The sequence below is a fragment of the Carex rostrata genome, chromosome 5 (assembly GCF_964058835.1).
Source record: "Carex rostrata chromosome 5, lpCarRost1.2, whole genome shotgun sequence".
In the NCBI taxonomy this organism is placed as follows: Eukaryota; Viridiplantae; Streptophyta; class Magnoliopsida; order Poales; family Cyperaceae; genus Carex; species Carex rostrata.
This window is the reverse complement of record NC_135922.1, coordinates 6,628,576-6,699,844: the sequence shown is the minus strand read 5'-3', so window position 1 is coordinate 6,699,844 and position 71,269 is coordinate 6,628,576. Positions and strand designations below refer to the sequence as shown.

Sequence of the window (71,269 nt, the reverse complement as noted above, 5' to 3'; positions counted from 1 at the left end):
ATGTTAAGCTTTTGTTATCACCGAACTGTATTCGGTTTATCTGTCACTCCAATTTTAATGATTGGATGAAGTTATGCATTCCATATGGTAGGTTGATAGTGTCCCGACTGTCGCTAGCTCGAACCTGCAGATTGTAAATTTGCGCTAATACAAAACCTACATGAAATCACTCTTAGTTGTTTCTGGCGAACCGGGATGAAAGATGTAAGTGCAAAGCATAGAGCCATTAATGCAAGGAGCTGTAATTAAATTATAGGAGATACTTGTGGCTGTGTATATATAAATTTCAGATTGCTATAGACTACTCTTCCATTTATAGATATATAGTCTTAGTCTATACTGATTAACCAACAACTCTCCGACACATGGTCCACGTGGTAAATCATTGAAAATAGTAGGAGTGTCAATGATACTATTTTAACTGTTTATCCTACCCGTATTGTATTTCATAAGACGAATATGGATAAGTTTTTTTCGTTAGCTTATTGGGTATAAGGTTCGGTATGGGTAAGGATTTTTTCGTTAGCTAATGGGTAAGAGTAAGAGTACGGGTAAAGGCTATTTCGTACCCGTTATCCTATAGGGTAATTATATAAAATAAAATTATATGATATTGTTTGAGCAATAATTAGTGATGATAAAATTTATTTGCATGATACTTCGTAACATAATGTTTGAGCAATAATTAGTGATGTTCTTTTGTTATTAAGTGAATATTTTTTTGCTATAAGAAAAATATTAATCATGTTACTTTTATTTACATGTTTTGTTATTTAGTTAAATAATGAATTTGTTCGAAAAGATATTGGTGTTTTTAAATTCTCTTGCTTTACAAAAAAAAAAAAAACAATTTAGTTGGAGTTTGATTGAATATTTTTTTAATAATAATGTGATTGCATATATGTGAAATGAATGAGTTTTGATGTTATATTTGTAAAATATAATAAAAGTAATTATTATAGGAGCCTGATAATTGTACCCCAGACAAAATTCCCGAGTGTGTCCTCCAAGTAGTTTAACAGAAAAAACTTTCAATGTTGTCTAACTTCCATTCTAACGCTAATATCCAACATTTAGGGCTATGTTTATAACATTTTACAATGTTACTCGCAAATATTTAAACCTCTATCTGCAAGCATTAAAATTATAAATTTGTATAGTTTTAACTCCTAACTACTTTTGTCTTCAAGCCAAAATCGTTAAGATTATTTTCACCCACTTTTTTTTTATTTTTTCTCTGATCATTCTTGTCTATTTTTCCGATGATCCGTGATGAATTTTGTAGATCTAAAAATACGAATGTTTTTTACTCAATTTTCTCTTTCAAATGAGATTCATGAAGAATAACTTTCGAGTTATATTTGTGTCGTAATTTTTTTTGGCACTTTAAATCTTTGTGACCGTCAGTTTTTTTATTTTACTTCAAAATAATTGAAACATCTGTTTATAAGCCTTCAAATCTTTCGTATAATCCTCATGTACAAGCCAAAACTCATGTACAAAGCATATAAACCTCATGTACAAAGCATTGATAAATTTAATGGTTGTAAACTGAGATTTAAAAACTTGAAAATTTACTGTGGTCATGAGTTTTACTTTTAAAAGAAAACAAATGACTTCAAAATTACTCAAAAGTATTTCTTCGTGAATCTTATTTGAAAGATAAAATCGAATAGAAAACGTTCGTATTTTTAGATTCGTAAAATTCATTATGGATCGTAGGAAAAATGGATTACAGTGATCAGAGAAAAAATAAAAAAAGAGTAGGTGAAAATAATATTTCATTTTTTTACTTGAAGACAAAAATAATTAAGAGTTAAAACTATCTAGAAATGCTTTCAGATAGATGTTTAAATGCTTGCGAGTGACATTTTAAAATGTTATAAACATAGATTTAAATATTTGAATATTAGCGCTAGAAATTGAAGTTAAACAACATTGGAAAAAAAATTCTGTTACACTACCTGGGGACGTGCTCGGAAATGATGGCTCGGGAGACCCGAACATTTCCCATTATTATATTAGTATTATTCGTTATTCACCCTCTACTGTTTCGTTAGCCCGATAATTTTAACGGGTAAGGGCAGAGTAGAATAAGATCAATTCTTAATGTTAAGGGTAAGGTATGAGTAAGATAAATTAATTTTTATTGGGCATGGGTATGAAAATGCTTACACCCTACCGGTACCCATTGACACTCCCTAGACAATAGTAAACTTCACATGGAAACAATAAAGAGGACTGTACGTGCAAAGACATTTTTTCCTTGGGGACTAGCTTCTTCTCACGATTATCATCACAAGGAATAGTCATTGTTATATGGGATCGACTAAGAGTACCCCCATTCAGTCCCATATCTGTCCCCCACACTAAAAGACAAAAAAAATAGTTAAAACGTGCTAACTACCACCAAAGAGCAAGATTAATGTTATTTTATTAATAGTCAAAACGTATAGTATTCATACCTATGAATTTATAGTATTCATACTTATTATCAGAACCATTCGTCATATGTAAACACAAGCTGGAGGGGACCAGTAACGACCAGGGGGGACCGCTGACGTCTTGTGACAACCTGGATTAGGGACCGCAACCGTCTGAAAGCGACATTTGCCAAGATTGGGGACCACTACAGCGAATCTATATATTATTCATATCTAAAGAAAGCAGTATTCATATCTAAACAAATGAAGTATTCATACTGACGATTACGAAGTATTCATACATGTTTTTCTACTTATTTATAGTATTCAAAATTCAAAGTCAGATTCATCTCTCTCACCCCACCTCTTCCAAGAAGTATTCATACTGACGATTACGAAGTATTCATACATGTTCAAAATAATTTATACAATTCAAAATTCATTGTCAGATTCATCTCTTTCACTCCACCTCTTCCAACAAATATTCATATCTAATAACATGAATACATATCTAACAAATGAAGTATTCATATATAACTAATGAAGTATTCATATGTTCCACTCTGACAACTTTCGCTGGACTAGCATGGACCCCCTCCAATGGTGCACCACACTCTCTCCGTCGGATCTCCTCGCCGGATCTTGACGGTGCACCACGCTCTCCCCGTCGGATCTCGACGGTGCACCATGCTCTCCTTGTCGGATCTCGACGGTGCACTACGCTTTTCTCACCGGATCTCGACACCACGCCGAGAAAGAGAAGAGGCGGAGGCCATGAAGGCCATGAAGAGACGGAGGAGAGACTTCAGTCTGATTTTGTAAGTTTGTTAGAAAATGGATTTGTTTATAAATAACTTGGAGATAGAGAAGGGTTAGACCGTTAAGGGGACAGTTAATTAGTTAGTTGTTAGGGGTACACTTAGGGGACGGAATTGCGGGGAACAAAATCTTTACTCTTGTTATATATAGTTTTGGCACTATATCCACCTTTGCTTTGTACCTTTCATGACGTACAGATATATATGACGCGGCAAATAGTAATTAATTTGATCGATTTTATTTTTGGAAGGTAGCACACTATTTTAACGGCCAACTAATATTTCATCAAAAAAATTGAATAACTTGTTTGAAAACCAGTTACAACAAAAGATTTGGTAAATGGTACTGACGGATGTCATGTGCACCTCAATTGATGTCAATGATTATCTTCTTTTTTTTTCCACGTGGATAATAGTAAACTTCACATGGCAGCAATCAGTACTGTATGTGCAAAGACTATATTTAGAAAAATGATTTTTGTAGTGATAGCACTAGTACAAAAAACGCTACTAACGACAGTAAAAAAATGTGTTTTTATCATTTTCGAACCGTGTAGTCGTGTAAAATGGGGTCAATTAATTGTGCACGTTTTTCAAACCAACTATGAATTGACCCACATAAAATCCTACACAATCCTAATCTAATTTAGAACAATTTCATAGGCATATAAAATCCAAATCATGTCCAAATAAATATAATTAAATCCAAATAAATCATGAATAGCCCCAATTCAACTCTGAACCTCAACCAAGCCCAATTAAACCTGAAATCAAACCGATTAGCCCCATATGAAGTCTGGTCAAACCCAAATCAAATCAAATCCAATCCGAACTAAATTCAATTTATCTGAATCAGGTCTAAACCAACCCAAATCCAATTAAGCTCAATTAAATCTAGTTGGACCTATACAACCACAAATCCTTGACGGTTGGACCCTTATAACCACTCATGGAGCAAAAGCTCCGATATCAAACCTAATGTTACAAGTTCACAACCCAATGTTGTCGTATGAAGCCGAAATTAAAATGGGCCAAGGCCCATGTTGGTAATTAACGGAAATGAATTTCCAATGGAACAAAAGTGGAGAGAGAGAGATTTCCCCCTTTTTTTTTATGTACCACTCTAATAAATAAGAATTAAATCAATACCATCCGTTAATTCCGAATTAAGATTCCGCCACGTTCGCACAGTAGATCTGCGAACGGGTCGCTACCCGTTCGCGTAATAGATAAGCGGACTGACCCGTTCCCGACGACCCGTTCACGATGACCCGTGCGCGTAACAGATCTGCGGACGGATGACCCGTTCCCGACCTGACCCGTTCCCGACGACCCGCTCCCGACGTGACCCGCTCCCGACGACCCGTTCGCATATCAGTTATGCGTACGTGGCGGATCCGGATAAATACCGTTGCGCAGTGGTTTTTACAGAGGCCCTGTCGCTGTCCCTGTCTCCGCACCGCCCAGCACAGTAAACAGGTAATTTTTTTTTTGTTAGTTTAATTTTGTTAAATAATTTAATTAGTTTAGTTTTAGTTAGGTAAAATAATAATGACTTGTTTTAGGTAGATCTGACAGTGAATGACTTGTAAACGAGGCGGATCCGGAGTATTTTTATTAGTTTAATTTTAGTTAGGTACCAAAATAATTGTATATTGTAAATTAGATTATTTTTTTTTCTAGTTTTAGGTAGTTTATTTTTGTTAGGTACAAAAATAGTTGTATATTGTAAATTAGATCAAATTTTTTTTTGTAGTTTTGTAAATATTTGTGTTAATTAGATCAAAATAATATATTGTCTATGGTTTCTCATGTGTAATTACAATATGTTGATATTATAGTAGTATTATGGTACCAAAATAGACATTTTTTTCCAATGAACAACATAGTAAGCAATCTGATTAAATAGTAGTATTATAGTAGTATTATGGTACCAAAATAGACATTAATTAAAATTGTCTATGGTTTCTCATGTGTAATTTATAATATACTATTATTTGTGTATAATTTTTATTAAATAGTAGTATATTGTAAATTACAGTAAAATAGTAGTTTAGTTGGGTACCAAAATATTTGTGTATTTAAACCAATTTAGAATTGTGATTGTATGCAGAATTTAGAAATTATATTTAGAATTTAGAAATGTACCAATTTACAAATTGACAAATTTAGAAATGTTGTATTTAGACCAAAATAGAGTATAAATGCACCAATTTAGAATTTATTTTTTTCTGAATTAGCGTAGATTGTAAGATTTTTTACCAATTCATTCAAGAATGGTGATATATTATTGAATTACCATAGATATTTGTATTATTGTTAGATTTGTACTATTTGAAATTATCAATAGAGGTCAAAATTGATAAAATTGTTAAATTTGTTGTTAGTATGGCGTCAACCAGCAGTACCAATCAAAATCGAACGCAAGATGATTTACAGTTAGATTTATCACTGGCCCGTCACGTATTTCCAAATATGATGGAAGAGAGTATCAGTCCTCTTTGCTGGTATAAATTCGAGGAGCACAAGATGAAAAACGCTTATGTAAGTTTTTGTTTTGAGAAATGCAAATAATTTTAATTTTCATTTAGATAAAAATAGGTAAGTTATATGTTTGTTTGTTTTGAAATTGAATGCAGACTCATACCTTGACGAATACGCGGAACAATCAGATGAGTATCCTCTACGACGACCGATACGCTCCCGTGTTGAAGAGTTTGGGTCTGTGGCATGTCTCACAGCTGACCCCCATTGTCGCAGATGTCGCTCTTCTATCTGCGTTGGTCGAGAGGTGGCGACCGGAGACACACACATTTCACATGCCTGTCGGAGAGATTACGGTGTCTCTCCAGGATGTCAGTTGTCTCTGGGGACTGCCTATTACTGGACGGGCTGTGACGGGTGTGGAGTACGGGGACTTCACAAAAGACGTCGAAGAACTGTTGGGACCCAACCTGATGAAGGAAAGGTCCCTCAAGAGGTCGAAGGTTGCATCGAAGAATGACATCAGTATCCCTCTTTTGCGGGCGGCATTCAGGTCAGTATTTTTTTTGTAATAGTAAGTATTTGATTGTGATGCTTCATACTCTGTACTAAATTAGTTCGTACATGTAGTGGAAAATTGGAAGAATATGCGCCTGAGGAGAAGATAGATCGGTGGACACGGGCTTACATAATGGAGCTGTTCTCTTGCTGGTTGTTCCCAGATTCCTCTGGGAACACCGTCCCTGCTTGTATGCTGCACTGGCTGAGGGACTTGGATGACCCTCCACAGATGAATTGGGGTGCGGCGGTCTTGGCATGTCTGTACCGAGGCTTATGCATTGAGTGCCGGGTATAAATTACTTTCTCTTCTTATTGTAAATAAATTGTTTTCTCTTATCGAATTTAAAAATAAATGCAAATTGTATAAAAATAGGTCGACAAACAAGGTCTGTACGGACCGATTGGTCTCCTTCAGCATTGGTCGTGGACGAGATTTCCATTTGGTCGTCCACAACCACTAGACGAGGGTTGGGCTCCAAACTGGGGTCGTCCGGACGGGGAGACCTGTCCTGCATATGCTCAGAGATTCTGCGCTAAAAAGACCTTTGTCGCGACCCCTCACGGCAAGCCTTCGGGAGTTTTCTTTTTCAGAACTCAATTCGAGCAGATGACTCCAGATCTACATGTCGAGTGGCGACCGTATGATTTTCGCGTCACAGTGTATGAGGAAGATGAAGAACCTTACTCTTTCCTCACAAAACTTCCTTCGATCTGCAGTCGCGAGCGAGAATACTGGTTTGCTCAGGTGCGACTAGATTTTTTTTATTTTCTAGTTTACATTTCAGAAACATATTGTAGTTTAAAATTGAAACTTAGACACATAAAATATTTGCAGGTGCCGCTTATCTACTACCAGGTTGTTGAGCATTATTACCCTGGACGGGTAATGAGACAGTTTGGTATAGCCCAGTATTTTCCAGTCCCGGATCCTATCACAAAGGACGACTGGTATGATCTTCACCAATCGCTATGCACTACGGTCATGAAGGATTGGCGGACGGAGCACGCCTTGCATGTACAGCGACTGGAGGCTATGAGTCCGGCTGACATGGTTCCTGATATGTACCAGATTTATGCTTTCGAGGAGTGGGACCAGCAGTATCGACAGTGGTACCATGAAAATTGTGCATTCACGGTGTACATGTTCGGTCTCATGTCAGAGATCAATAGGAAGCCGCTTCATGTACCACGCGACACGACTACCCCCCAGTACGGTTTCATCCCTAGCAGTGGTCCGGCTGCACAGATTGTAAGTTTTTTATATTTTCTACTATATTATTTCAATACAGGTATGGTAATCATCTTTTGAAATATTGATGAAATGGTTTATTCACAGGTACTCATGAACATCAAGGCAGTTCTGAAAGCTGCAAGATATGGGATCACAAGAGGCTGGAAGGTGGGGAAGATGATGTTGTGCATATCTGCACCTCCGGTGGTCGTCGCGGGGTACAAGGACCAGCTAGACAAGATCCTGCGGCTAGCAAATCTTCCAAGATACGAGGATTTGGCAAATATGAATGATGAAGATTCTGCAGAGCAGATGAGCACACCAGAGCCGAATCTTTCAGAGATCTTGTCTGCACCGACACCTGAGGCAGCATTTCAGAGTTTTGGAGATCGAGTGGTACGTACATTTTTCTAATAACCTACTTATTGAGAAACCAAATTATTCATTTATTAACCATCTATTTTCAGGGAGATGAGCCTCGGTTCGAGCCATCACAGGATTTTGAGCCGACTCAGCCATCTGCTCAGGGTTCGACATATGATACCATATACACTCAGGGTTACTCTTATCCTCAGTTTCACACACAGGATGATCCACCACCAGAGGACAGTGCAGTAGTGTACCAGACGGAGACAGCTTCATCCTTAGCAGAGACTTCTGTAGCTTCTATTTTCGGTCCTCCGTTAGTTCCTAGCTCACCTGAGGAGGTTTTGTTTGGACATATACCGGAGGAGACCCCACCACAACCATCGCGGCAGTATACGCCTGCTTTCAATTTCTTAGGTTCGGAGATTGAGGAGGTACCGGAGGAGTTGGGGCGCGGTAAGAGACATAAGATCAGGAAAGACCCGTACACACCATCGACTAAGTAGTTATTCGGACTGTTATGGCTGTTTGGACTTTTTGTGCTATTTGTACTGTTTGGACTGTTATTTAGTTATTATCTAGTTATCATGTTATTCTGACTGTTGTTTGGTTTATGCTTGCTACTATATTATCTAGTTATCATGTTATTCTGACTGTTATTTGGTTTATGCTTGCTACTATATTTCTTAGAATTCGAATAAAGAAAAAAAGACAACTTCTACTACAATAAAAAAACGGCATAGGTTCGGATAAAAAAAAAACACACACAAGTCTACAATAAAAATTAACATATAAATTCCTGGCTAAAATCACAACTTCTACTACAATAAAAATACACATAGGTTCGGATAAAAAAAAAACACACAAGTCTACAATAAAAATTAACATATAAATTCCTGGCTAAAATCACCATCCCTCGAACGATGAAACTGCAATGGAAAAATATATATGTTAAATCAATTGTTAATTCATAAAAATTATTGATTTTTTCACAGCTTACCCTATTGCGTATTTCCTCTCGCATCCCTTCTTCTTCTCGCATTCCTCTCGAGAGTTTCTCTACTGGTTCGGTGACCCTTTCGTCATCCTTCCAATACATCCATCCACATTTGGATCCGGTTGTGTCGTCTCCTACCCAACTTTACCAACCGATGCTCTGGAACTAAGAGATCTCCTTAGTGCACCGGCCAATCACATTGATTGTCATACACATGGAATTCACCACTCCATCTGTCTATGAGTGTTTGAATGTTGTAATAATAATTGACGAAGTCATTTGGATTCAAGTTCCTATAATGTTAAGACATTAGTAAGTAGTACCGTCCCTAATATGAAGTTTCAAATTAAATAAAACATAATTTTACCTTAAACGACACACCTCCATCACATGAACACATGGTATTCCGCCCATCTGAGGCTTCTGGCACTGACATTCCACCTCATGATCGTTCTTCACAATTACCTTGTACCTGCAGTCGCTAGACGTGTGTACCCATCTGCCATTCTCCATGTCAAAATTAATCTTTTCGCCATGTGAGGTCACCATAAATTCATTATGGCCGAATGCAAGCGTTGACATTTTTTTAGTCTTCTCAATCTGCTTATCCAGCTTCTTATGCACGCGAGTGGAAAAAAGCTGACCCGCTGCTTGCAATTGCACAGCCGTCTCACTTCTTTGCTCAAACCAGCTAACACACTTGTAGAATGTCTCCTCAATGATTGCGGCAACTGGTAACCTACGATAATTAAAAATTACAATTAATTGAAGAAAATGTTAATAAAATATAGCAGGATTACAATATACAAACCTGCGAGAAGTTTGGAAGACATGGTTGAGCGATTCAGAACCATTGCTAGCCATTATTTCCCAACGAGATCCATCATCCATAGCTTGATACACCTTCCATGGCTTAGGCAGTTCTTCCTCGTCGTTTTCATTATATTTGCCACATGTATCCAAATAAGCCAACCAAGCAGGATTTCACCTCCCGATTGCATCAAGTCCTTCTTGCAATCTTCTTCTCTTCTTCTTTTTAACCATAACCTTGAAAAAAAGTGGAAGCTACCTTATCCTTAGTGTGCTTTCCAAAATTCTCAAACACATGTTGAGAGCAGTAGCGGTGAGCACACTCTCCTTTCTCCTCACACCAACCCAAATCATCTTGAATAAACACCTTTTTAATGCCCTTGTGTCGGTCAGATACCACACACATGTATCTATTTCGCCCAATTACAAACTCCCGCACCCACTTCATGAACCATCCCCAATTCTCAAAATCCTCGTTCTCTACCAGTCCAAATGCTAATGGGATTAACTGATTCTCTGCATCATATCCAGTTACAATTAACAATTTACCCTTGTATCTGCCAGACAAGAAACAAGCATCGATACTGATGACGGGTCTAAGGTGACCGACTGCGGCAATACATGGTCCCCATGCCCATGCTGCTCTCATGAAAAAACGATACCCTGGCTTAGTGGTTGGCTTTGAAACAATTTTATATTGGGTTCCCGGATTTGACCTTTTTATTGCCTCCAACAAAGGGGCAATCAGCCCATAAGACCCCTCCCAACTACCAAAGGCCCGAGCAATTGCTAACTCTCTACCACGCCATAATTTGTTGTACTTTGGAACGATGCCCTCGTACCTTTCAGCGCATAAGTCAGCGACTGCCCGGATAGAAATATCAGCATTTTTTTCCAATGACAATTTTATACAGTTGGCGACCATAGCGGACGTCAACTGTGCATGATCTAACCTGGATGTCGATGCGTGACATGTGTGCTTAGCCACATTCTTCGTGATGGCCCAAGTATTACCAAAGCCTGTAGCCCTCGCAACCAACGCCCACCTGCACCGGGCGCTAACATACTTGTACCTCAACCTGGTGGTATCGCTGTGTGTATTTTTAATCTCCCTATTTTGTTTGATGTGCCAGTGGTTAATTGTATCTTTCATCTTATCCTTGTTGTCATATGTCATCCCCTCAGACAATTCATGTCTTTCTCCCTTTTATTTTACAAAAGAAACAACAAAAATTAAACAACATCAATTTAATAACAACAATTTAATAATTAAATTAAAATTAAATATAAATTAACAAACATACCTCACAAGTCGCAAAAAAAGAGCTATCGGCCTCTCCAAACCCTGATGTGTCGTGAAATTGCTCAAACGGATGTCTTTCCCCACGATCCACTATAGGCCACTTCCGTCTACCAAGCACAGGAATACCAGTATCCTCATCACTGTGATCTGATACCCCACCGTCCCCATTATCATCCCAATTAGCCTCTGCCTCCATTTCTTCAGGATCATCGTCCGTATTGTCAGCATAATAAAGCCGTTCAGGGGTTTCAGATCGCTCCCTTTCAGATTGGACTCGGCTAGAGGACGAGGATGGAATCTGAGATCGACCCCTGTCAGATTGGACCCTACTAGGGCCCGCTACACATGGGGCCCGACTAGGACCCGCTACAGATGGGGCCCGGCTAGGACCCGTTACAGATTGCTCGAGCCCCAAACCCTGAGTCAACTGCAACAATTGCCTAGTATTCTGTCTGGAGTTATGTCTAGAGTTTTGTCTGGGGTTGGCTACAACATATAACTCCAGGAACTTGAAAGTCATATTCATTGTCATTTGGACATATAACTCCCAACTGCTATCGTCTTGTACCGGTAGCTGTTGGAACCAGGTTTGATTGCCTTGGCCAATATTAATTCTTGCGGTAATTATCAGTTCATAATTACGGTGGTCAATACCGAGTTGTTGGTACACTTCCCTATTTAAACCTCTAAAATCCAAATCAGGTCGAATATTAAACATTTTCGGCACTTGGTGGCTATAATAAGCGCCATTTGGTCATTGTAATACTTCACCATCAAAATAACAAGCAATTCCAATCATAATTGGTTGAATAAACCTAATAATAAAAAATAAATTAATTAAAACAACTACAAAAAATTAATTTAAAAAAAAAAGGATGAAAAGGAAAAAAAACCTACCTATGCAGCAGCTTCGGTGAAAATGAGGGTGTAGAATGCTCTGCAGAACTGATCTTCTATATAGGGAGAATCTGCCACGTGCGCAGATCAATAATGCGAACGGGTCAGTCCGCCGATCAGTTACGCGCACGGGTCATCCGTCCGCAGATCTGTTACGCGCACGGGTCGTCAGGAACGGGTCGTCGGGAACGGGTCAGTCCGCTTATCTATTACGCGAACGGGTAGCGACCCGTTCGCAGATCTACTGTGCGAACGTGGCGGAATCTTAATTCGGAATTAACGGATGGTATTGATTTAATTCTTATTTATTAGGGTGGTACATAAAAAAAAACGGGAGATTTCCTCTCTAAGCCGTGAGTTTTCTCTTCTTCTCCAAGCTCATTTTAGAATTTTTGCTCTCTTGTAACAATCTACCTATATATTTGGAAATCTCATAAATTAGTGTATAAAATATAAAAGGATGTTAAAGTGAGTGTTAATGGCTTGATTATTATTTTTTTTAAAAAGAGGCAAAAGTCCATTTTCCATTAATAGGAAAATATAATTACAAAAGAGGTAACTTGTGCTTGATTACTTATTTCTGTTAGTTTCTTGTATGACTTTCATATTTCTTTATTTTGATCATATTTCTCCATTTTGATCAGGTATTGGTGTATGCTTGCAAGGTGTTTCGACGAAATCAGTCGAACATTTCCGTGCTTGTAACAATCTACTTATATACTTGGAAATCTCATAATTTTTTTTTTTTTTGAAAATATTGGTAGAGGCTACCAATGTTTACAATCTTACAGCAGCATAAGTGACAACATCTAGTTTACTACTCAACCTCCCTCCTTATTTTCAAGCCAACTAACCTATACCTTCTCTTCTCCCTACACCAGTACAGTACTTCATCCAAAGTTGAAATTCCTGTACCACTAACTTAGCGACTACACATGGAGGTTTTACATTTTCTCTAAATATCTTTTCATTTCTCTGTTTCCAGAGGTGCCAGCTAACACACATGAATATCATAGCCCACTTATTCCTTGGCATGCCTTCCATCTGTTTGATGAAATCCCACGACTTGTCCCAAATTATTTGAACTGAACCAGCATTCACCAATATTCTTCTGCCTAATAGCCTCTGTACTTCCTCTCAGACCCTGGTAGCATATTGGCAGTGGTAACACAGATGCAGTGCTGACTCTGTATGGTCGGAATCACACATTACACACTGCAGATCGCATTGAATTCCCCTTTCTGACCATGACATCGTGGGTTAGTATTCTCTTTTTTAAAAGAAGCAATGTGAAAAGCTTGACTTTTAAAGGTGCATTAACCTTCCATATGAACTCAAATCTCCATTTTATTAGCCCTGCCTCTATCATAATTTTGTAAAAAGATGAGGCAGAGTAGTGTATAAAATTGTAAGGTGTGAAAATGAGTGTTAATTGCTTGATTATTATTATTTTTTTAAAAGAGGCAAAAGCCCATTTTCCATTAATAGGAAAACATAATTACAAAAGAGGTAACTTGTGCTTGATTACTTATTTCCGTTAGTTTCTTGTTTGATTTTCATATTTCTTCATTTTAATCATATTTCTCCATTTTGAGCAGGTATTGGTGTATGCTCGTAAAGTGTTCGACGAAATCACTCCTTGAACGTTTCTGCACTTAACCCAACACCCAAAAGCCCCAATATCAAACCAAAAATCACCGGTTGACAATGGTTGGACCCTTATAACCATCAGAGGAGCCTATTGGCCCCACCACTGAATCCAAAGTTCTGAGTGAACCTCTCCTTTGACTCCAAAGTTCTCAGTGAACCTCTCTTGAATCCCGTCTGAATTATGCCTATAGGATTAGTAACCTGTTCACTGAACTCTAGACATCGTCTGAAGGGCATATAATTCTCCTCGGACTTTTTACTTTGAACCCCCTTCGTATGAGCTAAACCCAAAGGATTAGGGCCCTTAGGTTAAACTTGGACATAGTCTCTAAGGAATATAAATCCTTTTCAGACTTTAAAGATTTGAACCCATTCTACAAGGGACTTAAGGAATTCACACTCAGACAGACAAGGATACCATATTTCTTAGTCAGTACTGTGCATCATGGCATTTTTAGTTCTAGACTTGCATCAGTGAAAGAATTTTAAAAGCATGAGATCCTAACCATGGTTCCGAAAATCGGCCGATTCCGAGTTGACTCGGCCGAGTCGACTCGGAATCGGCGGTGTCCGGGCCGAGTTTTACCCGATTCTCACGCCCGTGCGAGTTTTTCAGCAAAACTCGGATGAACAGTGACGGAATCGGCCGATTTTCCGATTTTCCGGCCGAGTTACACCGATTCAAGCCGAGTTACACCGACTTGAGCCGACTTGAGCCGATTTGAGCCGATTTCATTTCAAAAAATTCCGATTTCCAACTAACCTGGACTGTGCTCTGCCGTAGGAGGAGATGAGTCCATGGCGGAGAAGGTTGAAGACCGGCTGAGGAGATTGCTGAGAGGCATAGAAGCTGTGCCATTCCATTTGAGTGAAAGGCGTAGAAGCTATGCCATTTGAGTGAAAGGCGGCAGAAGAGAGAAAGGGGCTCGCCCCTGTGTTTGCGCGGACGGGAGAGAAGGGAAGAGAGAAAGGAGAGGATCTGTGGGGGGGGGGGGTCCACTGTCAGTGAGGGAAATAAACGATAGGAATGGAGGGGATTTGAAATGGATCCGAAATTTCTATTCATTTGAGTTAAATCCCTTTTGTCATTCAATCCAAATCAAGTGACTAGATGATTTCAAGATTCGTGCTATCTGTGATCCAATGGTTCAAACAATTCAGAATTTATATGAACTCACTTAATTTGTTTTATAATTCATTACGGTTGTAAAAATTTCAATCCAAACTCTTGTAAAAATTTACGATTAATTTGCACGAATAATTCACATTTCTATCTTTCAAATTTTAGAATTCAATTTATATATATTCATACATGATAATTAGAATAATTATATTCCCAATAATCTAACAAAACTTGTAAATAAATTTTTAGATTTTGAATTTTCTCAGAATTCGGATAATTCAATATCAATTAGTATATATGTATATATACATGTAATTATCAACTCACATCTTTATAATTTCTAAATAAATAAAATTTGCAATTTATATATATAATTATTCGTACAAAACTTGTATATTTATTCTACTAATTACAAACCTATTTATTTATTTCTTTACAAGAATCATTTTATTTTAATTTCAAATTCTCATTTTATTTATATAATTTCATAAATTATTTATATCTCAAAATTTTCAATTTATATTTTAAATTAATAATATAAGTTCTAAACAATCATTGGATTAATTAGTAAAAAAAATTATTTGAGTGAAAAATTTTAAATTTATCATGATTAATATTTATTTAAAATTTTGGGATATAACAATTTGAGTGTAATATTGTCTTAATTAACATAGTTTTTTTACAAATTATTTTCATCAATTTTTTCCTATTTTTTGGCTACAAAACAAGGGTTCTGCCAAAAAAACCCGAGTTACCGATCCGATTCTTCCGATTCCGGCCGATTCATCCGATTTTGACTCGGCGGTCAAAAATCCGATTCCGATTCCGAGTTTCAGAACCTTGGAAAGAACTATGTGGCCTGAAATTGAGACCCATGCGTTCTCAAGGTATTCCTCCAATGTTGGTGCATATCCATTGTGATACCATCTGGCTTCCACTATGTAAGACTTGCATAGATCTTTCCACTGCCAAATTGTTTACAACAATAAATGTACAATACAAACCAATACATCACTGATTCCATGAATAATGCGAGTGTCTATATATATGTTCAGTCAACCTTCATTTCCATTATATTTTTTGAGAATTCACGTACGTATACCCCTAAAAAATATTGAAATTGGGGCTTGACCCCTGTTGTTTTCTCAAAAAAAAATATTGAAATTGGAGCATGACCCCTGTTGTTTTGTCCCTGAACCCGTATGGGATGTGTTGTGTGAGGTTTCAAGCTTCTTTAGAGAGATTTGTGCCAAGGAACTTGATCCATCTCGTATCGACCAATTAGAAAGGGATATTATCGTCACAATTTGCAAAATGGAGAAAATCTTCCCCCCTGGTTTCTTCAATTCTATGCAGCATCTTGTGGTTCATTTGGCACATGAGGCTAGACTGGGTGGGCCAGTAGGGTCCCGATGGATGTTTCCATGTGAAAGGTGCGTTGTTTTCTTAATTGTCTTTTTAATTAAATTACCAAAATTAAATAGTAGTATATTACATAACTCAATTAATTATTTCTATTGAAGGCGTAACAAAGAACAACGATTGCGAGTTACCAACAAAGCACGTGTGGAGGGTTCAATCGTCGAGGCTACGATAGTCAAAGAGATTTCCACCACTTCCAGATTCTATTTTGAAGATTTATCACTAAATGGCCCAAAAGGAGCTGAAACAGGTAAAACTTCGAGGGGAAACCTTTCGATTTTTGACAGAACTGGCCGTCTCATTGGTAGGGAGCATCGAAGGACACTCACTGACGATGAATATAAAGCAGCTCACACTTATGTCGTCCTCAACTGCCCAGAGATACGTGACAAATACTTGGGGTACAATATTATTATTTATCACTGATTTTGATTTCATAAGTTATCAAATCTAAAACCTGCCAAAATATAATTTGATGACTATCTTACAAATTGTAGGGAGTTTGATTCAAACATGCTCAACATTGGTACAGCCCCACATCGACTTGCAAAAGCACATCAAGATCTTTTCGCAGATTGGTTACGACAAAGGCTAATAATCGACCGTGACTGCGACCCATACGTTCGAAAGGCAGCAATCAAACCACTCAAACGGGCTAGTTGGTACGATGGGTATGAAATCAATGGATATCGTTTTCACACTGAAACACATGGTCAAAATAAATCATCAAGAAATAGCGGTGTTTGCATCAAAGGAGAGTCAGAATCAGATGGCACCCAACACGACTACTATGGAGTCCTCGAAGAGGTCATTGAGCTATCATATGAAGGAGGCAACAAGGTGGTTCTCTTTAGGTGTTATTGGTTTGACATAACAAAGGGCGTAAGGGTCGACCGCCAACATGGGATTGTCGAGGTTAAACATGAATCTCGGCTGAAAACTTATGAGCCATTTGTATTGGCATGTCAAGCAGTCCAAGTGAGCTACCTTCCTTACGCTTCTCTGGGCAAAGAAAGACAAAAATGGTGGGTTGCATTCAAAACAACACCGAGAGGACAATTTCGTGATGAGGAAGATGATGCAAACCTTGAATTTTATCAAGAGGAAATGCCAGAAAATCATATCGAGGTCCCTGACGAACCAAGTTTTGATTGGGCTAATACTGTTATACAAGAAGATGAGTTCGACCTAGTGGACGACATCATGGAGGTCACACAACCACGCGCGACGAATGACAGCAATCCGGTAGAGGAAGGTGAGGAAGAGAATGACATGGATCAAATGGATCAGGCTCAGCAAGAAGCTTTTTGGGGGCAATTTTATGAATCTGAGGAAGATGGTTTTTAATTGGTAAGTAGTCACATTTTTATAATTGAATATATTTTGATTATGTAGAGTTCAAGATAAATCCATCTAGAATTTCTTTTTTCTTCTATTATAAGTTCAAGATAAATCCATCTAGAGGGGAAATCATTAATTTAATTGGTCATGAATCATGACTAATAACTAAATCATGACAAATTCATGAGTTTGGCTGGTATATATGATACGTAAGATATTTTTGTTTTTCACAAAACTTAATTCTTTGAAACTAATCATAATTTCTTTGTTCTTTACTTTACAGGTCTAGAGATATAAAATGGCTAATTTAATGAATAAACAAATTTATCAGGGTCTGTTTGTAAGTTGCACATTCCTCCTGTCAGTTTTTGTGCAAAACTAAAGGGAAATCTGTTTTCTTGTATGATGGTTTTGATTATATAAATTTGTTTTTGATAATATAGACTCAATTTTAACTAACTAATATATTTGTCAGATCAAATCTAGTATGTTGTGTTTTTGTATGTTGTTATGGTTTTGATTTATTTGTATGTTGTGTTCTTGTATCATTGGTAAAAAAAAAATTTACAAAGGTGGAGAAATAACTATACTACACTGGTATGAGTTATTACTGGTACAAATTGAAAGTTACATGGAGTTATTGACAAGGCACAAGTCGCCAAATTGAGCAATGAAGGAAGGTTATTTTGTTATATACACCTTGTGCAATTTTAATCAAATTATCTCATGAGTTATAGGATAATACTAATTTTTGGGATGTCTGTACAAGGATGTATCTCTGGATAATACTAATTAACGTCTTTTACAATAAAGTAATATAAAACGCAACTTAGAAAACATTAGCAAGGGTGCCTCTTGCAAAAAGTTAGGACCTTCACAATTAAGAAATATAAATGGATACTCAAAAACAGTTGCAACGGCCCGCCCTTGCAAATAGCTAGAATGTTCGAAATAAAATAATATGAACGGAACCCGTATGGCATTTGCAACGGTGTCGCTTGCAAATAGTTTAGACTTTAATAATTGAATAATATAAATACAAATCATAAAAGCATTTGCAAGGGTGGCGCTTGCAAATAGATAGGGCCTTGGCACTAAAATATTATAGACAACATTTGCAACGGTGGCTCTTGCAAATGATAAGTCGGACTCGAATAAAAGAATATAAAATTCTACACTAAAAACAATAGCAACGGTGCCGCTTGCAAATAATAAAGACCTGCACAATAAAATAATGCAAACATAACCCTTCATTTTATTTGCAACGGTGCCCCTTGCAACTAGTGTGTGCTGACCGTCTGGGACTCATTAGCAAGCGTAATAGGAGACATTAGCAAGGGTAAGTATAAGACATTAGCAAGCGTGTTTATTTGCAAGGGCGGCCGTTGCAACTATATTAATTTATTCGGAAAAAATCAGAATCTCAATTTCTATTGCAAGGGCTCTTATTACGCTTGCTAAAACCCCTTTGTACCGTTGCCATTACTGGGAATTCTAGTAGTGGCTGTAATTAAATTGTTGGAGATACTTGTGTCTGTGTATATATAAATTTCAGATTGCTAGACTACTCTTCCATTTATAGATATATAGTCTATAGCTATATATAAATTTCATTAATGTGATCAATTTTAGATGGTTCGTGAAGTATGTGGAGTGTCGGAGACCACATTTTGTGTTCAACTACCAATTAACTTTCTCTAGCTATTTTGATATTCAAATGCATCTTATCCAATTGATTGATGGCAAATTGGTAATTGGTCAAAGGCCCACTTGGACTATTAAACCCCTCCTCTTTTTAGAAAAACTTGGTAGATGCTATCAAGCGTTGACATTAAATAAAGTTAGATTACAACTCACTCAATGCAGCAAGAAATTACTCACATCCACTTACAACAAACTCACTAGTACAGAAATGCAGTCTTCTATAACGGGTCAAAAATAGATCTACTATCATATATATTCTCTACTGATAGTAACCAACATGAAGACACTAAAACTCTTCTAGCAGTTCGAAACCGATAGAAAATTAGAACATTAACCATTTTCTATCGGTTCTAAAGTACGTTACCGATCAAATAAACGAGCTTCTTCTATCAGTAGCGTATGACGTACCGATAGAAGAAGTTTAATATTTATATGGGAACGCAATATAGTACCAATAGAGCAAGGGTAGTTCTAGCATGCTTAAATTAAACCTTTTTCTTTCGTTTTGTTTTAGTACCGATATAATAAATCTATTTTTTTAAGCAGAATTTCATTTATATAATTGGCTACCCGGCCTCCTCCCCAATTTGCTGGGCAAAAATCAACATAAAGCAACAAAAACAACATAATATAAATCAAGTAACATATATACACAACAATCACAATTCTTTCAAACTCGTCCAATGCATACCCAAAACTATAAATTTTCATTGTTTTGTACCTTGTTGACAACCTCATCGAATAAATATTTAACAAAGAAACATCATATTTCCTTTTATTTTGAGTAAAGGTTGGAGGTCAAGCCACCCAACTATTTAATACCCTTGTTATTATAACAAATGATTTCCTCTATTTGGATTTCAAATCCATGACCTCCTACAGAGAGACCATATGTCTTTGCCACTAAACCAAAGACTAGTTCTCAGTCGTATTTCCTTTAGATCGAAGTTTGTGTTGGGTGTCGGGGACATGAGGTTTTGCATTGAAACTCTGAATTACTAATTATTTTCTAACTTGATTATTTAAGAGGAGGATTAAAATGCCTCATTGTACCACACATTTAAGGCCCTGCATTTAATCAATTTTCCAACTTGTTTACCAATCCATTTAAACAAAAAGAACTACATTAAATATTTAAATTTAAGTTGTTGGTTACAAGTTGAAAGTCCACGGGATTTGAAATGGTCCGGTTTCTATTTCGTGCTTCTTCCTTCTATACTCCAATGAATCGAAACAATACACCTCTCCTCTACTAGGAATAATAACAAGAAGATACCGGTGTTTGCTACATTTTACGTAAATAAATTTCAATTAATCATAATACGCAAAAATTACATTATTAAAATTTGAGGCCTTTGAACATACAAAGTTGCAATCCAATATAATAGAGGAGAGTGGTCCCTTAACAGAGAGCAACAGTTCTGAGTATAGAGCCGTCTCCATCACAAGGAACATACATATATAGTTTTGCTTGATTTTTGATTGTTGACTACTCAGAAACATGTTGTTCATGTTTGGCTTGGCATATGTTCCGTGCGGTCTTTAGTTTCTCTCTTTTTCAAGTTTTAAAGTTTAGGTACAGTCATACAGATGGTTGGAATCGCAATCACATGATACGATTCTGATACAAAAATGGAGAGGTATGGAAAACTTTATTATTTATAAAATTTGTTGGAGAGCAGACGGTATTCTTTGGTAAAAGGCAAAAGAATAGTTTGCTTTGTGCTCACCATGCAGTTCCATGATTTTCACTCAAACCCCAACTCTGCCTTCTTATAATGGAGAATTGGAGATGATACACTAACTAGTAACTAATCAGAGGCAACTGGAAAACAAATAAGAGTTGAGGCCCTGTTTGCATGCACAAAAAATTGAACAGTACGGGATCCCATCTCTGCATCTATTCTATCTAACCGTTGTGACGGAGCAATCTGGGGAAAGCTAAGGCGCTGATGGAGATCACCTGACCAACTAACCAACGATGGCTCTCAGTGACCACCAGCCTACCGGAAACTTACTAGTGAACCCACAACCAATACGCAGACCCCTATCAACAATTAACAACCCCGCCATTAATGCCCAAGACAGCTAATATTCACATCGGGGAACCAAACTGCACTTCCCTTTCTGTCCGCCATTAATGCCTATAATCAATTCCTAGACAACCCGTTATTGAAATCCAAACCACATACTGGTACCTCTTCTCAATCTACTATATCCTCCTTCGTTTTTACTCTTATCTAATTCTATTATGGAACCCACACAACCCAACTACCCAGGTTATCCTGTCTTCTTGTCACCTATGAACGAACACAATCGCCTTCTATTAGACTTAAACAACTCAGCCGTGTTTGAGCCAATTAACCCCTCGGCCCAATCCCTAGCTACCCTAAGACAATTACTAACTTTGAGATACGGTGGGTCGCCGGAGAACTGAAAAATAGGACCGGTGGCAAATGCTTATCACAAGGTTATTCTCACGATTATCACAAGCTTTAAAGAAGTTAGATTAGACACAATAGTCATTGTTATAGTTTTGGCACTATATCCACCTTTGCTGTCTTTCTGTACCTTTCATAACGTACAGATATGACGCGACAGATAGTAATTAATTTGATTGATTTTAGATATTTCGAAAGTTTTTTTTAAGAAAGTAGCACAGTATTTTAACGGCCAATTAATATTTCATCAACAAAATTGAATAACTTGTTTGAAAACCAGTTAGAAGTTAGAACATAAGATTTGGTAATAAATGGTACTGAAGAGATCTCATGCACCTCAATTAATGTCATTGATTACCTTATTATTATTTTTTTCACGTGGGACAATAGTAAACTTCACATGACAGCAATAAATGAATTAATCATAATTTGCAAAAATTACATTATTCAATTAAGTTAGTAACAGTCCATCTGTACCTTTCAACATGCATTATTGAAATTTGAGGCCTTTCAACATACAAAGTTGCAATACAATAGAATAAAAGAGGATTTATTTTTTTTCTTTTTTTTTTGCAGAATCACCCTTGAAGCTCTGGCCATAGAACTTGGAAAACTATATGCCCTCAAATATTGAAAACAAGGCAATGTAATCACAGTACTAGAGCAGCTATTCCATGAAGACAAGAGGTGTGCCCTCTGGAGATGGGTGCATGGTACACTGTTCAATCTCTCCGGCAAGACAAGAGGAAAAACACCATGTTTTACGTGAGCAGCAGGACAACATGACAGTGGTGCCAGAACAACTTCCCTAGCTAGGCGCAGCCCTACAGGCCGAGCTACAGGAGTACTTTTGCAAACTTCCCAAGACAAGAGCATCTACTCAGGTAAGTCTCTATTACCAAACAACCATCCTCATAGCTATGGTCATCACCACACCATGCGTTGGCCACTAAAACAAGTTGGAAAAACCATTAATGGTAGTATTATTGGTGCCTTATTTCCTGGCATATCACATCATGTCATTAAGAGCATTATTGGCGCTCCACCTTTCCCTCCACATATAAAAACCAACTCATCTGCTTTAGTTCCTACAACATTAAATTCTCATCAACCTCCCATAGAGAACTTAATGGCAAAAAAAACAAAAAACAAAAAAAAAAACAAAATCCATTTCCTTCGCCATATTCCAATTTAATGCAAACTCATCCTATGACACTTACCCCTATTATTGCCCTTAACTCACCTCACCACAACCATGGCCTTATCCCACCCCACCATGAGTCCGCATCGTCTGCATTAACTCAAAAGAGCATCTTTCGAGTTAATTCACATTGGCCGTCTGATTATAAACGAAGTCCATCTGGTGTGCTTTATAACATAGGTGTGCTTTAATATTAGTTCGGATTTAATCTGCATGAATCTTAAAGCTGATCAGACAGTCTGAATGAATTAACTCAAAAGATTCATTTTTGAGTTAATGAAGAGGAAACAAATTCCCCCATCATAACCACAACCTCACCTATTCACAAGCAGTCCAATACCCTTCTCTTCTCGACACGCACTCCACACATACCCCTCTCCCAATCTCCCAATCAACACTCAAAGATACCAATACCCTCCATGGCGCCATTATATGGACCAAAACCCTTGGAACTCTCCCCTCTCACAAACTGCTGCACCTCCTTCAACAAATGCAACTCCCTCACCCGACCCGCTGCCCCTCCCACCTGACCCCGCCTACCCAAAATGGCAGGGCTGTTGCTATAATTGACTTAATTTAGGACACAGCCAACAAGAATGCATGAGTCGAGAGAGAGTTTGCGCACAATGTTGGAAAAAGGCAAGAAGACAAGCCTTGCATGTCTACATCAAACCAAACTCATTTCGACCCTCTCATTCCACGTGGCAACATGGGGGATTCTATGATTCCAAAAGACCAACCAAAAGTGGCTACGGTGTTTATTCCCAAGACGCTGCAAATGAGGCAAGACGCACTATAGTTAAATAGATCATTAATTAGTGATTGATGCGAGATTGCGTCCTTCTCACTGATCACCACACATGCTCCAATCAGTTTCGAGAGCACACGGTATTCTTTAGTAAAAGACGAAAGAATAGTTGTTTGCTTTGTGCTCACCATGCAGCTCCATTAATTTCGCAGAAACTCAACGCTGCCTACTTATATAACAAGGAGAGCACTGAATTATTATGGAAAACCATGTGGAACTAAGAGGCCGCTATTGCTTTCTTTGCACTTGGAAACCGGCTCATCCAGTCTTCAATTTTTCAATGGATCATTATGGGCCTTTTGGGCCCAAATTAGCAGTGTCATATAATTTTGATAGTATTTGGTCATAAAATAATAATTTAATATGAGAATCGCTGTCAGTTTCGACAGTTATATGTGGCTTTTGTTTATTCAAAAATTGACATATAGTTTACAAATAGCTCAAATAAACTATCTGCATGCATTAATAATATTTGAATATTCACTGCAAGTATTGATGAATTTAATTAGGACTACCCGCGCATGATGAAAAACATCAATTGATGTATGCAACATTCTGTAAATTAATGCATTCCAAAAGATTTTGGTTGTTAGAAAAATAGATGTATTAATTTGATTTTATACTAATTAATAGTCTTGCATGTATTGGATTATATTTAAAGCAAACATGCGAGTTTTGTTGATTTTGCAAATGAAATGAGTCCTACATCGAAAAATAATATATAAATTTGCATGTATTGTACTCTAAATTTATTTTATCATTTTTTTTCATAATACTGATGTATATTTGGAAATTAGGACAATGTATGTTTATTTATTTATGAGAATAACTTTTCATTTTGAAACGCCACATAAATTGATTATAAAAAACATCAACTGATTCACACAACATATTTTAAATGCATTTTTCGAGATTTTTCTACAATTTTTTTAAGTGGTATGGTATAGGGGTGAAAACGGTATGGATAATATCCGATTCGTATTCAATCCGTATTTGAAAACTTAGATGTGGATAATCGATATCCGTGTGAATAAAGATAGTGATATAGTTTTACGTTTCAATCATCCGTATCCGAATACTAGATATATATCATATATTTTAATAGAGGAGGGTTAAAATGCACCCAAATTTTTGTGCACCCAAATGCACCCTATCTTTCAAATCTTTTTTCTCCGTTTTCAAAGTCTGAATAGTCAATCTGAACCGTTAGATGCGATCTATATATTAAGATGTGCTTGGAGACCAAATTTTATATTTTTTGAAATTTTTTTACTATTTATTAAGCCACTTTGAAAATCGCTGATTTTACATTTTCTGGACCATTGGATCAGCAATTTTCAAAGTGGCTTAATAAATAGTAAAAAAAATCCAAAAAATGTAAAATTTAGTCTCCAAGCACATCTTAATATGTAGATCGCATCTAACAGTTTGGATTGACTATTCAGACCTTGAAAACGGAGAAAGAGGATAGGGTGCATTTGGATGCACAAAAATTTGGGTGCATTTGAACCCTCCTCATTTTAATATATATTATGAAAAAATTATGTTATTTACAATTATAATTAGATAAATATTACGAATTTTAATTATTCTTAATATTTTTATATTATTTTTATAGATATCTGATATGATCCGGACTGTATCCATATCCGTCAGATATTCGCTCCGTATTTGTATCAAGAAAATGAAAAAAATATATATGGATATGGTTTTAATTACCACTATCCGCTCCATATCCCCTCTGTTTTCACCCCTAGTATGGTATCATTGATTTTTAAAGATTCTGAAACCAAATTACAAGCAAAATTTGATAGAAAAATTGATCCATAGAAAAATCATTTTAGAAATAAGTTAGGATTTCATAACTCACTTTACGATTTATCAAACACCGTAAAAATTGAAACCATCTCTGGTTTATAAAATTGAAGTCCAAATTATATTTCAAGTTCATTTTTCATAGTGTACAATGTTGCTATATATGAGACGATTTATCAAACACCGTAAAAATTGAAACCATCTCTGGTTTATAAAATTGAAGTCCAAATTATATTTCAAGTTCATTTTTCATCAGTGTAGTAATATTAGGTTTCTATGTGGTATGCGGAAGGGCACCGCATACCGCATATACGGTATGTGGCCGCATATGCGGATTTCTATGCGGATTTATATATGCGGATTTTAAAATAAGAATTCATATATATTTGAAAATTGAAATAACAGTACAAATACAAATAACAATTAATACAAATAACAATACAAATACAAATAGTTAGAACTAAATAAATAACAGTACAAATAAATCTCTGATACAAATAAATCTAAATAACAATACATAATAACAGTACATAATAAATCTCTGATGCAAATACATAGTAATAAGTAATAACAGTACATAATAACAGTACAAATAAATCTAAATAAAGCATAAGTTAGAACTAAATAAATAAAGCATAAGTTATTACTCTTCTTCCTCCACTGATACAAACAAGTGGAGTTCATCATCATCGTCATCATCATCATCATTGTCATCATCATCATCAGTAATATCATCATCTCCTATGTCGTCAATGCCCACCTCGTTGGTATTTCCTGCCAATGGTGTAGAGGAAGAAGTTGAACTTGAAGCTAAACCAATTTCTTCAGGCAAATCTAAGGCTGGACCCCCCGTCCAATCCATCACATATTCATCTTGTTCTTCTTCTCTTGCATGCATTGGATCAGATTTTCTCGAGATCTTTTGATCATTTATGCGTGCATTGAATTGAACAAAAACGATATCATTGAGACGTTGCACCTCTAGCTTGCCCCTCTTCTTTGAATGGGTCTGTTGTTAAAGTGCATATAAAAAAAAACAGGTGCATATAAAAAAACAGGAGGTAAGGTGCATACAAAAAAAAACAGAAGTTAAGGTGTGCATAGATAACTATTAATAAAAAATATGTTAGAAAATAGAAGATATATTAGAGGAAAAAAAACAGTACCCATTCGAATGTACTCCAGTTCCTTTCGCATCCAGAAGCACTGCATGTCAAACCAAATATTTTGATAGCTATATTTCTTAAATAAGGTGCTTCTGAACCATGGATAGACCACCAATGAGCTGTCAATTAAAAATATTACTGCAAATCAGAATTTTAACCAAAAAAATCAGAATTCAAAGGTGAAAGATACAAACCTGCATTGAAAGCTTCGTCATTATTTTCTCTCTGTCTCTTTGCTGTATCTTTTCCAAACTGTCCCATTGACTCTTGAAAGCTACGCATTTCAACGGTCATGACAGTATCTTGAATCTTTGCATTCGGATAATACCGCACAATACAATTAGAAATGGCATCCATTATAGAAGGGTCTGTTCTCATCTCTTCAAAATCCCTATAAAAATAATAGGGATTGAGGTAGTACGCTGCCTTATGGAGCTCACCATCCAATCTACCCTTCATTCCATCAACAATTGCATTTATGTACGGCTGAAACACATCTTTATTGTATCTAAAAGCCGCCTTTACCTCCTTTATTGCATCTCTCAAACCTCCATAAACAAAGCCCATAGGCTGCTTCTCCTCTCCATCGACAATACGAAGAAGAACAACCAATGGCTTGAAAACTTTGATTGCTAATGCCACTGATTTCCAAAAACTATTGGAAACAACAATTTTTGAAATTTGTCTTCCCTTATCAGCAAACTTCTTTCTCTTTTTCTTAGAAGGATTAACCAATGTATTATATTCATCAGAAAGGACCATACGTTTTAATTGTAACTTCTTTTGATAAATGCTTTCTAAGGTAAGAAAGGAAGTAGCAAACCTTGTAGCTCCAGGACGCACAATATCACTATTTTCGGTATGAACACGCATCAAAGATAGCACCTGATGATGACTGTAGATAAAATTGGCAACCTCTTTAGTGTTTCTTATCACATCTCTTATCTCCTGCTGCTTTGAGATGCTCTCCAACATCAGATCAATGGAATGTGCTGCACATGAGGTCCAATAAATTCGGGGGTATTTTGCCATAAACAATTCAGCAGCTTTCATATTTGCTGCAGCATTATCCGTCACAACTTGAAGCACATTCTCCTCCCCAACTTCCTTTACTCCGCTTTCCACAAATTGGAGTATATATTCAGCCGTGTGAGATTCTGAAGATGCATCAATGGCTTTCAAAAAAACAGTTCCTTTCGAACTATTCACACAAAGGTTCATTAGACTCCTACTTCTTCGATCAGTCCATGCATCTGTCATTAAGGTGCAACCATTTTTCCCCCAAGCTTCTTTATGAACCTCCAAACTGGTGTTGGTTTTTGAAACTTGCCTTTTCAATAGTGGCACACGGTACTCATAACGAGTTGGAGGTTTGTATCCCGATCCATATTGACCTACCGCTTCACAGAAACGAAGAAAATCCGGGTCAGCAAGTGAAGTGAATGAAATCCCCTGCTTGTAAGCCCAAAAAGCTAGATAGTCATTGACTTTATCCCGTTGCTCCTTACCATAGGTATCCTTAATGACTTGTTGCTTCCAAACCCCTTTCTCTTTCTCCAAATTCACCGGCTTCTTGAGCCGTAACCGCTTCTTGTCCCTCTCTGTCTCCAACTCCTTCGACTCAGAATCATCACTATGTATGTTGACATCTGCTACTAACTCATCTGCTTTCTTTTTTCTATCTTCTGCTTTCTTCTTTATGATCTCCAAATACCCAATAATTTCTTTTTGCACTTCTGCATTGGCTTTAGGGCATTTTCGTACGTTACCTTTGATCCCCGCAAGATGGCACTTAAACCTAGCTATCCCCCCTGTACAAGGAAAATCGCACAATAAACATTTGACTAAATTCGGGTCACTCTTATCCGTCAACCTCCCATACTTCCACCCAGGATCCATTGAGTTTAATGGCCTATACAAATTCGCTGAAGTAATGGAATCTGAGGTCGACATTGCATGAGAACCAGAACTGGACATTCCTATTTAAAAAAAAAAAAATCAGTGGCTGATTATCAATTGCATTTTCTCTTACAAATATTCAATTGTCAGAAACACCAGAGACGCTTCATATCACTCTTAAATTTACTAATTATTTTAGATGTTATTGTAGACTACTAATTAAAAGATGTGAAATAGAAAACAAGCAACAATTTTTTTGGATTAAAACTGTAAGATCAGATATAGTCGGTCCTCCATGTTGGGTAAACAAGAAACAAGATTCAAGCAATTTTATCGTTTTCAAACCAATTATCTCATTATTAATCAACTCAATTACAAATCAGAGAAACAACTCTAAAAACAATTATTAATCACCTCAATTACTCAATTACAAACAACTCTTAAAGAAATTACCTGATGATGCTGACAGGTGGATAGGCGGAGCCGCGGAGGAGAGGTGCCGATGGGTGGATAGGACCCGTAGTACAAGAGCCGCGGAGGAGAGCTGCTGACCCGCTGACCCGTAGAGGAGTGCCGCTGAGGGACCCGCGGAGGAGAGCCGCTGACCCGCTGAGGAGTGCCGTTGAGGGACCCGCGGAGGAGAGCGATCCTCTTGGTGCCGCTAGAGGAGAGTGAGAGATGGAGGCGGCTCTACAGAGAGGAGACGGGATGAATGAGGAGAGAAATTAGGGACTAATCGGGTTAGGTTTTTGCTTATGCGGGTCATATTTAGTTGTAAGGATTATATGCGGCCTGTTAAAACATATGCGGTCAAAAATATGCGGCCTAATATGCGGCCGCATATGCGGAACCGCATATTAAACCGCATATTGATTTTCTATGCGGTTCGGAACCGCATACGCATATGCGGCCGCATATGCGCCGCATATTACCTAATATTACTACACTGTTTTTCATAGTGTACAATGTTGCTATATATGAGACAAAAAAGAACTCTATTTAGAAATGACAAAATTGAAATTACACAATAGATTTTGTATTTAGTAAATTTAGCTTTGAATTTTTTGGTTTAAAATTATTAATGTTCTCAGACAAAAATTTACAAATAAATGTATTTACAGAAAATTAAAACATAATGATATCAAATTGCAATTGTAAATATATATTCACAAACAAACTACATTCGTTTAATCCTAATTAAAGTACAAAGTTAAATGCATCAGTTGATGCATCATGTGATATGTATCTATCTTGATTTATTAAAATAATATTTTTGTGTTTAAATGTTCGAGTTTGACAACTTTATATCTACTTTCTAAAAACATTATATTATAAAATGAAAAACTATGTTGTCCTATATCATATTCTTTCAAAACCTACTTTAATTACATAATTTCAATAAATTTGTTGATTTTTCTCTAATATCTCATAGCAAGATTTGAAAACGTATATAAAAACATGAATATAGTTGTAAGAGATGTATTTATCATTTTGTTCTTAAAATAAAAAAATATATATAGAATATATGATAATGACTTTATGATTCTTTATTATTATATAAAAATAAGCTGAAGCCAATTATGTTTGGAGATACTTAAATCAAGAAATTTTAAGTAACATATGCATGATATATCATGCAAAACTTTCTACTTTTCATCTCTTTCACGTTTCTGTGTGTGTGACATTATGTATGTATGAATGTATGCATGTATGTACAATATATACATTTGAAGTTAACATTTTTATTTCGTCATGAGATATATGATACGGAGGCATGAATTTAGGATAAGATGAGCAAATTGTATAAGAATCAATTTTAATATTAATTGTTATCAACAAGGTAAACAAAATGTATAAAAATCAAATTTTTATTTGTTTAGACAAAAATGACATATACACCTTCCAATTTTGAAATTTTTACTTCCATCTTATTCTGAAATATGATAGAAGTATCAAATGTAGTTTAATACATAATTGCATGGAGGACGGAGTAGGTCTGATGCCCATCGAATCTACTTTTGAAACCCATCAGCTTTAGGACCGTTCGATTTGCTTTGAGATATGTGCACACAAAAATGGAAGTAGATGTGCACAGATTTTAAAGCCGAATTCAAAAATATGTGTAAAGATCTACAATGAACATATCTTTTATTTTAGCACAATTCCTTTTGCTATGCCAGCCGATGGAATTCTCTTCTAAGTTTGGGAAATTTACTGATTAATACAATATAATTAGAAATTACTATCATATATAAAAATGTACTTGTACACTAAATTTTACATTTTTTTATATAACTACCATTTAATTAGAAGTAGTGATTTTCTACCAATCAAAAAGAAATATTAAATTATTTTTGATATAACTACCATTTATGTATATTAGATTTTTTTACTATTTTTTTAGCTTTAAAAAAATAGTAAAAAAAAAAAAAAATCTAATTTACATAAATTTGATCTACAAGTATATTTTATACGGAGATTATATTGAACGGCTTAGATTGATTGTTTGGAAATTTAAATATCTGGTTACAATAATTCTAACAATCTATTCATTAATATAATGGTGTAAAATGAACAAATCACAAAGCACTTCTTTGCAAATTGGCAATCACAAATCCTAATCGTTCTAAATTAATATGAACTTTACAATTTTCCGTAAATTTCTAAATTAATCAAATTGATTCGAATTTTAACGGTCCGAATTTCTGATTGAACGGTCCAATTAAATCTAATTTTGAATTATTGTTGAGGATACTGTCTAAGCACAAATCTGATAATCAAATCATATCATCATACAATATGAAGCACCTTTAATGCATGAAAAATTAAAAAAATGAGAGTCATATAAAACTCCCCCAAGTGCTATGGAGGAATCAATCATTGGTATATTTTATCCTGTTAAAATTAAATAAACTAAAATTAAGTCTGAAAAATGTCGGAATGGTCTGCTGTTGGGTTACAGAGTGTCACTTGGTGTAACGGGTTATCCCATATTTTAGTGGAAATTAAGTCCTCATAACATATTCCTATTTGTAAATTGGTAATGCATTCAGATTATATTTTAATTTTTTTTCTAGTCACCAAATTGTATTTTAACTTGCATGTAGTTGTGTTCTTATCACCATAGGTAATTATCAATTTTTTGTAAGTTTGTACAAAAATAAGATATAAATATTTACACTTAGAAAATATTTTTTTTGGTTAAAAAAAGAAATCCGTGCTATTAAATAATTTTATAATTGTTTTTGAAACATGAAAAAATTACAATATAAATTTTTATAACAGATTTTACAAAAATAAAAACAACTAAAAATATCAAACAGGTCTTGAGTTATGTAAATTTTCACCGTCACCGGATATAAAATTTTATTTTAATCACGATGATTTCATTCATTGTACATCTGCATCATCACTACACAGATTCTACACAGATGGTTGCTCCAGAAAATCTAGATTCTCCGAAAGAGTGAAAACTTTATCCTGTGACCACTGAACAGTGACCAGCAGTTCACTAAGTAGTCCTCGTTCTCTGAAGTAACTCAAATTTTATGTTCAGATCCTTACCAATCCTTTCACTTTAATATTCGCACTGAAACAGATCGAACAGTCCGAATCTAATCACAAAAATTGTGTTACTTTACTTTGCCCATATGAATTCACTCAGAAGTAGCTAACAAAGAGAACTCCACACTCATCTCTAAACACTCTTTCCTTCTCTCCTTCTCCTTCTCTTACCACCGCTTTCCTTGGCAATGGCGAGTCAAGATCTCGTTCGTCGACCAGGCGCTGACGTAGAAGGCCAAACCAATCATGACCGTCTGATCGCTGTCACGGAGGTAGATGAGAAAGACCCGAAGCTGCGCCGGTCGAAGCGTGTCGCTTCTCTCGACATCTTTCGTGGCCTCACTGTCGCTGTCAGTGCCTTTTTTTTGCTCTTTTTCTTTGATTTTAAGTTCTACAGAGGTGCTTTTTATCACTTTTACATTGGAGATTTCTTCTCAATTGGTTGATTATATGATGTGAAAGTAGATATCTCACAAGTGATGAGTCTATGAATGATTGTAGTTTCATGATGAATTTACTTAATATTATTTAAATACATAATATCTGTGAGATGGACGTTTTATGTTTTTAATAAAGGGTAAAATGGGTATTTAAAAACTTAGAATGATTTTTAACATAAAAGACAATAAAATTGGTAAATTTGTGAGTTTTTGAAGTACGTAATTTCAAAGTTTAGACAGAGAAATACGTAATTTTGAAGTTTTCGAGGGGTATACGTGAAATTCTCCCAAAAAAAATTGATGCAGGATTTTGGGAGGAAATGCTTTGGGCACAGTGTCTATTAGGCCAGTTACTAAATATATATGTATATTTGAAAATTGGAATTTTTGCACATACATCCCTTTAAAACTTAAATTAATGGGACTTGATTGTTATTGCTAATTGTAACTATTCAATTTGGCAAGGTATACCAGTTCATGTCGGTTATGCATATACATCATGCTGAAGTGGCATTTAACATTTTGTGGTGTAAAATTAGATCTTCTCATTTGGGGCAAAAATTACTGGCATGAATAGAGTATAAAAGCTGAACAGACGAATCAAAGTTGACATATATGATGAATAAAATGTGTTTTTAGTTGGTTTCTTCCCTTTAATTATTATCAGGTAATCACACAATATGAAATCACCTGAAATCTGAAGTATTTAACCAAATTGGTTCTGTTGTTATATATGTTATAAGAGAAACTTCATTCACAATCCCTTGTTTAAACTTTAAAGTAAAACCCTAGAACAATAAATCTTATTATAAAATTGACTATTCTATTGTCGCAACATTTTCTTGAGAAAGATGATGAAATAGCAAATTTAATGAAAGAGAATTTTGTCTTGCTTTTTTTTTTTAATTATTTCTATTACACCCCTTGTGTATCTATTTATACATTTGGCCTTTTAATTAGTGTTGTACCTGTGTACCAGTGTACCATTTGTTTTTCTTCAATTTCTTGTAATATAAAAAAGACCAAATATTATAAACACTTGATTAAATCCTAGCTGCTTGATCAATGATGAACAACTCTGAGATGAATCTCTTGATTCCTCTTTAATTTCAACCCATTTTTTTTTTTTTTTCCTTTTAATTTCAGCTGATGATTTTGGTAGATGGAGCAGGGGGTGAGTGGCCGGTAATAGGCCATGCACCATGGAATGGATGCAACCTTGCTGATTTTGTAATGCCATTCTTTCTCTTCATTGTCGGCATGGCTATTCCTCTCTCTCTCAAGGTTCTTGATTTTTCCCTTTTGTTGTAATTTCTAGGGGGAATTTCACATATACCCCTCAAAAAAATTGAAATTACGTATTTTCCCCTCTTAGATTCATAATATCATATTTAGCCTTCTAAATTTCAAAAACCCACAAATTTATCCATTTTATTGTCTTTTCTATTAAAACTCATTTTAAATTTATGAATTCCCACTGTATCCTTTATTAAAAAAATAATAAATATGTAGCATGTTTCAAAATAAGTGTCAATCTTACAATTAGTCGGATTTTTTAGGGAAAATGGGTCATTTTTCCTTTTTCCTTTTAATTTCTTTTCTCATCACTCATCTCTGGTGCAATGCTTTTGACACTCTGTTTATTCCTGAAATTGGATTTGGGACTGATCTTGTAATGCAGCCCCTTTATAACACAAATATTTCCTTCTTTTAAAAATGGTGTATAGAGAATGCCAGACCGAGGCAAGGCTGTAAAACGAGTGGTCGTCAGAACGATTAAGTTGCTGTTTTGGGGAATTCTCTTGCAAGGTTTGTGCTACTCACCTTCCCTCACACACTCAATGCATGTAGCCTAGGCCACTTGGGTAAATTTTAGAGTGGTATGAAAACAAGTTTATGTTTTAAAATGAATCAGAATGGATTCTAATTAGCTTTTCAAATTTAAAACTAGGCTTAGAGGATTGCAATGTATAGACCCAGTTAAGCTAGATACTACCATATGCAATTTATGTTTATTTTGAGGGTATAGGAGGAAAATTTCCGAAAAAAAAAGCAGTAATTGAAATGTCCTTTCCTATTGCAAACCTAAATAAATCAATGTTGCAGCACCTGCTCAATTATTTATTTCTTCATCCTTTAAGAGGTCACATGCATTTGCAAACCTTTCATTATTTGTAATTTGAATATTAATAAATTAGCAATTTGGAAAGAACTGTCTTTATTTGACACTAGAAAATTATCTTCAGGTGGGTACTCACATGCTCCTGATGACTTATCTTATGGAGTTGATATGAAGCATATTAGATGGTGTGGCATTTTACAGGTAATTCTTATCCATTGTTCTTATTATTTATGGGCAATTTCATGTATACCCCTCAAAAACCTCAAATTACGTATTTCCCCCTCAAAATTATTTAGGGGGGAAATACGTAATGTTGAGGTTTTTAAGGGGTATACATGAAATTGCCCCTATTATTTACATTACATGTCTCCATAAGTGAACTCTTTGTGCTAATATTGTCCTTAATTGTATAGAGAATTGCTTTTGCATACTTAGTAGTGGCAATTTTGGAAATTGTAACCAAGGATGCAAATCTTGAGGATAATTCAACTGCCGGTTTCTCTATATTTAGGCAATACTACCGGCAATGGTATACAAAGTCTATCTTCTCCTTATTTACATATTAATCATTATAAATGTCACTGGTGTGACAGTGGTTTTGTGTATGATAGCAGCTAGTGCTTTCTCTACTTCTAAGCCAAATTATCATGATTGAGGCTATGGTACTATGCATAGCGTAGATTGGTCCGTGATACGGATTAATATTTTTATTTTCAAAGTTCAATTAGTCAATTTGAACCGTTCAACGTGATTTTCATATAAAAATATACTTGCTGACTAAATTTTACATTTTTTTAGAATTTTTTTATTGTTTTTTGAGATTGGTAACATATCGTTGCTTTTGAATGGTTTAGAATCTTTAGATCAAGTGAATTTTTGCTTATCTAAAAAATAGTAAAAAAATTCTAAGAAGTATAAAATTTGATCTAGAAGTACATTTTCATTTGGAGATCATGTTGAACGGTTGAGATCAATTGTTTGGACTTTAAAATAAAAATATTGATATATAGTATGGACCAATATACACTATGCATAGTACTGTAGCCTTACTCGATTATTATTATTATTATCCGTACCGCAATTGAGCTCTAAAACCTGAAGAGAAACCTCAATAAGAAAAATGAAAGATTCTAGTTTTCAAATATAGTAAACTTTTAAACCCAAATTGACAGCAGTGACACTTGGTGAAATAACTTTTGACATCATAAGTTTGGCAGGATTGTTGCAGCTTGTATTTTTATAATCTACATGTCACTATTATATGGGACATATGTCCCTGATTGGGAATTTAGAGTGCAATATGATGATAGCCCTGACTATGGAAAGGTTTTCAAGGTAAATTTGCTCTTTTTACTGAATTTACGGTAACAACCTTTGTTATAGATACTAGACAGTACTAGCAAAATTCTTAGCAAAATATATATGTCAAGAGTAAATGAAATAATAAGTCATGTGATTTCTTCATTATCCTCTTTTGACACGTAAAAAACTAAAAGATTTCAAGTTGGTTCTAAATATCTTGATTTGTATATTATTTGTACCTTCTCAAACATTTTTATTCAAAGAAACCATTAATAGTAAGTCAAAATCAACATGACCATAGAGCATGTCATCTACTGTGAAATTTCAAATAGAAATTGCTTGTACCACGTCACAACTGTTTATGATCACTGCCCATTTTATAGGGATTGCTAATTAGGGATTAAAGAATGAATATTATGTGGTACTCTTTATGAAACACTATGTAATTCACATACATGAATTTGCCAATCTCTAATTTGAAGAGTTTCTATACATAGGTGATATGTGGTACAAGGGGAAAGTTAGATCAACCTTGTAATGCTGTAGGCTATATCGACCGCAAAATATTAGGGATTAATCATATGTATAAGCATCCTGCTTGGCACAGATCCAAGGTACCTTTCCTTTGCTTTTTTATTTTTTATTTTTAATTTCTTTCTGTTTGCTTTAATTATATGTTTTTGTAAAAACTGGTATTTTGTAGTGTAGATCAGAGAAATTTCTGATCTACTATGCCTCAAGCAAAAAAAAAAAAAAAAAAAAAATATTTACAACTCAACTCCAAACAATAAAGCCAAAAGATTCAGACACCTGTATATTTCATTGCAAACTTACACTGTTTATTTCTATTAATCAATTAGCTGGTCAGAATATTTATCAATTACTTAGGAGTGAGGCTATGGTACTATGCATAGCGCAGATTGGTCCATACTATGGATCAATATCTTTGTTTTGAAAGTTTAAATAGTCAATCTGAACTGTTCAAGATTATCGCCATATCAAAATGTACTTGCTAAATTTTGTTTACATTTTTTAGAATTTTTTTAAAGTGATTTTCTACCTGACTAAAAAAATTGTTAAATTTGATCTAAAAGTACATTTTTCTTATGGAGGTTATGTTGAACGGTTCAGATTGACTATTTGGACTTTGAAAATGGAGATTTGAAATCATAGTACAGACCAATCCGCACTTTGCATAGTATCATAGCCTCAGCTTAAGGTATCATATAGCAGGATATCATGTTGTGATTATTGCCCCTTTTATGCCTTTTCATTAATTTTTTTTATTGTTTATGAAAATGAGTAGCCATGCACTGAAGTGTCTCCCTATGAGGGCCCATTTAAGGCTAATGCCCCTGCTTGGTGCCTCGCGCCATTTGAACCCGAAGGTATCTTAAGGTATCATATAATGATATGTTTGTGATTTACACTGTCTTTGTAAAATGAAAAAAAGAAGAAGATAAGATAGCAATTGGCTCCTTTTGCTGTAGGCAAGGCACATCTTATCATAGGTACTAGTTATCATATCCCAAGAAATTATAATTGTAGAGAAAGATAGAGAGAAATTGAAACCCCAAATACCACCTACTTCCATTTCTGGAATATTTTTTTGTTAAATATTTACGAAGAAAGTGACATGTCATCAGCAGACATCACATGGGTGCCATTTATTGACCTCAAAATTACGTATTCTCCCTCTAAAATTTGTAATATGATGTTTACCCTTCTAGATTCCAACAACTCACAAATTTATCCAATTCATCGACTTTTCTATTAAAACTCACATAAGTAATTTTGAGATTTCTTAGGGGTATACATGAAATTCCCCTTCCTGCTTTTAGTCCTCTTTTATTTTACTGCTTCATTTACTTGTGCATAAATATTTTGATAGCTCGGTTTCTGCTATCTTGAGCACAATTATTGGGGTGCATTACGGACATGTTCTTGTGCACATAAAGGTAAATTTCTTTCACTACTTGAATAAAGAAAGTGAATAATATTTGCATTCAATTTTTCACTTAATTTATTTTTTTCCCAGACACACACGGACAGACTTAGACATTGGAGTTCCATGGGTGTTGCACTTCTTGTTCTTGGGTTTATTTTGCATTTTAGCCATGGTAAATTTTACAAATTCTGACTTCATTATGCTTCTTTATCAGGGTTTTGCTTTCAAATGGAACTCAATCTTTTAGGAACCATTAAGAAATTTAAGGAGAAGTAAAACTTGATTGAATTAAGCCAATCCAGGTTAGTTGGGGATTTATACTACGGAAACAAAATTGAAAGAGTATGTGACTCGATTTTCTATCAATTTCTTTGCAAGAAAAAGGGTTGTTTTTAGAAACAGAGGCAAAAAGTTTACATTTCTTTATAAAATGAACATATTCCTGTGAAATTGGTTTTGCAAGTAGTCTAGCATTTCCCAATTTGTTTATCCATAGCATAAAAAAATATCAAAATTTTCATCCATACCATTGATTTCGGACAATTTTGTTTTGTACCAGAACTGCTGAATAATTCAGCTGTTGAAATTTGTGTTATTCTCTTTTGAAAAAACAGCTATTTCATAACACAGATTTCGACTGCTGAATAATTCAGCAGTTGTGGTATAAAATGAAATTGTCCAAAATTGATGATATTTGTTTAATTTTTATTTTTTTGCTATGAATAAATAATTTGGTAGAAAGTTCCTGTGTAAATCAAGTATAGAAAACTATTAATATATCTTTCTTTTGTGACAGCAATTCCACTTAACAAACAACTATACTCCTTCAGCTATGTTTGTGTTACAGCTGGAGCTGCAGCACTTGCTTTTTGCTTGTTCTACTTTCTGGTATATATTAATTTTGCTACAAAATTTATTTCTGAGTGAGGTTACGGTACTATGCATAGCGCACATTGTTCCGTACTTTGGATCAATATCTTTGTTTATAAAGTTCAATCATTCAATCTAAACCATTCAACATGATCTCCATATGAATATATACTTGCAGGATAAGTTTTATAACTTTTAGAATTTTTTTTATTATTTTTTAGATAGGTACAAAATCACTACTTTTAAATGGTCTAGAATTTAGATAAGGTGATTTTCTACCTATCTAAAAAAATAGTAAAAATATTTAAAAAAAGGTAAACTGCAAGTACATTTACGTGTGGTGATAATTTTAAACAGTTAGATTGACTATTTTAACTTTGTAAATAGAGAGATGAATCCAAATTACGGACTAAGAGTAAAGCTAGCGTGTGACATGCTCACTAAGAAAGTTTGGTGAGCATAACTCCAAAAGCATATCGGATCGACGTCAAATGTCAAATCCAAACCGTTGAAATCCATGTACTTCATGAGTGATGCATATATATGCAAAATTTTGAAAGTTTCGAGTTTATTTGCTACACGGTCAAGTGGTCAAAGAAATGAACATTTTATTATAAGTTATTTTATATATTCAATTTTTATTATTTCTTTGACCACTTGACCGTGTAGCAAATAAACTCGAAACTTTCAAAATTTTGCATGTATATTCATCACTCATGAAGTACATGGATTTCAACGGTTTGGATTTGACATTTGACGTCGATCCGATATACTTTTGGAGTTATGCTCACCAAACTTTCTTGGTGAGCATGTCACACGCTAGCTTTACTCACGGACTAATGTGCACTATGCATAGTATCATTTTTTATTTCTCATTTATATCTTGAAAATCTAATTCAAAGTATTTCTTTTTAAATAATAGGTCGATATTGTTGGCATGCGTAATTTCTTTCTCCCTCTAGAATGGATAGGCATGAACGCAATGCTCGTCTATGTAATGGCAGCAGAAGGCATTTTCGAAGGATTTCTTAATGGATGGTATTACAAAAGCACAAATAACACACTGGTACTAAATCCTAATCCCAAGTTTCTCAAATAATTTTAAAAAATAACGGATTAATGTACTCATGCAATAGTATAAGGTATCATGTGCTATCGCCTCAAAAATCTATTGAATATGCTTAAAATGACAAATTCAAACTGTTGAAATCGATCTACTTCACAAGTGATGTATTTACATGAAAAATTTATAAAAAAAATAATTTATAAAGTATAAAGTCAAGCAGTAAAAAAAATGAAGATTTATAAGTTAATTTTAATACAATTAGTTTTCATAATTTTTATACCGCTTCACTTTAGACTAAATGAATTTAAAAACTTGTATATTTAATTTGTAAACGTATCACTCATGAAGTGGATCGGTTTCAACATTTTGAATTTGTCATTTGAAGTCTATATATTTGATTTTTGAGGCAATAGCACACCAACCAAACTCAAGTATAAAAAGTTGGATTTATCGTATATTTGACATATAATTTAATTCGAAATCTCTATAACTTAGCAATTAATTTTGGTGGCAGGTTTATTGGGTAAGAAAACATGTATTTGTCAAAGTTTGGCATTCAAAAAAGGTGGGTATACTACTCTATGTGCTTTTTGCACAGATTTTGCTTTGGGGGCTTGTGGCAGGAATTTTTCACCGTCTAGGTATTTACTGGAAACTGTAAAACAAAAAAATATAGGTGTCAAAAGCTGTATACTTGTTTATTTAGTGAATATGCATATTTTTTTTTTCATTTGATTAAATTATGTAAAAGGTTGTAATTGTAAATGTGGGTAATGGTTCTTGTGTACTAGTATTTATTGAGATTAATAAATGTTACTAGATTAAGTTGTTGCTATGTTTAGATTTTAAGTATTCTATTCCTTATGGAATAACCAAAATTATCAAGTTATTTCATCGTACTTGATTGGTCAAACAAAAAAAATTATGATTTCAAATGAATTTTTTTTTCTTTTTTGAGAAATTTAGATATAATTATAGGGTCATGTTTTTAATTGATTCAATACTTATAGGGTCTTGTTTGGGATTTTTGCACATTGTATTGTCTTGGACTTGTTTCTTAATGAAACATACTGATACTGATATAAATTTTTTAAAGAAATAAGAAAAATATTACTGTTATCAGTTACTGTTCCATATAGTTTATTGTCTTTTTAATTTCATTATATGATGCTTTCTTCACTCTGATTCTTGCATAAATGATAAAACTCATATTAGTGATGAAAATTTTATGAAAAACAAAGTTTTAATATTTATAGGGACCCAGGTGTGATTTTTACATGTTCCTCTTGTCAGTTTGTTTTGTACAGATTTACCTATTAATGAAACACATCTAAATCAATCAATAAGCATATATGTATTGTTTTTAATCTGCTCTTATACTTTAAGATCATGAAATATGTTTTAAATCAATAATTTATGTTGTTGCAAACAAATTTCTGATGTATTTCTAAAACAAAATCCAGACAAGTATTGTTTAACATTTTATTGCCCCATCTTTTGAACTTGAAAAGTCATCATTTTGGTTCATACCAGAATTTGAATACTTGGTCTCCTCTTTAGTGATAAATAATTGTTATGAGCTACTACCCAACATTGCAAAGAGCATTATTTAAGAAATATTCTCTGAGATCAAAAGGTCACAATGGCAGATCAAATTATAACAGAAAAGCAAAGAACATTACTTGAGAAATCTTCTTTGTACAATTATTCTGTAAAGTTTGACACAAACAGCTGCAAGCTGCAACAAAAAACTAGTCAAAAGCACACTAAAATTCTTCACACATCATTGCCTTACATTAAAGGTTTTGTACAATTATATATATACATATAGGCGAAAGTTAAAAAACAGCATCAAACCCTAAGAATAACATAAGTGGAAAGAAATGTCTGAAGATGCATTGATGTCAGATATGGTTTAAAGTAGGCATAAACCAAGTAATGGGGTGTCCCTCAACGAAAGGGGTATTGATAAGTACTGTTTCACCATTGTCTATGTCATACATATATATGATATGAACGTCACATAAATGAAATGGTGTCTTATTTATGAAGTATATGCAGTTTCCTTTCAATCCAGCAAAATCACTCGCTCTGAGACAGAAACCACGACCAGTAGCAAGAGGAAAATCAAAGAACAATATTTGGTCTCCAATGCTCCTAAGGTTTACCCAACATGGATTCCCTTTTCCATTGCCAAATTTGAGTTTGTGAATATAAAATTTATAATATGTCCCCTTATCAGCCTGATTATAACAAACACTCAAAATCTCTCCATGAGACTCGACAAGGAAAGGACCTACAAAGAACATCTCGGACAATATTTCATATTTGGGAGGTGGTATGACATAGAGCTCTTTACGGCTACTAATATCTATAATTGTTGTAACCCATGTACGAATCTCAACCCTGAAAAGCAAACCCTTCAAATAGTAACAACGGTATTGAGCCTCGTCATGTCCAGGTCCAATGATGTCCCACCTATCATCACTGGGTTTACACCCAACTGATATATCATGATCAGAGACGAGCATATAGTCGCCAATTTGAAAACCCGGAGGATTATACCAAGTAATATTGTTTGGAAAAAAATATGGATCACAATCATGTATAACAGGGAGAGGAACCTCTCTATTATTAAGGGGATTCACAAGAGACATGTTACCACTTTTGCAAGTGATCATGTAACCACCAGCAGGTCTACAAAGCCACCTGCCAGAAAAGCAGGGAGGTTTCCGAATATTGTATAATTTCTTAAAAAAGATGGAATAAAACTCCAGATTGGGTCCCTTACCGAGCCTGATGATCCAAGGGAATTGTGGGGGTAGGTCAGAGACGGAGGAAGATAGACACAAAGGCTTGCAAAAACTGCTCGGGATCGGACAAAATCGCTGATCTCAGAGAGATTTTTCAGGATCCACGGGAAAAGTTCCGGCGGAAGGTCCGCCCAATTTCTTTCTATTTCAATTGCCTCCTTCCTCTTCTTCATCATACTATGACACCTTGCAAGGTATTATTGGTTTCACCTGTAGAATGCAACACCCATAAAAAGGTTTTTGTCAATAGTAGAACAGTTCTGTGATAGGCTAATAGCAGCAAGACAGCATATGCATATAAATATACCACGTCAATATGTAACCAACATAGCGAGTAAAATTCGGGAATACTGGAATACTGGCATGGGCAAATATTTAATAGTTTATAAAAAGGTTGAGTTAACTGATAAATCAGCATCAATAATGAACTTTTTTTATTGATACCCATTTCACTTAATCAAAAAGCTGTTCAATTGGCATTTACTATAAAATTTAGGAAGGCCCTTGTTCGTACCAGTGTTGTAAAAAAGGCCGTTTAGGTCGATTAATCGGCCGACTAGCTGTTGACGGTGACAAAACCGTCACGGATTTTCCTGACTAATAGGTCACTTATTCCCAATTATAGCCGATTATTCCCGATTAATCGCTTGGCGGTACCCTATCCGCCTGACGAGCGCACACCATTATTTATAACACTGGTTTGTACAACCCATAGAGCCCAAGTAGGCAAGAAACTTTGAAATACAACCCATAGAGCCCAAGTAGGCAAGAAACTTTGAAATACAACCCATAAATTAAAAAAAATTCACCAATTCAATTTTGTACTTGTTTGTACCAGCTAAAAATCTTGAAGTTCAAAACTGTAGAAAACATCAATAGTGAAGTAGAGAACAGCTCAGCACGAATCCAAAGAGACAGAAAGAAAGAGAGCAACAGAGGAAGGGAGAGGAGAGGATTCGAAACAATACCTTTGGCTGCAGTGGAGAGAGAGTGCTAGTGCTATAGTGAAGTGAGAGAAAGGAGCTTCAGAGAAGACCCCAATTTCTGCTTTCAATTTATTTTTTATTTCTAATTTTACTCCTTGGAAAGAAGTTTCACGATTCTTCGGCCTTTTAACAAGAGGACTTTGGGCCGACTATTCAATAATGGGCTTCAAATCTAATTCAAGCCCAATTAAAATTTTAACACAACAGAAATCTACGCTAGTTTACGCTTCAATACATCCTTATTATGACAAACACCCCCAGAACCCCTCATCCCCTTTCCAAAACCCTAGTACGCAAAACCCTAGCTCACCATGGGTGGATCTAGGAGAAAGTACAAGAAATCGCGAACGAAGGTCAAAGTAGGTCTTCCGAAGAGGAGACCAGGCGTCTTCAAGCCCGCCGTCGACATCCCCAAGGCGGCGCTCCGTCTCCTCGCCGCCGGAGAATCCGCTGAGTGGGACGACAAGGGAAGCGTGGTTCAGAACTACAAGTCGTTCGGGGTGGTGTCGAACCCGAATTTGTTAGGTGTTCGTGCAAGAACGCCCCATCTGGTGCAGATCGATGAACTACAGGTTGTAGATCGGGAGAAACTGGAGGCTCCTGTGTCGGAGTTTGATCCTATTGATACTGGATCCGATCTTGAAAGCGATGGTTAGTATTTAGTCTCTGTTATTCGATGGTTGATCAGTTTAATACATATGTGTGTGTGTGTGTGTGTGTGTGTGTGTGTTACAGAATTGTTATTCTATGACTGAGGCTATGGTCTGTACTATGGATCAATATCATCATTTTCAAAGTTCAAACGATCGATTTGAACGGTTCATCATGATCTCTTTGTGAAAATTTACTTGTAGACCGAATTTTACATTTTTTAGAATTTTTTTACTATTTTTTTTAGATAGGTAGAAAATCAATTGATCTAAAGATTCTTGTTCTAGATAATTCGAAAGTAGTGAATTTCTACCTATAAAAAAAGTAAAATATTAATAAAAAATGTAAAATTTAGTATACGAAAATCACGTTGAACGGTTTAGATTGATCTTTTGGATTATGAAAATGGAGATTAAAATGTAACATTTGGTATGCAAGTACATCTTCATATGAAAATCACGATAAATGGTTCAGATTGATTGTTTGGATTTTGAAAATGGAGATATTGATCCGTAGTACGAATCAATCTGTGCTATGTATAGTACCATAGCCTCAACCAATAAGTATTGTTCTTATATATATAATTGTTATCCACTGTTCCAAATTAAGATTATTTGTTTTGTAGATCTAAGATCTGTTCTTGGGAAGAAGAGGAGGGATGGTTTTACCATGCCTTTGTTGCCTCTAACAAAGATGCAACGTGTCCACATTGGTAAATTAATTGACAAATATGGAGATAACTACAAGGTAACATCAACCTTCTCTTGTTGAACTTTTTTATGAATGCATATTGTAAAAAACAAAATGACCAAATACCCTCTATACCTGGTTTGTAAAACATACAAGAATGTGGCACACAAATGTTTAACAAATATGGGTCTGTGATTGGAATTAGGAAAGCAAGTTGTTATAGAGGAATGTGCATTATTTCAAGGGGCAGACATGAAATTGTTCCACTCTAAGGGTGCGTTTGGGTTCCAAGGAATGGCAGGGTTAGATGGGTTAGCGACTATTCCACGTTTGGGTGAAAAAATATCTATTCTCAAGTTAGCTCGGGTTAGCCTCTATTCCGCTAACCCATTGAAATGTTGGGATAGTGACTATACCCAATTCGGGGTTAGCATGCTATTCTCACTAACCTCACTCTCAATCCAATCGTACCCTAAATAAATTCAAATTATTCCCTTGTATAGAAATAACATTTAATAACAAGATTAATAATTTCATGGTTGAATTTTGACTATAAAACCAGTAAGTTACATATTCATCCATTGAAGTATAAATCATTCTTCGTTTTAGTCCTTTTAAATTATATGCTCATTTGAAATTATTCCACTAATGAAATTATTAAATTGTAGGCAATGTTTATGGACACAAAGTTAAATCAAATGCAACATACACCAGCAACATTGAAGAAATTATGTGATAGATATTATGTAGCAGAAGGGAAGCACTACATCTCCACAAGTAAAATATTATAATTTGAAATTTATTATTAGCGGAGATATGTAATTCTTAAATTGTTTCTTGAGCTACTATTGAGATACTTGTAATGACATTATAAATGGAAACTTGTTCCAAAATTTTTGCAGAGAGTTGACCGAGTTGTGTTAATTGTTTGTAATTCTCTGTTGTTCAAGTGTTTGAAATTCTATATGGGAATTTGGGTGGCATCTATCAAATCCGTAAGTAGAATTTTGAGTACCATTATAAATCAATTGATATAGCAGGGAACAAAAGCTAATTTCATGAGCACATTTTTTGGCTCAATCTTTACATTTTGCTGCTGACAAAGGGCGTAGGTCAATTTTGAGAGGATAGAGAAAAGTTTCGTTTTTCCATTTTCTATCTTTATATTTCTTTTTCTTCTGTTGTTGTTGCATTTTCAAGTAACTATTGATTACATGTGGAAGAAAAGTATATTATTTTAACACATTATTGCATCAGTATCCTTATTTCAAAACTATGCATGTATAATGTTATCCTTTTTAATCTCCTTTTGCTGTAGCTCTAATTAAAGCAATAGTTGTCAAGACTGGACTCACTGTTGTGCACTATAATAAGCTCTATTGAATATTTCTCTCCAAATTTATGCCGTTTTTGCCCTTCATGAAATTGGAATACCAGTAGCATATAGACCCGGATCAGTCTAAACTAGTCAATTGCTAACGGGTTACCCGTTACGGGTAACGGGTAGGACGGGTACGGGTAAAACCCGTAACGGGTAGACGGGTAATTGGGCCAAAACCTATATCCGGTCCGTTTATTACCCGTACCCGTTGCGGGTTGACGGGTACGGGTCCGGTCCGCCCGTTTTTTTTTTTTTTTTTTTTCTGTTTTTTTCAAAAAAATTCAAATTTTTTTGAAGTGAAACGGGTCGGGTACGGGTAACGGGTACGGGTATGCGGGTAGATGGGTACGGGTAACGGGTACGGGTATGCGGGTAGATGGGTACGGGTAGGCGGGTACAGGTTGGCGGGTACGGGTACAACGGGTTATTTTTTAAATCATGTTATTCGGTCCGTTTATTACCCGTACCCGTCTACCCGTTTGTACCCGGGCAAAGGGTACGGGTACCACGGGTAACGGGTACGGGCTGGGCAAAACGGGTTCTACCCGTTCCGGGTTTAGCAAATGCCTAGTCTAAACCAATAGAAATTGGGTGGTAGAATATCCCCTTTTTGTAGTTGTGAGGGCTTCTAGGGAAACAATTTGTCACTTGTAGTTCTGTATACATGTCATGTATAAATATAAATTCCTAATATGATTTAATGAGAAAAAATTCTTTAGAATCCTCTTCTAGAACTTACATCAAAACACTCGCACATTATTTCATATTTAACTTCTGAGAGATGAAGGATGTGTAAGCTGAGCAATATGTTTCCTCCCCTCTATTTCAATTTTCATGCATTAGGCGATGAATGGGTCGTTATATAGGTGTTTCTCTGTATCTCATTTACCAATGGTGAACAAAAGAATTCTGATGGGTATCAGACCAATTCAGATCCAATGGTTCCCAGCTAGCCATCTGATTTGGTAATTAATTAGTTCCGGTTCATTTTTGAACAATTAACCATAAAACATATATGATAAGGATAAACACACTCAATACATCTAGTTGTCCCAAAGAATAAATATATTACACACAAGGTTTATCACAAAATTAAGGAGTTTGATAACCGCTTATTACAATAACAGTACAGTAAGACCAAACACAACTACAAAATTAAGATAGTAACAATAGCAAAGAAAAATAGTTGATACAATTAAAGCAAACTTTAATATTATTCCATTGTTTGAAGCACACCAAAGCAAAGGCACATCTGATCACAAAAGAAAAGAACTGACCGGAAAGGCACAAATCGTATAAACTTCAATTTTTAGTAAAGGATGACCGTATCTAAGGACCTACATGAGATATGGTATTATAAGAGAGAAAAACAAATGGAGCAAGCTTATAATTAATCCAATATAATAAGATCATTTGGATATCTTAAAAAAAGAATTTTATTTTACTGCACCTTAATTGTAGCATCATTGAGACCTCCATTTTGCCTCCAATGAGACCTTTCTTTAAAAAATATGCACTTCGAGAAAACTTCTTTTATTTTATTTTGGCGAGATATAGGAACACCAAAAGCAAATCAGGGTTCCAAGAGTTCTCCAATCAAAGTCGATATTTTTTTTTAGGACTAAAAACCAAAACAAGCAACACACTTGCATGACTACATTACATATACAGAAGTTGCCACACAAAAACACAATACAATACTGATTTTTTTTATTTTTTATTTTCCTTCTTTTTATCTTTTTTTTTTTTCCTTTTTTTTTAAACAAAATAGCAAATACAAAGCAGGAGAATATAAGCCAGAAGCTACAGGAAATTCATCTATTGTTTTTTTTCCTCTTCTTTTATATCCAGCACTATCGACACTTCTTCTTGAAACTGCAAATGGTTGAATAAACTGTTGATTAATCTTTGCAGTAGAACAAAAATTACAAACAATCCAACCAACATATAGAGAAAAACACATTAATTAATTTCATATTTTTAATCAATTCATAGTTTTTTAAAAGATTGTATTAATTCTAGAGAGTCTATGGTACTGTGCATATTACGATTTGTTACCGTGCTACGGCTCTATATTCGAGTTTTCAAATCCTAATGGTCGATCCGAACCGTTCATCTTGTTCTCCATATTAATATGTGTTTGGAGACCAAATTTTACATTTTTTGAAATTTTTTTACTATTTTTTTAGATTTATTGAAAATCACTGTTTTTGGATGGTCCAGAATTTTCAGATCAAGTGATTTTCTAAATATCTAAAAAAATAGTAAAATTTTTTCAAAAAATGTAAAATTTGGTCTCCAAATACATATTAATATGGAGAACAACATGAACTGTTCGGATCGACCGTTAGGATTTGAAAACTCGAATATAGAGCCGTAGCACGGTAACAACCCATGATATGCATAGTACCATAGACTCACTCTTAATTCTATATATACTCGATATGTTTGGACAAATAATTAATTAGTTAACCTTTAATCACTTTACATTAATGTTGTGTCCTACATGACTTAAATACTTTCATTTGGAACCAGGCAAGCATAAAAAAAAATTAACTAATCAGATGAAGCAAACTTTTTAAGGGATGAAAAACTATTTGAATGTCTAAGGGGCCTAACGGTGATCAAGGATTCAAAATCGCAAAATTAAAACCTTTTCGGCCCTGCACCTGTATATACCAGTTGAATCTTTAGATTTTTTACCTGCTGCATGCATACAAAAACAATCTAAATTAATAATTCTATTGGACCCAATTGAATTATTAATGTATTTTGCTATTTTCCCAATCCTAGGTTCTTTTCCCATGGCTATTTTATTGATTCTTTATATGAGGTCCATTGAAGTCAGATATTTACTTTCTAGCGAAATCTCAAATGATGTGCTTTAGCAAAGAAAAACAAAAACAAAGAAGCGCGCGCACACACACACACACACACACACACACACACACACACACACACACGTACACACTTAACAATACCAAATTGGTATGAATAATATAAAAAATCTAGTATTAGTTGAACAGATTTTGGCCACCAGAATATGAAACAAATATTCATGGGATGAAGCATAACATTATGCATAAGCTACAAATTAAAACAAAATTCTTTGGATTGTGCAAATAGAAATTACCTTTTTATTGGCCGTGTCATTTAAAATATCTTGTCAGGAATATGGGAGATCTTATGCCCATTTGGATGATTTGGATCCTTACAACTCCTTGTGAACTCTTCATCGCAGTTAAAAAATCGAAGCTGCTGGACTGATGGTGGTATATCTTGGAGAGAACGTAGATTTTCACAGGAAAAGATACCCAGATTTTGAAGAGAATGAAGGCACATCAGGTTGGGTAACGAGCGCATTTCACATGTTTGAAATATAAGTTCTCTAAGGGAAGAGAGAGAACGAAAAACACAACATTCTTCTTGAGAAAAATATTCTTGTTGTGCACCTTCAAGTTTCAGAGAAACCAGGGATGAAAGCCCTTCTCTTGAGAGAAGTTGTTCAAGCAGATTTATCTGCTGAAGATAATAAGTTCTTTCAACTGGGGCAACTTATCAGCATCTGAATAGCATTTCAGCTTATCACACCCAGACAACACCTTTAAATATTTAAGATTATTCAACTCACTTAATCCCCTTAATGAAGCAAGGTTTGGGCAATTTTGTAGTTCTAGGACACAGAGTGCCTTCAAATGACCAATATGAGGATTTACCATGGTTGGGCAGTTGCAAACATCCAAGTCTTCTACCGATATGAGATCCTGAAACATATCATCTGAAGGCATACATCCGTGGAGTGCAACATATTTCAGAACACTAGATCTAGTTCTCTTCCCGCTTGATGATGATGTTAATTCAACAATTTCACTGCTGTTGGCAACAACTAATGATGTCTCAAAGGTTAGGTAGGGGCAGCATCTTATATGGAGTCTTGTAAGGGTGCTATGACTGTCTAACCCACCGATTGAGGTAAGCAACAGGCATCCGAAAATATATAGATTCACAAGATTTGTCAGGGAACTAAGAACCTCTTTAGGTATACATGTGATAGTTATGATATTCTCTAATCTCATGAAGGTCAGGGAGGTAAGTCTTTGCAAAGACCCAGCTAAGATTTTGTCTGTGATGAAGCATGATTTAATTGAAAGGCTCTCGAGAGTAGGGGGCAAGAATGGTTCACCATAAACATCTTTAAGTTGGAAAATGAGGTCTAACCTTTTCTCTAAGCATTTATTCAGATCTTTTGAAATGGTTGATAATGTTTCATCCTCTGTGTGATCACCATATTTCATCATTTCCTTAACACCATCAAACTGATCATTAATGTACAAAGGATCAAAATCAAAGGGGCCCGTGATGGGAGAGACAAGTGGGTATATTCGAGTACCCTTTGTTGACATTATCATATCTAAGTCTTCTTTCACCGCAAATGCAAGTGAGATACAATTACAAATGTCCAATCGAATTAGATTCAAGGGAAGAGGAACCCAACTCTTTAGCCTAGAAAGAAAACGAATGGAAAGAGAAAGAAGATCAGGTAGTTCATTTATCCCGTGGAGGGCTTCCAAGCCTACACAGTGATCAAGTTCAAGATGCTGGAGATGAATAATGTTATCATTATTTTCTGAAATCCAATTGGGGAACCTCTTACCACTGTAGTTTTCAATAGTCAGCTCTTTTATTTGGAGTGGGGGACAAAGGCCATCTAGTATTTCGACATTGATGTCTCTCAAGACATCATTACTTTCATAGTCCCAATAAAGCTTTAATATATGGAGGCCTTTTTTGTCAGATAACTTCGCCTGATATGCATCCTCCTCACTTTTTACATTATTTAGACCATGGATAGATAACGATCCATAAAGGTCTCTAAGATGCTCTAACTGTTTTATCTCAAACCCTCTTTCCATTTTAACATTAAAATCTTTGAGATCCACAAGTGATATTAGTCTCCCAAGGTCAGGAATTTGGCTAGAAGTATAAAAGAAACGTAATTGGTAGAGTCTGTTTAGTAATCTAGAAAGTGGAACTGTGGAAAGATTGAGGTATTGTAGGTTTCTCAACTGAGCTACAGACTTAGGAACTCTTTTAATAACATCCATCGCTTTTATTTCCACTACATATAATTTCCTTAACTTCTTAAAAAGAGCATCAAGGTCCTCTTCTTTCAAAGAGAAACGAGAATATGAAGTAGAAATAATTGTACGTAGATCTTTGAGTTTGCATATTTCGTCCACATACTCCCCAATCATATGATTATCATCAACATATATATGGCGAGTATGGGCAGGGATTTCCTTTTTCTCTTCACTTCCAATTCTAAAATATTCACCTTCAGAAACTTCTTGGGCTAGATCATGGATTAGGTCATGCATAGATGGGCGACCCCATTCGTCAACTTGAAAGAAAGAGCTAGAAATTAAATCTAAAATATACTGATTAGCAATATCCTTCATAATTTCATTACTATTCTTGGTTTCAATAAAGCCTTCAGCAATCCATAAATTAACCAAATTGTCGCCGTACTGAAATACATACCCTTTAGGAAACAAGCTGCAAAATGCAAAGCATCGTTGCAATGGAGGAGGCAGGTGTTGATAACTCAAAAATAAGGCTCCCATGGTATTATTTAACAAGCTTCTATTTAGCATAGATAACCAAAATTTTGGGTCTAACCTTCTACGCAATTGAGCTGTCACAGTCTTTGCCGCTAATGGTGGTCGACATAATTTTGCAGCAATCTTATTTCCAATGGAAATTAACCTTCCCTTCATGTGATTGTCACTGATTTCCACATCACTTATTGCATTACTGAGGAATAGCGATATGAATTGTTCATCATCAAGTTCCCGCAACGGGATTGGATTCATAGCACCCAAAGATTTTGCTGCTGCTTCAATTCGAGTAGTAACCAATATTTTGCTACCTCTCTTACCAGCTCTTAAGGGGGCAAATAGCTGCTCTAGTTCATGTTCACTAACCCCTTTATCACACCAAACATCATCCCACACCAGAAAGAACATTTTTCCCCTTAATTTCTCTTCAAGTATAGATTGTAGCCCTTCCAGACTAGTGAAATTGGGACTAGGCTCCTTAAAACCAGACTCCCAAATATTTTTAAAAATAGCATGAACACTAAACTTTTCAGAAACATGAGCCCACAAGATACAATCAAAGTGTTTTGCTGCTTTCTCATGTTCACAAACATATTGTGCCAAGGTCGTCTTCCCCATCCCACCCATGCCCCATATTCCAATAACAGAATAACACTTAGAATTACTGGACAATTCCGAGAAATCCTCCCGCAACAATTTTACAATATAATCCCTGTCTGTTTCACGACCAATAATCGTGGAACCTGGAGTAGAAATTGTTTCCCTATACTGTTCATTAGAACAAGTTAAATTATTGCCACTATTGCTTGGTAGGTTCAGCAGGGTAACAAATTCCATTGCTTCATTAACAATTTCTTCTAAATTCTCAAGGCTTTTAATCAGATTTTTCTTCTCATCAGATTTAAATTTTCCTTTTATTTTTTTTAAACAGCATTTGGAAGTAGAAGGAAAGAAGGAATTGACCTCTTTTTCAAGGTGCTGATACTCGACTAAACCGAGCACATGCTCAGCCTCATAGAAAGCAGACTTGAGCTTTTGAATCCAGTTCTGGAGAATCGGTTGGTAGGAGCTCTTCTGTGCAGCATCCGTGAGGATGAGAAGCTTAGGGAGGAGCGTGGTCTGGAGATTTTTCAATTTCCCAAGGAGGATTTGCTTTCGGGACTGGAACTGTGGGGGCGAATCTCTGCCGAGTGCATCAAAGCATTTATTCAATAAACGGGTCAGGATAGGAGAGATCAGCCAACCTGCGGCCGAGAACCCCCAGCCGATTGCAGCCGTGCTTAACGGATCTACCATAGATCAAACAGAGGGGGAGAGAGAGAGAGAGGACTGGAGGCGAGAGAGAGACATGTTGCTTCTGCAGAAGAGAGTAGGTTGGTCAACGGCCGAATTCTGCGTTCTCTTTTCATTTTTGTTTGCTTCTGCACATTTACTCATAGATCCCTAATAAATGTTAAAATTAATAAGTAAGAGCTCCCTATGAAATGAACATTTTTTTGAGTAGAACTAGGGTGCTCTTAAGCTCACCAAAGTTTTGGTGAGCTTAATTCTAAAACTCATCAAATCGATTTTAAATGATAAATCCGAACTGTTGAAACCCGCCTACCTTACGTGTGATGCATCTACATGTTAAATTTTTAAATATTCGAATTAATTTAGTATAAAGTCAAGCGGTCAAAATTAGAAGGTTAATAAATTAATTTTAGTACATTCATTTTTTGAATTTTTTTTGACCGCTTGACTTGCATCACTCGTAAGATAGGCGGGTTTCAACGGTTCGAATTCATCATTTGAAATCGATTTGATGAGTTTTAGAGTTAAGGTCACCCAAACTTTGGAGAGCTTAATTAAGAGCACCCTAGTTCTACTCCATTTTTTTCTTTGAAGTGAGTCTATATATGGTACTATGCATAGTACGATTTGGTTCGTAATACAGATTAATATTCTCGTTTTCAAAATTTTAATGGTCGATCCGAACCATTCAACATAAAATTCATATGAATATGTACTTCCAAACTAAATTTTATATTTTTTAGAACTTTTTTTACTATTTTTGAAGATGGGTAGAAAATTACTGTTTTTGGATGGCCCAGAATTTTTAGATCCAAGTAATTTTCTATCTATCTTATAAAATAGTAAAAAAAATTTAAAAAATATAAAATTCGGTCCGCAAATACATATTCATATGAGAATCATGTTGAATAGTTTGAATGAATCATTAGAATTTTGAAAACAATAATATTGATCCGTATTACAGACTAATCCATGATATAAATAGTACCACAGACTCACTCTTTTCTCTGATCTGCTCCTCTAACTAAGCTGCACTGTCCGCTTAGCTCTTTATTTACAGGGTGGCTACTTTTTTTTTTCCTTTATGTTTATTGTACTTTTCCATTGAAGAACAAATCAAGAGAAGAGATACATAATTTTAATTTTGTGCTAATCTTAAAGCAAATTTCCGTATTAATGTGACTAGCGTGGACTGCCTCTTTTTGTTTAGTCAAATGGGCAGGTGGCACGACAACCAACATGTAGTTACTAGAGACATCATTGAGGGTGATTTTCTGTGGCTTGCTTAAACCAATGAGTTGTGTCCTGATATATATAATAAAAAAAAAATTATTGGCGTGTTTAAAACGCAAACTTTATTAAAGGAAAAAGAATTAAAAAAAAGGAAAAGAAATATGGTTACATGTGATTCAAGAGTAATATATTTTAAAATAAGTCATTTCTTAACAATATAAAGATACATTTTCGCCAACTAGATACAATCATTTATTAAAAATGAGATCGTATAAAATAAACTTCATGAAACATATGTTAGAGCTATTCATATTAGAAAAAACTCATTTTTTTTTTTTTTATAGATGTCAGGATGGAATAGAGTACATAATTCAATAAGCGCTATATCTAATTTTCTAAAGTTCTTGAAATATTTAATTCAAAATATTAACCAACATGCGATCAACATGTTAATGAATTAATAATTTTAAATAGTAATATATTAGTAAATGGATCTGCAATTATAAAATAAGAAGAGTTCTAATACATCATGCCTTTCATATCTTCTCATGCCTCATATGTATAATATCTTTATTTTTAAAGTCAAAATTGTCGATCTGAACCACTCAACATGATATTTATACTATAATATGCTTGAAAATAAAATTTTATGTTTTTTAGAAAATTTTATTATTTTTTAAAATAGAAACAAAATCATAGTTTTTGAACCATTCAAAAACAATGATTTTGTACATATCTAGAAAGATAGTAAAAAATTTCCAAAAACTATAAAATTTAGTCACCAAGTATATTTTAATATATATATCATATTGAATGGTTCGGATCAACTGTTTGAATTTTGAAAATAAAAACACTAAATATAAAGCATGATGAGGTATGAAAGACATGAGGTATTGGAATTCTCCTCTAAAGTTCATAATATTATATTTATCCTTCTAAATTTCAAAGACTCGCAAATTTACCCAGTTCAATTCTTATTATTTTAAAACTCATTTCAACTTTATAAAATACACATTTTATCCATATTTAAAAAATTAAAATATGTAGTATGTGTAAGAGAAATGTTCTGTCTTCTAATTGGAAATGTCTACAGAGAAATTAAAGGATAGATGGGAAGAGTTATATTCTTACTTTCATATATTATTCTTAAATATTATGTTTGACAATAAGATAAAATGATGAGGACAACTTAGAGATACAATTATTCTCTGTGAAAGGTATGGGTAATTTTTCTATAAATTATCCTTCAACGCCAAATACAATTTTAAAGAATATTTTTCAATTAAGAAAAGTTAGGTAATATAAAATCAGATTTTCATAAAAACTAAAAGTACTAGATGTGATTGAATTTTATATATACTAATGCTTCGACAAATCCATATTTATCACTTTTAATTTTCATCCCATTGTTTTATATTAAAAAAATTAAAATTTGTACATTTGTATATCCAACCAAAGTGCCGTTCAAAGACCGTGCTCGGTTAAAACTTACAAGGGATAAGCAAATACCAAACATCGTACAATAATTCAATATCGACATACATAAAAATATCAAATAACATAAATAAAAAGTGTCATCCTATAATATCAAACATCAAACCAAACATGACAAATAACATATATAACATAAAACATCTTTTGAACAAACCAAACAAAACAAAAAGATAAATAACAAACATCAAACATACATCAAATGTAATACAAGTACCAAATATAGTCACTGTATTGTACCAAATAACATAAATATAAACTTAAGCATAAACCTATATCTGATCATCCGAGTCGTTGCTATCGTCATACACCCCCTCATCCCTGATGTCATCTTCCCGGCCCCTAATCCACAGCATCATCCTTAATATCAGGCATTGATGCATGGTGTGAATTCGAACCTTTCTGTGAGGAGATAAAAAAATATTTTAAACTCTAAAAACCCGTAAATTCACCCGAAAACCCTACTTTATATATTGATCATTAAAGCACTTTAAACTCTAAATACCTTAAATTCAACCCACACCCCTAATTCCTTGACAATTTAAGCATTGTTTGCCCCATCTTCTTGTTGGTATGCATGGGTTGGCTTGAAAAGTGACGCGGTGCGTGTTGAAGACATATCCGATTCAGATTCGGATGTAAACGATGGCCACAATAGATCCATACCGATCAAAGAGTTGTATGTGCAACTTGAAATCTGAACCAGATAAATGATGCATGGAACGGTCTTCTAAAACAATTAAACGACTTTAATATGATGGAAGATAACTAAGAGTTATGTGGCGGTCTTCTAAGAAATAAATGGCAGCGAATTTGAAATAGAAAGTTTATTTGGTTTGTTCTATTTGTGTCTCATTTTTCTTTAATCTTCTCCCTTTTACTACTAAACCGGTACGTGAGCTTAACGGGCAAAATCGTATTGGGACCGCTTTGCGTCAAGTGGTATCAGAGCCAGGTTCGACATCACGACTTCTCGCTTGCGCAATCTCCATCAACAGACTCATCATCCACAGCCCCTGCTCTTTCTACCTACTAAAAACATCACCATCCTCATGGCCGATCCCAACCTACTCGCTGTTCTTGACCGTATGCAACAAAACCATACCGAAACCATGCAACTCATCACTACTCTAATTGAACGCCTTGCTCCCACCAACCATCAAAATAATCACCAAAATCCACAAAATAATGATGATGGACCGCCTCGCTATGAACGTCCACAAAATCGAGAACCAAAGTGGGATGGCGGCCTACGAGTCGAAATTCCAGATTATTCGGGAAGCTTAGATCCTGAAGAATATCTTGACTGGACAAATAAAGTTGAAGAAGTTTTCGAGCTCAAGGAAATCCCTCCCGACAAACAAGTGCCATTGGTGACAATACGGCTACGAGACAGGGCAGCAGCATGGTGGCAGTCATACAAGTATCGTCGCTACCTCGATGGCCTTCCCCCTCTTGACAGCTGGCTCGATTTGAAGCGTGAAATGAACCGTGAGTTTCTTCCTCTTAACTATCGACAAACACTTTTCCAACAGCTTCAATCTCTCTCACAAGGTGCGAAAAGTGTGGAGGAATATACTCTTGAGTTCTACAAACTTGAGGCTCGAAACCAACTCAATGAGACAGAAGATTTAAGGGTCGCGCGATATTTGCACGGCCTTCGGATGGCTATTCAAGATATGCTTGTGGCGCACACTTTCAACAATGTGGCTGAAGCTCAAGCCAAAGCAAAAGCTGTAGAAAAGCAGCTTGCAAGAAACCGCAACCTCAACCGTGGTAATTCTTCTTCTATCAACTCTAACTCTTCTCATTTTCGCCCCACTCCAAATAACTCTACAAATTCCAACCGAAACCAACAACTCCCTCCTCCTCCTAAACTGAACCAAAATACCCCAGGAAGCTCCAAGGCTAACATTCGTTGTCACAATTGCCGTGAAATGGGCCATTATGCAAGAGAATGCCCAAAGCCTCGACCTCATTTATATGCTAACGACGGTGCTGAAGAAGAGGAAGGGTGGTATGAAAATGTTGAAGGAGATGAAGAAATACATGAAGTGAATCCCGAGGACCTTGAGGCAGAAAGCTTAGTCATGAGGAGACTTTGCTTAGGACCGAAAACAACGGAAGATTGGAAGCGGCATGCCATTTTCAAAACTATGTGCATTATTGAGAATAAGAAGTGTATAGTAATAATCGATTCCGGAAGTTGGGAGAATGTGATTTCGGAAGAGGCGGTTCGAAAACTCCAGCTTAACACCACCAACCATACAAATCCATACAAACTAGGGTGGGTGAACAAAGGGGCTGTAATTCATGTCAACAAAAGGTGTCACTTTCAACTCACACTCGGGCCGCATTACACTGCCACTATTTATGCCGATGTGGTTCCAATGGATGCCTCACATTTGATTCTCGGTCGACCATGGCAATACGACAATCAAGCCGTCTATGATGGAAGAAAGCACACATATACCATTCAAGTTGGTGCGAAAAAGGTACGCATAAACCCAGTTCAAGAAGAAATAAAAGAACCCAATATGGTGTTTTGCATACCACGAGAAGAATTTGAGAAGGAATTGGAAGGTGCTGAAATTTGTTTCGCACTTACCTCATGCGACTTCAGCAAAACAGAAACTGAGCAAAATATACCTGAAAAGGTGTAACCCTTATTGGCTGAATTCATGCATGTGCTTCCTGACGAACTTCCTGATGGGCTGCCCCCACTTCGCGACATTCAACACCAAATCGACTTGGTACCAGGGGCTAGTCTTCCCAACAAGGCTCATTACCGCATGACCCCGCAACAGCATGAGGAATTGAAGCGTCAGGTACAAGAGCTACTTGACAAAGGATTTGTGCGAGAAAGCATAAGTCCTTGTGCCGTGCCAGCTCTTTTGGTGCCGAAGAAGGACGGAAGTTTTCGCATGTGTGTGGATAGCCGTGCAATCAATCGCATCACTGTAAGGTACCGGTTTCCAATTCCACGACTTGAAGACATGCTTGATCAACTAAGTGGCGCCCAGGTTTTCTCTAAAATTGATCTTAAAAGTGGATATCACCAAATTCGTATCAAGCCGGGAGATGAATGGAAAACAGCTTTCAAAACAAAAGAAGGCCTTTTCGAGTGGGTTGTCATGCCTTTCGGCCTCTCTAATGCTCCTAGCACTTTCATGCGTGTGATGAACCAAGTTTTGCGACCTTTCCTTAACAAGTTTATTGTTGTCTATTTTGACGACATTCTTATATATAGCCGAAACCAAGAAGAGCACATGCAACACTTGCGAGAAACTCTTGAAGCGCTCCACAACAATAGCCTTTTTGCAAACCCGAAGAAGTGCGTCTGGATGACTCCAACACTAGTATTTTTGGGGTTTAAAATTTCTGCTAGTGGTATCCTACCCGAAGAAGACAAAATTCAAGCAATCCAAGAATGGCCAAAACCCTCTTCTTTCACTGAGGTTCGATCATTTCTTGGGTTAGCGGGGTTTTACCGGCGTTTCATCAAAGGTTTCAGCAGTATCTCTGCGCCTATCACTGAGCTACTAAAGCTAAAGAATTTCGAATGGAGTGAAAATGCACAACAAGCTTTCGAGAAGCTCAAGCATTGTTTAACACACGCACCCGTGTTAGCTTTGCCGGATTTTGATAAAAATTTTGAGGTGGAATGCGATGCTTCAAAGGTGGGTATTGGTGCCGTACTTTCTCAAGAGAAGAAACCTGTGGCATATTTTAGCGAGAAACTTGGCGGAGCTAAAACCAATTATCTAGTATATGACCTTGAGTTATACGCCATAGTAAAAGCTTTGCAACATTGGCGGCATTACCTTTTGTCTCATGAATTTGTGCTATACACAGACCACCAAGCGCTGAAATTTGTGCAAGATCAAAACAAATTAAGCTCCCGACATGCCAAGTGGGTCACTTCGCTCCAAGAGTACTCTTTCTCCATTGTGCATAAGGCGGGAACAAGCAACAAAGTCGCTGACGCTTTGAGCCGCCGCCATGGGTTACTTTCAGCCATGTCAACCTACACTCTTGGGTTTGAACACGTGCCAGAAATTCTTAAAGAGGATCCAGATTTTGGACAAATTTTGGAAGATGTGAAGAAAAATTTACGGAATGATTACTCGTTACATAACGGGTACTTGTTTCGAGGTCTTGCACTTTGCATTCCAGCAACATCTTTGCGCTATCTCATCATCAAGGAAATGCATAACCAAGGTCATTTCGGACTAGAAAAGACTTTACATCTTGTGCGGGAGAGATTCTTTTGGCCAAGTATGTGGCGGGATGTTAAACATTTTGTTCGAGCTTGCCATGTGTGTCAAACATCAAAAGGCACTAACACCAATCAAGGCCTCTACAATCCGTTGCCTATTCCATTTGAAATTTGGCGCGACATTTCAATGGACTTCGTTACAGGATTACCACAAACAAGAAGAAAGAATGATAGCATTATGGTGGTTGTTGACCGTTTTAGCAAAATGGCGATCTTCATTGCGTGCAAAACCACTGTGGATGCACCAAAGGTAGCTGAATTTTATTTCAATGAAGTTGTTCGGCATCATGGCTTGCCAAGTACCATTGTTTCTGACCGTGACACAAAATTTCTGAGCAAATTTTGGATGGAACTTTGGAAAAAGTTAAAGACTGACTTGAAGTTTAGCTCCACTTTCCATCCTCAAACAGATGGTCAAACCGAAGCCATAAACAGAAGCCTTGGAAACATGCTACGCGCACAAGTTACAACATTCGGCATGTGGGATACTTTGCTACCGAAAATTGAGTTTGAATACAATTGTTTGGTAAACCGCTCTACGGGTTTTGCGCCTTTCAAAATCGTGTACGGGTATATTCCCCGAGGCCCTCTTGATACTCTTTCTATTGAAGGGCCAAAGTCTAAAGTTAAAAAGGTGGAAGAAAGGCTGGAAGATTTGAGGGAATTACATAAAATGGTGCATGAAAAATTAGAGCAATCTTACTCTAAATACAAGGCTAAAGCAGACGAAAAGCGCCGTGACGTACAATTTGAAGTGGGAGAATTGGTGTGGGTCTATTTGCCAAAGGAACGGTTTCCTCGTGGTGAATATCACAAACTTAAAAAAAGAAAGGTTGGGCCATGTGAGATTCTGGAGAAATTTGGAGCAAATGCTTACCGCGTGAAATTACCTGATGATTTGCATATCTCCAACACGTTCAATGTTAGTCATCTCCACAAGTACTATGAAGAAGATGCAAGCTTGAGGTCAAGCTTCAACCAACCCGGGGAGCCTGACGCGGTGCGTGTTGAAGACATATCTGATTCAGATTCGGATGTAAACGATGGCCACAATAGATCCATACCGATCAAAGAGTTGTATGTGCAACTTGAAATCTGAACCAGATAAATGATGCATGGAACGGTCTTCTAAAACAATTAAACGACTTTAATATGATGCAAGATAACTAAGAGTTATGTGGCGGTCTTCTAAGAAATAAATGGCAGCGAATTTGAAATAGAAAGTTTATTTGGTTTGTTCTATTTGTGTCTCATTTTTCTTTAATCTTCTCTCTTTTACTACTAAACCGGTACGTGAGCTTAACGGGCAAAATCGTATCGGGACCGCTTTGCGTCAAAAAGCTCATCGGACCATCTCTTCTCGATTGTGCATATACTCCTATTAAGAATTTGAAAGACAATTTCAATAAAAATCAGATTATCAAGGTTAGTTCAAGTCAATTGAAATGAAAATTTAATTAATTTTGATGAAATGCATCTTACGAATCATAGCAAATGCACTTTCTCTGGATGCGGCCCTATTTTCCGCATTTTTTGCAGACTGCCTAACAAATGTGGCTTGATCCAATCAAATGTGGAATAGCGCCTGGTGCTGCTTCCACTCCTGAATAGTATGGCCATACAACTTCCTGGCCGCCTTCTTACACTTGTTCAAAATTTTCTGTATGCCTTTCTTCCTTATTCTAGAAAATGTCTTCCAAACCTCATCAATAATTTTGTCCTCAGGAAAGTTGTAGTACTTCTACAATGCATCATAAAAAAGTCATAGTAGCTTGAAAAAAAATACAAGTAATTAGACGTTTTTTAAAGAAGATTTTTCTCACCAAAAACTCATTCTTGCAGAGCAACTGAGTTTCTTCGGGGCGCATCAGGATACATGTTACGGACAATCTGTGAAATGATTTTAGTGACCTTCTCGGTCTTGCCTACACCTGCATCGAAAGATTTGCAAACACAAATAATTACCACCACTACAATCCATAATCCTCCATACACAAGCCCCTGTAGAAAAGATGAATCATACCGATGTCCGATTGGACGAACCACTGGTTTCTGACCCTCATCCAGCACCGGAATATATGTGTTCCTGCCGTGCACTCCAGAATTAGAAGATCCCTCCTTTTCCCTTCTCTTTCTGGTCGACATAGCTGCAATAATCATGATAAGCTACAGTAATTGTGTATTGCTAATCATAGGCATTATAAATGCAATATAATAGATGGTATGATTTAGAAAACAAATGCATGTCTCAAATTTTATTACAATTATAAATTACTGACGGCATGTGAGATGAATTTAGAAGATAATTATTTGCATATGGACGTGGGAACATTGAAACAGAACTTTTTCTTTCAATAAAGGAACTTTGTCTTGCAAAAATCGTTGATTTTTAAGGAATAATTCATTCAATTTAGATAGACGACATTCAAATCATACAACTGACGCATGAAGAGATTTTTAAAGAATCTTGTCAAGCAAAAACTAGACTAGCACACAAGTAGCAACACAACACAAACATATATATATATAGCTAATATGTAATCCAGCATATTTACAATAATGCCAATTAGTAGCGGTCAGATCCGTTTCTGATGGAGACAGATGCGTTGTATTTATTTTGGATCTGGACACATGAGGTTCAGTTTTTCGAAGCACAAAAGTAATAAGAATATTCATACCTGATTAGGATATACGAAACATCCGACACGAAAACTTTAATCCAATGATGAGGAATTGTCGATGACACTGGGATCCTCATCAATTGAAGATTACTGGATCGCCACAAGGCAATCTGGACTGTACATTTCATATCGGAGATCCAGGATACTCTTGACCAGATGGCCATTTTGAGTTCTGTTTTATGCAGTTATCACTTAGAAACAATCTGAAAAAAATAATGGACCATATGAACAATTTTTTATGATTGGAGAAGTTTTGCTTCATGACATATAGAACAATCTAGGAAAAGTTTTACTTGATGAACACTTATTCTTTTTAAAAATAATGACATCAAGCAATATTTTATTCATCTTACAAGTTGTCATGTTCTCTAAATATTTGCCGAATTTATAAAAATAATAAATTCATTAATATGATTGTAATTACCTAGTTTTGCACTAGTCCTTAATATTTTTTATTGATGGTTTGAACAATGACCATAAAATTTTAAATAGCAACTATATATGTAATATATATAATTGTCAATTCTACAACAATTAGGTTTGAATTTATTAAAAAAAATTGAAATATAAGTTTGGAAGTTCAACTTATTTAACTATACAAGCAAAATTATTTTCTGAATTAAAACCTTTCAGGGATTGAAAACCTGATTGTTGGATAGAAGATATCAAGAATATAAAGTAATAATAAGGGATTGAAAACCTGATTGAGAAACAATCCAGTGAAAAAACTTGACTACAACTAAATTGTATATTAAGCCCTCTAATTTCATCAAATCAGAGATTGTAATGCAAAAAATATATCTACAACTACTTCTATCAGAGAGAGAGAGAGAGAGAGAGAGAGAGAGGAGAGTTGCCTTGACTTGGGATGTTGAGGTTTTGAGACGCTCAACGCTTAGAGCGACAGCGGCAGATGGTACCAGATTGATTGAGTAGTGAGAGAGGAGAGTAAGAAATCACCAGTTGCGGAGGAGAGGGGTGGCATGGGAGGGTTTTGGGTCTGGAGTGGGAAATTGGGCTTTATTTTTTATACCAAAATTTTAGCGACCGGTGTTGTCACCGTTCGCTAATAATATTGTTTTCTTGACTTCCATGGTTTATTTTTTTGGGTGAAAAAGACCTTACAGTGACCGGTGACTACACTGGTCACTACTCTCATATAAACATATATCTTCATATGCTTATGTAAGTAGAGTAGCCAACTTCTATATGTATAATTTAATCACATCTAATGATTTAATTAGTTTTTATGAAAATCTGATTTTATATTACCTAACTTTTCTCAATTAAAAAATATTCTTTAAAATTGTATTTCATCTCAAATTTACCCCCGCCTTTCACAGAGAAGAATTTTATCGTTAAGTTGTCGTCATCATTTTATCTTATTGTCAAACATAATATTTAAGAATAATATATGAATATAAGAAAACAACTATTCTCATTTATTCTTTAATTTCTCTCTTGACATTTATAAATTGATGATTTAGAAGACCTTTTTTCCCCGTAAAACCGAGCACATACCGAGATGATTTTACACTCAAGATTAGAGCACATACCTTTTTTCCCCGTAAGCTACATGAACAATTTTATTGAAAATCAATCGTAAGTTTGTGATAACCTGTATTATTTTTTTAGTCATAAATATATAATATTTTTCATATTTTTGTCAAACATGTATCATCATCATATTTATAAATCCCTAATAAAGATTAGAGCGCTTCCAAGCAATTCATACAAAGGTATTATCATACCCTTTCACCAACGTACAAGAGTACTATTATTAAATTATTTTGTTGCATTATTATTTATAAACTAGTGCAACAATTAACAAAAGACGTGAAGTAAAATAGGATACCATAAATCCGATACCATAAATCCGATAAATTAAATAAGCAAGATATCTCATATATATCCAAATTGGTTGCATATTAATATACATTTTAATTGAAAGGGTAACGCTGTCAAACCCAACCCAAATTGCACAATTTCAACCCAGCAAACAAACGAAGCAACCGAGAAATCAAAGTAATAAGAAAACAACAAATGAGATTATAGGGAAGCGAATCAGTACATTTTACATCTTGTAGATCTAACAATTTAAAAAAAAGAAGAATTTATTTATATTCTTACTTCGGATAAAATAATAGGAAATAAATAAGTAATAATGGCCTCAATTACTTCGGATAAAATAATTGAAAAAAAGTAGTATCCTCATTATTTGTTTCGCTTCATCCATCAAACAACAGCGCAGTCCAATTAATTACATGTGTCAAAATTAATCATTGAATAGGAGACTTGACACTTAGTGACTAAATTTTATAGTTTTTGGAATTTTTTACTATCTTTCTAAATAGGTACAAAATCATTGTTTTTGAATGGTCCAAAAACTATAATTTTGTTTCTATCTTAAAAAATAATAAAAATTTATGAAAATCATAAAATTTCATTTCCAAGCACATTATAGTATAGATATCATGTTGAGTGGTTTAGATTGACAGTTTAGACTTTAAAAATAAAGATATTATATATGAGGCATGAGGACATATGAAAGGCATGACGTATCAAAATTTGTAGTGCATATGTAAATATTAAGAATTGAAGAAAAAACTTATGAATTTAAAAAAAAAACAAATTAAAAAAAATTAATTTTGCATAATTTTCAAGTTTGTTTTGAAAAAATAATACAAGTTTTAGAAGTCCGGTTTTGAAATGTTCGAGAATTTTTTTAAAACTATCATTAACCGCAAATAACTCTCATTAACCGTAAGTAAGAAAAGTATAGTTAGTTTACCAAGTGGTTCCGTATGAAGTACAGTAAATTGGTCAAGTTGTGCAAGTTGCAAATGATTAGCAACAAAATTGGGACCACTTGCAACAGTCTTTCGGTGTTTGGAACTTTTAATTACGTTTTCTATATGATTTGTTACATAAGTTTACAATATTGAATATGGAATTTTACATAATTCGTGCAAGTCAAATGACAGTTTTTTTGTATAAAAACGATATACAACTCTCATTGTGTACAATTAATTAGTCGCTTCCTTCTTGTATTGTGGTTAATATAACTGGGGAAAATCTGATGATTTAATTACAACTCAAAATAGCGATTGTGAGCCATCTGGTACACTATTACAGAACATAGATGAAGCAATGCGGCTTCACTATTAGCGCGCACACACACAAGCGATGCAGCATTTGCCCAATTTGTAAGGTAACCATTTATTAAGGATATCCATGGCACTAAATAAAGCATATATATAACAATATATATAGAATTATATTGCAATAATAATATATGCACGCTGAATATTTATCACCAGACGTGCATAGAATAAGTGAATACAAATAAAGCATATAATATAACAATTCAAATACAAAATATGAAAATAAAGCATCATGCTCTAAGTCTAAATTCTAACAGCCAGCATAAACTAATCTTCAAGCATAAAGCTATTACGTGCCAGAATTCATGAAGCTGTTCGTTATTACTTCTGCATACTATTCACCACCTCTTGCATTGTTGGGCGGAGTGATGGGTTGTTATTCAAGCATAGAAATCCAATCTGAATCATTTTCATAATTTCATTAATAACTTGTCCTTTTGGTAGTTCAATGCGTTGGTCAAGGATATCTTGGAGTATGATTTCCTCTTCGTCAAAAGCAGGTGTATTGATCATATCTCCGGGGTGCTCTCCCATAAACAACTCCAAAACGATTACTCCAAAGCTAAAAACATCACATTTCTCAGTCATCCTCATGGTATATGCTAGTTCTGCATAAAGAAAAAAGAAAAGTGAGATTGCAATTATTTACATTTTTTACGGTACAAGTATGGTGATGGAAACTAACAAAAAAAAACAATAATAGGGTGCTCAAATATACATAACCTGGTGCTATGTAACCACGGGTTCCAACAAGCATGCTCCAATTGGAAGACTCTGGTTTGAGGAATTTGGCAGTGGCAAAATCCGAGATACATGCTGTAAATTCAGAATCGAGCAAGATGTTTCTACTAGTTAAATCTCGATGTACTATTGGAGGATAGCAATCATGATGCAAATGTGAGAGAGCACATGCTACATCTCTCAATATAGCATTCCTTTTTGACCAATCCAATTCTATTACTGCCTCACTATTGAGAATATTATGTAAATCCCTCTTCTCATAATACTTATAAACAAGAAATTTATTTTGAGGTGAGGAACAATAACCAAATAATTTAGCAATGTCGCGGTGTCGAATTTCGGTTATGGAGGAAATTTCTCTTTGGAATACTTCAACATCTAGTGAGGATTCACCACTTGCTAACTGGATTTTCTTTACTGCTACTGTGAAGTTATCTGGTGCCAAAATCGCTTTGTAAACTCTCGCATGGCCTCCGCTTCCAATACAATATTTCTCATCAAAATTCTCTGTGGCCCTTATAATCGCATCATATGCATCTCTTCCATCAAAATTCCACACGGAAAAAATTTCTCCTATACCTCGGTTGCCAATGTGCTCTGGTTTTGCTTTTCTCTTTTTTGAGTAAAGTAGGTAAAGTAGCCAGAGTAAAAATGCGATTAGTAAAGCAGCACAACAAGTTAGAGTTGTAATCAACTTAACCATTTGTTGTCTGGTTGAGCCATTCTTATCTTTAACAAATCCATCACACGAGGGAAAACCTTGAATAGTGCCACAAAGATTTTTATTGTCTATGAACCATTGTTCTGGGGCTTTATGAAAAATCCTTATATCAGGCACTGGACCCTCCAATTGATTGTATGACAAATCCAAAGTTGACAAACTTAACAAGTTGCTCAATGAAGATGGAATCTGACCAATTAGATTATTGTGAGAGAGATTAAGTTCCTGCAACATGGTTAGGTGAGCTAGCATTATTGGTATTTCGCCAGTAAAAAAATTTGAGCTTAAATCTAGGAGGTACAATAAGTGTACTAAGTTTCCAAATTGAGATGAAATTTTTCCTGTCAATCTATTATTGCTAAGATTTAATAATTGAAGGTTAATACAATTGCCTAGTTCCTCTGGCACACTTGTCAGACTATTTGATGATATATCAAGTTTTGTTAAAGTTGATAACATTCCCAACTCTTTTGGTACATTTCCTAGGAAATTGTTGCGACTTAAATTTAGTTCAATCAATCTTTTCAAACTACCAAATTCTGCCGGTATAACCCCTGATAGGGAATTTGATGATAGATGAAGATGTACTAACCCATGTAAGCTACCAATCTCGGGTGGTATGACACCACCAATTTTATTTCCTGATATGTCTAGAAATGTTAAGTTCTGACATTGGGCCCACGTGGATGAAAGACTTCCTGAAAGTTGATTGGAGCTCAAATCAATGTAATATAGATTCTCGTAAACCCCAAATTGTTTAGATATGTCTCCATGAAATAGATTACTTTGCAGAGTAACTCTTTTTAAACTTCTACAATTTTTCATACTACTAGGAATTGGGCCTTCAAATTTGTTATTAAACAAAGAAATGTGCTCGAGAACTCGCCCTTCGCACAAATCGGCAGGTACAAGTCCACTCAAAAGGTTATTAGATAGTCCCAGACGTAGCAAATGTCTAAATCTGCCAATTTCAGAAGGGATAGAACCGGAGAGCTTATTTTCAAAAAGAAATAGATTAACAAGATTGGTTAAGTTTCCTAAAGTAGTACGAATTTCTCCATTCAGAAAGTTTTGTGATAGATAAAGATTGGTCATATTACTTAGGTTTCCTAGTGAGATAGGAATTTCTCCACTCAAAAAGTTAGTTGATAGATCCAAATCTGTCAAATGTGTAAGTCTGCCAATTTCAGAAGGGATTCGTCCCGAGAGTTTATTATTCCAAAGAAAAAGAGTGGTCATATTACTTAGGTTTCCTATAGAGATAGGAATTTCTCCACTCAAAAAGTTATATTCCAGTTCACATTCTGTCAAATGTGTAAGTCTGCCAATTTCATGAGGGATTGATCCGGTCAGTGTATTATTCCAAAAATAAAGAGTGGCCATATTACTTAGGTTTCCTATAGAGGTAGGAATTTCTCCATTTAGAAAGTTTTTTGATAGATCCAAATCTATCAAATGTGTAAGTCTGCCAATTTCAAGAGGGATCGATCCAAATAGCTTATTATTGCAAAGATACAATTTTTTTATGTTTGTCAAGGTTCCCATGCAAGACGGGATCAAATCTCTGAGAGCATTATCACATAGATCAAGAGTGGTGAGTTTTGAGAAGTGACATATTGATGGAGGAATTACCCCACTGAGTTTATTATCACTGAGATCAAAAGTTCTAATGGATGGAAGACCAGAGAAATTCAGATCATCTAATTTCCCAACTAGACCCTTTTTGGAAAGAATGATTTTAGTAATGACTTGCCTTCTTTTATTAGTGTCGTGGCAAGTGATTCCGGTCCAGTTGCATGGGTGGACATGCACATTCCAAGATGAAAGCGGTTGTTGAGTCTGGAGAGTTGATTTCCATTGAAGAAGAGCTTGTGCTTGAGATGTGAGAGAAGATTGAACCACAGGGAGTAGAAATAGTATAAGGAACAAGAGAATGCCCCTCATTGCTGGTGAAATACTAAGAGCTCAAGTTATTGCTAAAATACCTGAGAGCTGGCCCTCTTATAACTCACTGGTGAGACTTTTATCTGGTCTGTGGATAATAGTCCACAGTTAGAACCCGATTTCTGAACTTGGTTAGACTTTTACCTGTCGTCTGTGGAAACTGTAACGCACGTTTTTTATGAATAGTCTTGGTTGGAAACAGTGCAAGGAACAAGAGAATTGAATACATTTCATGGAAGACTTCATTAATTTGGGGTGTCATTGACCGTAGAGAGCAACACGTTTTGAGCTGTCCATAAGATATTTTGTTATCAAATATTAACGACCACATATATATTAATAAAAATTTATATTAAACAAGTAGGATTAAGTTGCCCTATGACCCGTCAGGTCAGCTCAGATAAAAAAAATATCTTGACATACTATAAAATGGGTTGGGTCTCTGACACATTCAATAATTATTATCATATTATTATATTATTAATCTTATCCAAAGTTTTGTATAGTAAATGTTTGGGTTTCATACAGAATCGTGCCATGACTATTTCGGAACTAATGGATAAATTATCAAATTCAACATATTGAAAAATAGCAATCAATAATATGAGCAAAACTAGGGTGTGATGTGCTCACCAAGAGGGCTTGGTGAGCACACCTCCAAATGACTATCAGATTGACTCCGAACTACGAATCTAAACCGTTGAAATCCAAGTATTTCGTGAGTGATGCATGTACATGCAAAAATTTTAAAGTTTCGAATTCATTTAGCACATGGTCAAGCGGTCAAAACAATGAACATGTTATAAATTATTTTTTAAAATGTTTTATGTATTAATGTTTCATCATTATTTTGACCGCTTGACCATGTACTTGATGAATTCGAAACTTTAAAATATTTTATGTACATACATCACTGACGAAGTACTTAGATTTCAACGGTTTAGATTTGTAGTTTGGAATCAATCCGATAGTCATTTGGAGTTGTACTCACCAATCTCTCTTGGTGAGCACATCACACCCTAATTTTGCTCCAATAATAGACTAAGATAAAATTTAACATATGCATATTACGACTATATAAAGAAAAATATATACAGTTGTTGATCTTGTTATTTAATAAATATCAATTACTTATTTAAATAATACTACTATACAAAATGTTAGAAAAATCCCATTACAAATAATATATGGTTAAATAGATGATTCGATTTTTGTATAAATTGCCCTAAAAAATAATACATACCGAATAACTCTTCTGCATACTCTTGAGGTAGGTACCTGAGAACCCTTTAATCTTGTTGTTAAAGACAATGCTTTCCATGGAGAAAATAACAGTTTTTAAACTCAGATGTTATCCCTTATAGATATTAATAGTTGGATTGGGTGACCCCATACCGTTATAAAAAAAATTCCAATAACTAGCTTCCTACTTTATATGCATGGCTTTCATAGTTGGATTGGGTGACCCCATACCGTTAGAAAGATGTTTATTCGTATCCTACAGGAAAGTTTCAAGTCCATGCCCACTTTTATTTCAAATATAATTGCACTAATTAAATCCTTTGCTTATATGTGGCTGAAATGGAACTAATTAATGTCTTTTTTTTAGGACAACGGGATGCTTTTGTTTTAATGGAGTAAATAGCTGATGAATCGATTAGCTGTATTTTGATATTTTAATTTTACCGTATGGTGTTTTCCTCGGAGTAGCAACACTTCCTTTACATATAAGCATAATATTAAAGAAAATAAAAGCTATGGCACTTTAATTATGTTCAAATTTAAAATGGGTGGTAGAAGATCCCATTTTA

The 71,269-nt window shown here is 35.2% G+C and overlaps 6 protein-coding genes, 1 long non-coding RNA gene and 1 other non-coding gene across 11 annotated transcripts in view; 2 read left to right on the top strand and 6 right to left on the bottom strand.

The window, feature by feature from the left end:
• Nucleotides 1-20,754: 20,754 nt before the first annotated feature.
• On the bottom strand, nt 20,755-20,868 carry LOC144555008 (U5 spliceosomal RNA). Its single transcript, XR_013511929.1, has one exon. It is a non-coding gene; the product is annotated as a U5 spliceosomal RNA (small nuclear RNA).
• A 5,846-nt stretch (nt 20,869-26,714) lies between these two features.
• LOC144554393 (uncharacterized) lies at nt 26,715-28,303 on the bottom strand. Its single transcript, XM_078302712.1, has 2 exons — nt 28,276-28,303; nt 26,715-28,243 (listed from the first exon to the last, which is right to left on the bottom strand). The coding sequence occupies exons 1-2, from the start codon at nt 28,301-28,303 to the stop codon at nt 26,715-26,717; spliced, it is 1,557 nt and encodes a 518-aa protein (XP_078158838.1).
• Nucleotides 28,304-32,120: 3,817 nt separating this feature from the next.
• Nucleotides 32,121-40,597, top strand: LOC144554129 (heparan-alpha-glucosaminide N-acetyltransferase-like protein (DUF1624)). Its single transcript, XM_078302376.1, has 13 exons — nt 32,121-32,374; nt 33,611-33,748; nt 34,192-34,273; nt 34,711-34,787; nt 35,000-35,115; nt 35,804-35,921; nt 36,386-36,502; nt 37,195-37,286; nt 37,780-37,846; nt 37,927-38,008; nt 38,633-38,724; nt 39,629-39,772; nt 40,287-40,597. The coding sequence occupies exons 1-13, from the start codon at nt 32,213-32,215 to the stop codon at nt 40,431-40,433; spliced, it is 1,434 nt and encodes a 477-aa protein (XP_078158502.1). The 5' UTR covers nt 32,121-32,212; the 3' UTR covers nt 40,434-40,597.
• Nucleotides 40,598-43,827: 3,230 nt separating this feature from the next.
• Nucleotides 43,828-45,836, top strand: LOC144554376 (nucleolar-like protein). Its single transcript, XM_078302698.1, has 3 exons — nt 43,828-44,222; nt 44,848-44,969; nt 45,581-45,836. The coding sequence occupies exons 1-3, from the start codon at nt 43,883-43,885 to the stop codon at nt 45,701-45,703; spliced, it is 585 nt and encodes a 194-aa protein (XP_078158824.1). The 5' UTR covers nt 43,828-43,882; the 3' UTR covers nt 45,704-45,836.
• Nucleotides 45,837-47,140: 1,304 nt separating this feature from the next.
• Nucleotides 47,141-53,243, bottom strand: LOC144554375 (putative disease resistance protein RGA1). 2 transcript variants are annotated; one of them, XR_013511608.1, is made up of 3 exons: nt 52,875-52,981; nt 47,744-48,168; nt 47,141-47,630 (listed from the first exon to the last, which is right to left on the bottom strand). XR_013511608.1 is itself a non-coding variant. In XM_078302697.1 (3 exons), the coding sequence occupies exon 1, from the start codon at nt 53,205-53,207 to the stop codon at nt 49,809-49,811; it is 3,399 nt and encodes a 1,132-aa protein (XP_078158823.1). In that variant the 5' UTR covers nt 53,208-53,243; the 3' UTR covers nt 47,141-47,630; nt 47,744-48,168; nt 49,427-49,808. The 2 variants fall into 2 exon arrangements, 1 of the variants encoding a protein (XP_078158823.1); XM_078302697.1 differs by having other exon boundaries at nt 49,427-53,243.
• A 2,849-nt stretch (nt 53,244-56,092) lies between these two features.
• Nucleotides 56,093-56,520, bottom strand: LOC144554760 (uncharacterized). The gene is made up of 2 exons (XR_013511728.1): nt 56,434-56,520; nt 56,093-56,330 (listed from the first exon to the last, which is right to left on the bottom strand). It is a non-coding gene; the product is annotated as an uncharacterized LOC144554760 (long non-coding RNA).
• Nucleotides 56,521-61,570: 5,050 nt separating this feature from the next.
• LOC144554752 (uncharacterized) overlaps nt 61,571-71,269 on the bottom strand; it is a 19,397-nt gene continuing 9,698 nt past the window's right edge. The window contains exons 1-3 of one of the 3 annotated variants that reach the window (XR_013511726.1): nt 62,886-63,004; nt 62,231-62,354; nt 61,741-62,138 (exon numbers count right to left, since the gene is read on the bottom strand). The gene's annotated coding sequence lies outside the window, so the exon portion shown is untranslated. The other 2 variants (XR_013511727.1, XM_078303077.1) reach the window with 2 other exon arrangements.
• Nucleotides 66,213-69,515, bottom strand: LOC144554759 (uncharacterized). The gene is made up of 2 exons (XM_078303086.1): nt 66,776-69,515; nt 66,213-66,660 (listed from the first exon to the last, which is right to left on the bottom strand). The coding sequence occupies exons 1-2, from the start codon at nt 69,456-69,458 to the stop codon at nt 66,374-66,376; spliced, it is 2,970 nt and encodes a 989-aa protein (XP_078159212.1). The 5' UTR covers nt 69,459-69,515; the 3' UTR covers nt 66,213-66,373.

Bases quoted from the DNA above. Each gene is read 5' to 3' on its own strand.
- LOC144554129 (XM_078302376.1), top strand. From the start codon at position 32,213: ATGGCGAGTCAAGATCTCGTTCGTCGACCAGGCGCTGACGTAGAAGGC. The intron at 35,116-35,803 runs GTATACAAAGTC...TAAGTTTGGCAG, and splicing joins AGGCAATACTACCGGCAATG to GATTGTTGCAGCTTGTATTT. The intron at 39,773-40,286 runs GTACTAAATCCT...TTTTGGTGGCAG, and splicing joins AAAGCACAAATAACACACTG to GTTTATTGGGTAAGAAAACA.
- LOC144554759 (XM_078303086.1), bottom strand. From the start codon at position 69,458: ATGAGGGGCATTCTCTTGTTCCTTATACTATTTCTACTCCCTGTGGTT. The intron at 66,661-66,775 runs GTTATGTATATT...TTCTTTATGCAG, and splicing joins CCGTGGTTACATAGCACCAG to AACTAGCATATACCATGAGG.
- LOC144554375 (XM_078302697.1), bottom strand. From the start codon at position 53,207: ATGGTAGATCCGTTAAGCACGGCTGCAATCGGCTGGGGGTTCTCGGCC.
- LOC144554376 (XM_078302698.1), top strand. From the start codon at position 43,883: ATGGGTGGATCTAGGAGAAAGTACAAGAAATCGCGAACGAAGGTCAAA. The intron at 44,223-44,847 runs GTTAGTATTTAG...TTTGTTTTGTAG, and splicing joins ATCCGATCTTGAAAGCGATG to ATCTAAGATCTGTTCTTGGG. The intron at 44,970-45,580 runs GTAACATCAACC...ATTAAATTGTAG, and splicing joins AATATGGAGATAACTACAAG to GCAATGTTTATGGACACAAA.
- LOC144554393 (XM_078302712.1), bottom strand. From the start codon at position 28,303: ATGCAGAAGTGCAAAAAGAAATTATTGG. The intron at 28,244-28,275 runs GTATTTGGAGAT...AGAAAGCAGAAG, and splicing joins GTGCAAAAAGAAATTATTGG to ATAGAAAAAAGAAAGCAGAT.